Source organism: Saccopteryx leptura, chromosome 11 (genome assembly GCF_036850995.1).
Source record: "Saccopteryx leptura isolate mSacLep1 chromosome 11, mSacLep1_pri_phased_curated, whole genome shotgun sequence".
NCBI lineage: Eukaryota > Metazoa > Chordata > Mammalia > Chiroptera > Emballonuridae > Saccopteryx > Saccopteryx leptura.
Window position 1 is genome coordinate 13067622 of NC_089513.1, and position 58671 is coordinate 13126292.

General features: G+C 47.6%; 1 protein-coding gene across 1 annotated transcript; it reads right to left on the reverse strand.

Moving 5' to 3' along the window:
• Positions 1-1396: 1396 nt before the first annotated feature.
• Positions 1397-34369, reverse strand: LOC136382873 (O-acyltransferase like protein-like). Its single transcript, XM_066352285.1, has 12 exons — positions 34359-34369; positions 34075-34316; positions 29869-30048; positions 29071-29173; positions 22554-22655; positions 17676-17841; positions 15849-15928; positions 8252-8365; positions 6418-6547; positions 5723-5909; positions 1831-1973; positions 1397-1531 (listed from the first exon to the last, which is right to left on the reverse strand). Exons 1-12 carry the CDS (start codon positions 34367-34369, stop codon positions 1397-1399), a joined length of 1593 nt encoding a protein of 530 aa, XP_066208382.1.
• Between the last annotated feature and the right edge of the window lie 24302 nt (positions 34370-58671).

A 58671-nucleotide genomic window follows, 5' to 3' on the forward strand; every position in this document is an offset into this window, starting at 1 on the left:
CACGTGTGGGTTGACTCACCACAGATGTACTCCCTCCTGGGCAACAGTCCCTCTGCTTTCAGTGTGTGTGTGGAAGTCCGGAATGCTCCGAGGATAAATTTTTCTGTTTCTAGTTGATAAATTTGTTGAGATTTTGGGGAGATCTGTCGGACGCGCTGCTCACGGCGCCATTTCCGTGACGTCACTCGACCACCTTCTGTCTTTACATCATCTTCCTTTGGTGCATATCTACCTCTGGGTCCAAATGTCCCCTTTTTGGAAGGGCACAAGTCATATTGAATTAGGGCCACACACACACACACACACACACACACACACACACACCCCATGGCTTCATTTACCATGATCACCTCTGCAAAGACCCTATCTCCAAATAAGGCCACACCCTAAAATATTAGGGGGATTAGAACTTCATATCTTTTGGGTGGAGATACAATTTAAACCATCACAGGGACCACGTTGTAGAACAGATAATATTTAGAAGACTTATAACAACAAACACAGGAATTGTGCACCCTAGTGAGTCACATCATCCTGAGGGTCCAAGAAAAAGTTACGAGTCTACAAAGGCGTTACAGTAACACAGAGACCATTATAATGAGGAAAACTACATACTGTGATTTTAATAAGAAAGGTGAGTGTTTTTAACCCAAATTACATTCAATTCACTGCAGTTGATGTTCTTCTACAGTCACTGATATAGAAAATAAATACAGAATGAGACCAAAAATATTCAGAATATTTTTTTTGGCTAAAAATATACATCAAAAGATAATTATTATGCTACTAAAAAGATTATCATAGAACTCTTGTATTAGTTAACACTTAGAATTCTTCTATAGATTAAACATAGAGGACTTGTGTTCTGTAAACATTCATAAAATCAGGTTCACACCCACTTTCAGGAACACAGGCTTTTGTCACATAAACAAGGCCACCCTTGCATTTGTCCTTCACTGCCAATAAAGGGCCATCCATTCTTTTTTTTTTTTTTTTTTGTATTTTTTTTTTTTGTATTTTTCTGAAGCTGGAAACAGGGAGGCAGTCAGACTCCCGCATGCGCCTGACCGGGATCCACCCGGCACGCCCACCACGGGGCGATGCTCTGCCCATCCAGGGCATCGCTCTGTTGCGACCAGAGCCACCTAGCGCCTGGGGCAGAGGCCACGGAGCCATCCCCAGCGCCCGGGCCATCTTTGCTCCAATGGAGCCTTGGCTGCGGGAGGGGAAGAGAAAGACAGAGAGGAAGGAGAGGGGGAGGGGTGGAGAAGCAGATGGGCGCTTCCCCTGTGTGCCCTGGCCAGGAATCGAACCCAGGACTTCCGCACACCAGGCCGACGCTCTACCACTGAGCCAACTGGCCAGGGCCTAGGCCATCCATTCTTTAGGGGTTTTACTATAACATCCCTGGCCCTGCAGGCATCGATCCCAGAAGGCACTGCTTCAGGTCCTGGCATGGTCTCTCAATGAACAGCGTCAGGGCCAGCCCAGCGATGAAGGTCAGCAAACAGTGTCCGAAGAAGAGATAGAACTGGAGAGAAAGAGGGCACAGCGGACACAGTCTCACTATAGGAGCTCTCTTGTGTTTGGATCTTAAAGTTGTACCGTCCCGGTGTGTGAAATGGCTCTGTGGACAAACAGCCCTACACATTAAAAATAAAATAAAGCAAAGATATCATCCAGCACTGAAGCCCGCCCTTGAATAAAACAAAGAACAATGGGCTCCCAACAACAACAACAACACCAGGCTTCTAACAAAGCCAATGGGTTGCTTTGTTGGCCAAGAAGAGACCAGCTGGGTGGCCACAGTGCAGAGAGCTACTGACTCACCATGGTGGCGTCCGTGTAGTGAATGAGTGTTTCCTGAAGCCCGTTGTAGAGGATGATGAGGACGGGGTGCACCAAGTAGCAAGCGTAACTGATGCTGGCCAGGAAGCCCCAGACACGGCAAGAAAGCAGCTGGTTGACCAGACCTGGAGAGGACAGCACCGATTCATGGAGCCATGAGCCCCTCTGGGGCCTGTGAAGACACTGTGTCATTGCCACTCCTTCTGGGAGCCACACCTGAGTCTGTGGGCTTCTTCTAAGAAGGCCTTCATTCATTATCATTTTAAGAGAATGGACCATCCCCCCAAAACACCCCTCTCCCCATTGCAGGAAGATGGAAAAATAAGAGATGCTAGTATTGAGTTTACAGTTAGTTTACTTCCTTAGTGTGCTTTTGACCTCTGAGCACAAAATCTTCCACCGATAAAACAAGGTGCAAAGTCTTTCCGGTGGCCTGGGTTCTGGCTCAGAACCACACGAGCTTCTGGGCCTGAGGACAAGGCAGTTAACAGCCGGGCCTCAGATTGTTCATCCATTATTGGGCGGCTTGCCTGCGATCAACCTCTAGGTCCCTTTCAGAACAAACGTTCCATTACTCGGATCCCAAAGACTTCTTACTCTTTTAGAATGGGCCCATCTATTATTGAAGTTTGAGGACCACTGTTGTGGGGGACAGGGCCTCACAGAAAGATTTTAACTGGAGGAGTAACATGGGCACCTCAACAGAGTAAGACCTTGAACGGAACCGGACCAGCATGGCTGCACTGGCTCTGACTGACGATGGCGGGAAGGGTGATTTGAGCCCTCAGGGTCCCTTCTCGTCCTGAGAGTCTCAGTTAAACACTTCTTCCAATGTCCTTTGATGGATATGCTTTTCTAAAGGTCATCACGTGGACACATATCTTCTCCAAATTTATCTAACCCATCACCTCCCACATTCACCTATTAATCAACCGTGATATCTTCAAAAAGTGCTGGAGACACAAATTTGGGATATCAGTAACACCTCTCACTGTGACTGGCTAATAACAACACACTTTGTGAAGATAAATCACTCACGAATGAACCAAAGGGCTTGCTGGTGCCCTGGGTTAACAGAGGCATCATTCGTCCTTAGGCTGATGATGGGTAATAGCAGCTACTAGTCCCTTTGTAATGATACAACCGCAAATCTGTTTCATCTTCAGACAACCTTAGTCCCTCTTCTCTAATCAGGATAGGCACGAGCCCCTATTCTTCCTCCAGCAGGACTTTTGTGACATTTGCCACCACACTGTGGGTAGCTCTGTGGACAGCTCAGGGTCATTGTCATCAGCAGGGAGCAGTGTTAGGGAGGGTCATGGGATCCAAACAACTGCCCATCAATGCAAATACATGTCAGAGGAAAGGCAGCCCGTCTTCCCTTTAACGTCATTTCTCCATAGAAGACAACACTTTGAAAACTAAAATATTAAATTAAAAAAAAAAAACCTCATCATTATATAATCCTAAAACTCAAGAACAATTTGAATAACCAAACATCTAGGAGGGGAAACTATGGCAAAGACACAAAGAACACAGGTCTTAGGCTTCGCACCTGGTCCCTGGTTCACTTTCCAGCTCAGCCACGGCCCAGCCATGTGACCGTCCCACATGGCTTCATCGCCAGACATCGTCCTCACTGAGAAGCAGGGCTAGTTAGAGCCCTACCTATACGGGTGTGGCCAGTGTCACCTGGGACCATGCAGCCCAGTCTCCCCGGGGCCTGGCATGACCCTGTGCTCCGACCATGGAATGGTATGATCACTGTATCATTTTTCTCCTTAAACCATGATTTCCAACAATCTCTGCTGACTGGATGAGGTTCACAGGTCAAAATTTAAACCCATCCTCATTATTTCCCAAGGATATAAAGCAAGAGTCCCCAAACTACGGGCCGCATGTGGCCCCCTGAGGCCATTTATCCGGCCCCCGCTGCACTTCCGGAAGGGGTACCTCTTTCATTGGTGGTCAGTGAGAGGAGCACATTGACCATCTCATTAGCCAAAAGCAGGCCCATAGTTCCCATTGAAATACTGGTCAGTTTGTTGATTTAAATTTACTTGTTCTTTATTTTAAATATTGTATTTGTTCCCGTTTTGTTATTTTACTTTAAAATAAGATATGTGCAGTGTGCATAGGAATTTGTTCATAGTTTTTTTTATAGTCTGGCCCTCCAATGGTCTGAGGGACAGTGAACTAGCCCCCTGTGTAAAAAGTTTGGGGGCCCCTGGTATAAAGGGTAAAAATGGACAATTGCCGGGACGCAGAATCTCAAGGGATTGAGGAGATGTTCTGGACAGTGGCAGTTTCTCCGGGATTGTAAACATTGGAGTCAGAGGGGAGGGCGAAGGGGTTGTGGAAACCATGAAATCCCCTGGTCGGAGACGGGAGACCAAGCGGGAAAGCCCTGGGATGGGATCAGAAGGAAACCAGTAGACACAGACCTCTTTTACAGACCCGGTATAGGATGGTTAAGTTAGCCACGAACGGGATAACTATCACAATGAGGGGACGTGTGGTCTCTGCCCTGGCGCTTGGTCGTGCTGTGATATCCCAAAGGTATGTTATCAGCTATGTTAACTCAGATGCCGAAAACACAGGCTCAGTTCAGGTGGAGACTGACCTTTGTTAGAGACAAATACCGCCCTAGGACATGACTGCCTGCCATGACTTGCTGTTAGAAAGTTGTGATCTCGGCCCTGGCCGGTTGGCTCAGTGGTAGAGCGTCGGCCTGGCATGCAGAAGTCCTGGGTTCGATTCCCGGCCAGGGCACACAGGAGAAGCACCCATCTGCTTCTCCACCCCTCCCCTTCTCCTTCCTCTCTGTCTCTCTCTTCCCCTCCCGCAGCGAGGCTCCATTGGAGCAAAGATGGCCCGGGCGCTGGGGATGGCTCCTTGGCCTCTGCCCCAGGCGCTAGAGTGGCTCTGGTTGCTGCAGAGCGACGCCTCGGAGGGGCAGAGCATCGTCCCCTGGTGGGCAGAGCGTCGCCCCCTGGTGGGCGTGCCGGGTGGATCCCGGTCGGGCGCATGCGGGAGTCTGTCTGACTGTCCCCGTTTCTAGCTTCAGAAAAATACAAAAAAAGAAAAAAGAAAGAAAGTTGTGATCTCAGATCATCCTGTGTGGTTACTTCAGATCTCTGAATGTGAAGGGTCGCCATGCAGGCCCCCCTTGAGCTTGTCGGGCTCGGTGTGTGGCCCCTTTTTTGTCCACACGGGCCTCCACCTGGCTCTAGGGCCACCGCTTCGGGGTCCCAGGGCAGTGAGGGGCTGGCGGCTTTTCTGAGTGTCTCCTGCCAGCCTTTGTCACCCGCTTACTGACACCTCAGTGCCCTGGCTCCTACCCTGGCGTGCTCCTACACTGAGGGGTAAGGGGAGAGAGCATCAGGGGAGTTGCACAAACATTTCTAATCTGGAGAACATTCCTTTCTTTCCATTTAAGCCCCCCTTTTTCTGCCTGATTTCCTGCACGGTGACGGCCGGGCTCAACAGGAGCCGTGTCCCTGGTTATCAAAGGGCTGGAGGGGACCTTGGTGGCTATTCAGTCTCTACCCCCTGACAAGTGAACCAAGGCCAGGGTAATGTGTACCCAGAATCTTGTTCCCTGCCCTGGGGTTTTCTGTTGACCTGCCTATTCACTTCCATCTTCCAAACCGCCTCCATCAGGGGCTGTGTCCGTTCCTCCGAGGACCTGCATTTGCACATAAACCAGTGTAAAAATCCAGAACAGAATCTGGGGCCGTTCACCCTCAAAATATAAAGAAACAGATGTAGCTGAGTCATTCCCCAGCAGATAAAAGCCCCTCTGTGCACACTATTTTCACACCCGTCACCTTTGAAGGGGGGTGGGGGGTGGGGAGACACGCGCGCACCCTACCTCCATAGCCCTCGCGGCACGCGAGCAGGACCCAGCCCACGGCCGCCGCCCACAGGGTCCGGTGCAGCGCCTGGTAGAGGGCGGCGGCGGCGGAAGGCGTGGCAGAGGTGTCGTCCAGTGCATAGGCCACGGCGACCACCGCCAGCAGGGCGGACAGAGAGCACGCCCACCCCAGCAGGGCCTGCACCTGCAGGGCGAGGGAAGGTGCCACTCACAGCCCGTCCTGGCCACTGCACAGTCACTACCCTGTCATGTAGTCTCACTTGTCACGTCAGGTGTGTATGTATAAACCTTCACCGGCACCCAGATTGGACTAAAATGGAAGGCTCAGATTAGGGGTTAGGGCTGGGCAGGGTGGGGGTGGGGTAGGGCTGAGGCCATGGAGGCAGCACTGAGGAGCTCTTTGTGGTGACAGAGGAGTTCTGTGCCTTGGCTGTGCCGGCTACACAAGTCAACACACGTGACAAAGCCACACCCAACTGTCCACCCACACGTAAATGAGTACACGCAACACTAGTGGGCCTAAGGTCCCTTACTGTCCAGTGTCACTTTCCTGCTTGTGACTGTGAACCGTAGTCAGGTCACACGTTACCGGGGTTGGGGGGGAGCCTGGGTCACGGGGACACAAGACCTGAACTGTTTGTGCCACAGCTCTCGAATCATTTTTAAATGGAGAAAAAGAAAAGGAAGCTTACCTTGGTTTTGAGAAGGTTTGCCGGGTTTTGGTGCATGAAAAGGCTCAGCAGGAGGCCCACAAGGAAGGGCCCAAAGCGGCAGTAGGGCTTGCTGTAGTACTCCGAGAAGTACAGCGCGGCTGCCTTTTCCCTGCCACACACAAGGGAGTAAGACAGAAGGTTATGTTGGCCCTGGACACAGAAAAGGGGGTCTCTCAGATGCCCACTGAGTCACTCAGCACATGCAAAGTGAAATCTGGGGTGCATTTGCTCCTTTCCTCAGTAACGATCCATGAACAGTGACCTCATGACCCTGCCATAGCCCACAGCTGGCTTGCTAAAATTCCAAATTCCCCTGGGCCCTCCACCCCAGATCCCAGGAAATGAGATGCTTCCATTCATTTTCAGTAGTTGTTTCTGGTGGCTGGTATGTCCGAATGACTTGAAAAACATGGTTCTCAGAAGCGAACCTCTCCTGCAGAAGTGACTCTCTTCCTGGATGCTTGCACAAAAGTCGGTTGCCTGGGCCACACCCAGTGGTTCCCCCAGAGGACCCTCACGTGCATCAGAGTTGGGTGAGGCAGAGGTGACCCCCTCTCAGTCACCTGGCCATGCCCACAGAGGCCAACGACAAGGAGAGAGGGCATGATGTTCTTCTGGTTAAAAGTCTTAGGGTGAAGTCATTCATTCATTCATCCTGCTCACAAGTACATATTAGGCACTTATATACCAGGGATGGTCCTGGGCTATTTTATTTTACATCAGGTGAAGGCCACTCTGAGAAGGTGACATTTCCATAGACACCTGTAGGAGCAAGCCCTGCCAAAATCTAGATTCTAAAGGAAAAGCATTCTAGCCTGACATGTGGTGGTACAGTGGATAAAGTGTCAACCTGGAATGCTGAGTTCAGCAGTTTGAAACCCTGGGCTTGCCTGGTCAAGGCACATACATACAAGAGGCAACTGCTGAGGATTGATGCTTCTCTCTCCTTCCCCCTGCCCTTCCCCTCTCTCTCTAGAATCAATAAATAAATTTTTTTTTTTTTAAAAAAAGGAAAAGCCTTCGAGTGTAAGGGAACAGCAAGTGCAAAGGCCCGGAGGAGGGAGCATGGCTGGTGTGTTTAGACTCAAGGAGGCTGGTGTGGTTGGTCTAGGAGTCAGCAAGTAGGGGAGTGATGAATAAGGTCAGACAGGGATCCTGCTTTGAGATGAGTGGATGGCCACTGGGGTAATTTGAGCAAATGACCAACAGGATTTGAATTTCATTTGCCTCACTGACGGCCACACTGAGAATAGATTAGCAGGTAATTGTACCAGTTTTATCCTGTATAATAATACACAGGGTGGTTATAAGGAAGAATTGTTATACACATCTCACTGGGGAGGCAAAACAGCATAGTGCGTAAGGTCCTAGGTTCAGCTCACACCTATGCCACTTACTAGCCGTGTGACGTCGATCAGGTAACCCCCAGCTTCCTCAACATTCAGTCTCCCCATCCAACACCAGAGCCTCACAGCCGGGTTGCCACTGAAGGAGAAACGCAATGCAGCCACACGGGGGCGCTCCTCTCCTCCGAGTAGCATTTCAGTGGCAAGAGGACCCCCCCCCCCACACACACACACACACACACACACACACACACGCCACCCCCCAATGCAAGCTGAAAGATTCATAAGTTTGGAAATGAAAGTGCAATCAACTTTTTCATCTGGGACAAATATTTCCCACCCAGTTTTCCCACCAGTTGTGCACAGTGCGAAACGCCTGCCATTCATTCCCCAGCCCTCCCTGGGAGATCCTGACCATTCTCAGAGCAGACGAGGGACAGAGTCGGCGGGCTGGGGACCGCGGTTACCTTGCTTCTGATGGCGCCACCACGGGAAGGTTATAAGCCAGTGTGAGCGAAGCAGCGGCAGTGAAAGATGCCAAGAACAGCATGGCCCCGAGGAGGACAAGGACATGTTTACTTCTGCAAAGAAGAGAGGACATTGACAAGAGAGCTCATTCTCTTTCACCGCAAAACGTGTGGACATGGGAGGCTTGAAACCTTGGCAAAGGCGGGGGGGGGGGGGGGGGGGGGGGCTTCCGTCCAGCCAGGCTGATGGGGGGGCGGTGTGGCTGAGGCAGCGCGAGCTGGGCTGCAGGTGGAGAGCCGAGTTAGGCTTCAGAGCTCACCGTGCACTAGCTGCGCGACCCTGGGCAGGACCTTGAACGCCAATTTCCTGTCTAGAAAGGGATAGTAAAGGCCTCCTTACCCGCCTCACCCTGAAGTTGACTGTATAGCTCAAAATGAGACCATGCTTGGGAGTGTCCCTTGTCACCTATGAAGTGCCATACAGACAGAGTGGTGTTTGATTTAGGAGAGAAATGAACTGTCAGAGGCAAGGTGGGACACTGGGTACACAGGGGAGGGAGACCCCCCCCCCACCAGACGCAGAGTCTGAGAACAATATCTGGGTGCAAGTACTTTGTGTGAGGGTACCAATGTGGGGTAAGGTAGTGAAACAGGGAAGCAGGGAAACTCAATGCAAAGATGAGCTACCAAGGTAACCAATGCTAATTCTTCCAGAATGTTCTGCAGAGCCTTATGGAATGCACCTGAAAACTGGCCTGGGGGATGAAAGAGGGAAGCATTTTTTCTAATGTCATCCGTTCCCCTTGGGTCAAGGTGAGCCCACACAAACGAATTCCTGCACGTTTCGGGATTGTGCATGCACAAGGTGGAGAGGGTTCCTGAAGGGGTCCCAGCTACAGCGTGTAAGAGCTTCTGAGGCAGGAAGTGAGAGTCAGGGCACAGGCTCAGAGCGGGGCACCATCTGGTTGCACCTACTCATAATTCTGAGAGTTGGGACCAAGAATATCTGCAGTGGCCCTCTGCAGTGGAAAGGTATAAGACACTCCAGGCACAGCCCTAACCAGATGATGCCTTTGACAATCCTATTCCTCTGCTTGAAGCTGCCATGGTTCTTCATGAGGAAGAGATGAGCTAGCTTTCAGTTATCACCATAATAATACAGGGAGAACATGACTGTCATCCAGAGTGCCAGTTCTAGTTTAGTATTAATGCTCAGAATGGAGGTAGAGTCTTAGCTCAGTGGTGATTGATTAGTAATGTCTGCAGTGAGTGTGGGTGGGGGAGGTATGGTAACAATGCTGTATATTTACCATGCCTTTTGCCAGACCCTAGCCCTGTCCTTAAATTACTTGCATTCTGTGCTAGTTTATTCTCTGAAGAAAAATTAAAAGCCTACCTTTTATCCTTCCCTTCATCCCTCCCTTCATTTAAAAGCTCAGTGTAGTTCCACAGTCACAGCCTTGGATAGTATTGGCTTGTGGCTGAGGGAATAAAATCTTTCTTCCACTACAGACTCTAGGAAATATGCCGACATTATGCCTGACTAGTGGTGGCACAGTGGATAGAGTATCGACCTGGGATGCTGAAGTCCCTGGTTCTAAACACAGAAGTTACTGACTTGAGCATAGGATCAGCCAGCTTGAGTGTAGGCTCACCAGCTTGAGCACAGGGTCGCCAGCTTGAGCGTGGGATCATCAACATGATCCCATGGTCGCTGGCTCAAGCCCAAACATTGTTGGCTCAAGCCCAAATGTTGCTGGCTTGAGCCCAGAGGTTGTTGGCTTGAGCCCAAACATTGCTGGCTTGAGCCCAAAGGTTGCTGGCTTGAACCTCAAGGTAGCTGGCTCGAGCCCAAGGTTTCTGGCTTGAGCAATGGGTCACTGGACTGTCAAGGCACATATGAGAAATAATCAATAAACAACTAAAGTGACTCAACTACAAGTTGATGGCTTCTCATCTCTCTCCCCTCTTCTCTCTCTCTCTCTCTCTCTCTCGCTCTCTCTCTCTCTCTCTCTCTCTCTCACACACACACACACACACACACACACACACACACACACAAAGATGCTGACATTAGAGTCAGGTCTCCTCAATCACAAGGACACTGAAGGGTGTTCCCTCCAGGTGTGGAGTAGGGAGGTACCAGGAACTGACTGTCCGAGGTGCATGGTGAACCATCCAGTCAGGTCATCTAATAAAAACCCACATTCAGGCCCTGGCCAGTTGGCTCAGTGGTAGAGCGTCGGCCTGGTGTGCGGGAGTCCCAGGTTCGATTCCCAGCCAGGGCACACAGGAGAAGCGCCTATCTGCTTCTCCAGCCCTCCCCCTCTCCTTCCTCTCTGCCTCTCTCTTCACCTCCCACAGCCGAGGCTCCATTGGAACAAGGATGGCCTGGGCACTGAGGATGGCTCCATGGCTTCTGCCTCAGGTGCTAGAATGGCTCTGGTTGCAACAGAGTGACGCCCCAGATGGGCAGAGCATCGCCCCCTGGTGGGCATGCCGGGTGGATCCCTGTCGGGCGCATGTGAGAGTCTGTCTGACTGCCTCTCCGTTTCCAACTTCAGAAAAATACAAAAATAAAATAAAAAAAAGAAAAGAAAAAGAAAACCCACATTCAGCCAGGTCAGTATTTGTTTAGCTCCCTGGGGGATGTGAGCCCAATCCGTGGCACCTCCTCTCATGAGTCAGATGAGCCTCCACGAGCTACTGCTCCAGCTAAGCCAATCAAGCTTCCTGAGAGAAACTGCTGTGGGCTGACTTGTGTCCCCCCAAATTCTAACCTCAGCACCTTAGAATGCAACTTTATTTGAAGGCAGGGCCTTTAAATAGATACTTAATATGTAATGAGGTAATTGGGACAGGCCCTAATGCAATATGACTGGTGCCCCTAGAAGAGAGACTAGGAGACAGACACATGAAGGGAAGCCGTGTGAGGACACAGAGAGACCTCAGAAGCAACCAACACTGCCGACACCTTCATCTCGGCCTCTGGCCTCCAGACTGAGGAAATAAATGTCTGCTGTGTGAGCCACTCAGTCCACGGTGCTTTGTCATGGCAACCCCAGAAAATCAATACACGAAGGTACCAAAACACCCAGACAGGGACACAGTGACCCACACCCCACCCTCCCTCCGGTCAGCCCGTTGTCCTCCTGAGTGACCGGTCCGGACCTCTGCCCACAGCACTAGCGGCCTGGAGCTAAGGCCTTCCCTCAGCCGACGTAGGTCAGTGGTGACATTTTCAGCCTCCAAGGAAGTTGCTCCCAGAACAGTGGGACCAGAGCCTCAACACTACCCACACTCCCACTCCCTCAGGGACAGCGGTCCCTCAGAAAGACCATGGCCCAAGAGGAGGAAGGAATAGCAGAGAGCCTCTCTCTGGTCTGAAAAGAGCCCGGCGGCCTCGAAGGCCTCTGCCTGCCCCAACGTCCTGGGCGGGATGTGCCACAGGATCTGCCCTTTCTTCAGTGACACCTGGCCCAGCAGTCAGAGTGGCCTGCTGCAGACACCACTGCCAGGAAACCTGCAGGGGTGTGCCCTTTCTCCCCCAGGGCTGCCAGGCTGACGTTATTGCTGGAGATGGTGGCAGGGGACAAGGGCAACTATCTCAAAGGACAGGTGACCACCAGCACCTGCAGGCACTCGCCAAGGTGCCCAGAGCCTTCAAGGGGCCCTCGCCTACCCCAGAGCCGAAGCCTGGGACAGGACAGAGAACAGGCCCGTGCTGGCTCTGCTGGGCCCAGCTGCGCCCCTGCCCCCCAGAAGCTCTTAGGGGCTCCCTATCTTGCCAGAGGAAGGGTTCCTCCCACGTGGAGCCCCACTGGGCCTCAGCACGTCTCAGCTTCGGCTCGGGGAGCCCCTCCTTTGGTAGCAGGAGGATCGGTGACCCAGGGGTCCTCTGGGTGATCTGCCCGCCCCTCTGAGGGACTTAGGGGTAGGGAGTTGGCTCTTTGTACAAAGAGCTTTTTTATTTTTGTTAAAGTCTTTATTCCCAAAATAAATAGCAACATGATTACCAGACCTTATTTGCATAGTCAATCTAATATGCTTTTTTCAGTTTTAGGATGCTATCAAAAATTGCAAACATACACACCCACCCTGAGAAAATAAGACATGAGATTAGGATGTTTTTGTTCTGGGGGGATGGGCAGGAGAAAACCTGGGCCCACCCCTCCCTCCCTCCAGCATGCATGTAGGTACAACCCCGCCCCCCGACTGGGCCCCCATTCATGGTCTCCATGTCCCTCCGTCCCTCTGTGACCCTCAGAGGAGATGGAGTTGAGAAGTTAAGAAACAGGACGTGTGAGAAGGGGTGAGGCTGAGCAGAAAGAGGGGAACACAAACTCTCCAACCCCGAAGCCCTCCTTAAAGCCTGCTCCACCCCAATACCTTCTAGAAAGGGTGGTTGGAGAGGAAGGGGACCGAGGAAGGGAACCCTCTGTGGAATAGGGACCACACGGAGCTGACAGTGAGAGGCCACCCCTGGGTAGTTCTAGCTGAGCAGACATGCACAGTGGGCTCTGCCGCCTCCCTTCCCCCAGTCCCTGCAGAGACTGGGAGGAGCCCTGTTGTTACTGCTGGAGATGGTGGGAGGGGACAAGGGTAATTCTCTCAAAGGACAGGTGACCACAGTGACATGGGTTTGCACATCACTGACAAGTAAGTACTGAGCTAGTTCCCGTGCGTGATCTCGTCCAATCCTGCACCGCTGAGGAGAAGTGTTACCGTCTCCACTTTGCAGGTATGAAAAATGATGATGAGAGTCCAGAGACTTACCCTGGGTCCTCTAGCTGGTCACTTACCTGTCAGGATTTGAACCCACGTCTTCTGACTCAAGCTCACTATGCCAGCAAATCACCTCCTAGTAGTTAGCCGTGGAGCAATATTTTAACCCTCAGTCAAAAACTCTTTTACATTTGAATTTAAAGGCTTTGTGTGTTTAAGATAGCATATGATAACACAGATGTGCTTTTTTTTATGATCAATTCTTAGATTAAAATAGCCTTACCAGGCAGTGGCACAGTGGATAGAGTGTCGGACTGGGACGCGAAAAACTCAGGTTCAAAACCCCGAGGTCGCCAGCTTGAGCGCGGGTTCATCTGGTTTGAGCAAGGCTCACCAGCTTGAACCCAAGGTCGCTGGCTTAAGCAAGGAGTCACTCGGTCTGCTGTAGCCACCACCCCACCCCCCCCACCCCACCCCCGGTCAAGAAGCATATGAGAAAGCAATCAATGAACAACTAAGGTGTCGCAACGAAGAATTGATGTTTCTCATCTCTATCCCTTCCTGTCTGTCTGTCCCTCTCTCTGTCTCTCTCACAAAAATTAATTAATTAATTAATTAATGATGCCTTTCCCTAGCCCAGGAGCTTGAATATTTGCATGCAGCTCAAAGGGCAGCCTGAGATTTAAATGTCTGCTTTGAGCAAGGCATGAATGGGAGATCATGAACAGAGCTGGTCAGCACTTATTTGGAATTTAGCTCTATCCCTTAGAAATCCACGAGTCACAGTTGAATGTGAAAAACGAAAGGTTTGGTTTTTTTTTTACATATCAAAATAACAAATTTTGCAGTTTGCTCGGTGTTGTTAATATCCCCTATTGTCAATGGTGTGCTGAGATGGCCAGAGGACTGGATGCTGAGACAACCTTGAAGGAAAGCAATTTGTCCTTATGCTTCAAGATCCCACAAGAGCCTGACCAGGCGGTGGCGAAGTGGATAGAGAATCGGACTGGGATGCGGAGGACCCAGGTTCGAGACCCCGAGGTCGCCAGCTTGAGCACAGGCTGATCTGGTTTGAGTAAAGCTCTCCAGCTTGGACCCAAGGTTGCTGGCTCAAGCAAGGGGTTACTCGGTCTACGAAGGCCCGCGGTCAAGGCACATATGAGAAAGCAATCAATGAACAACTAAGGTGTCGCAACAAAAAACTGATGATTGATGCTTCTCATCTCTCTCCATTCCTGTCTGTCTGTCCCTATCTATCCCTCTCTCTGACTCTCTGTCTGTCTCTGTAAAAAAAAAAAAAAAAGATCCCACAAGACACCTCTAACCTTTGACCAAGTAATTCCTCTTAAGGATATTCCAAAGAAACATCAAAAGTGGAGACACGTGTTGATCACAGAAATGTTTATCAGACTATTACTTATATAGGTGCCAAACTGGAAATAATCCAAATATTTAACAATAGGGGAAGGTATTAGCAAACTGTAGTTCATTCACGGGATGAACTATTATGCAGACATTAAATTATGTTTACTTAGAAAATAAAATGCTCTAGGGAAATGCTTTTGTCATAAAACTACAACAGACAGTTAGTTACTAAAGTGTATATCAGAACCCTTTCAAGCAGAAGAAGCTGTTCAGAGAAACATCAGAAGGGTAAACACTCAAAATATTGACAGTGAGTTCAGGTCTCTTGAGGGAGGAATGGGTCAAGGGTGATTGTGTTCCCCTCTCTTCATCCTAATGGGTTTTTGTTGTTGTTGTTGTTGTTTTATTTTATTTTTTTGTGACAGAGACAAGGAGAGAGATACAGAGAGGGATAGATAGGGACAGACAGACAGGAAGGGAGAGAGATGAGAAGCATCAATTCTTCGTTGCAGTCCCTTAGTTGTTCATTGATGCTTTCTCATATGTGCCTTGACCGGAGGACTACAGCAGACCGAGTGACCCCTTGCTCAAGCCAGCGACCTTGGGCTCAAGCTGGTGAGCCTTGCTCAAACCAGATGAACCCGCGCTCAAGCTGGCAACCTCGGGGTCTTGAACCTGGGTCCTCCGCGTCCCAGTCAGACACTCAGTCCACTGTGCCACCGCCTGGTCAGGCTCATCCTAATGGTTTTTAATGTTTTTTTCCAATGTTCTTAAACTTAACAAAAGAGAAGAATAAATCTTTTAAAATATGGCATAAATAATGCACAAACCATCAGTTTCTTCCTGAATTATTGAGGCCTTTGTCTAGAGCTTTTCTACAACGAACAAAAATTCAGGTGATAAATCTCCAATGGGGAGAAACAGGAATACCAATGGACTGCTTGGGGCGCAGTAAATCACTTCACTCTTTCCGGAGAGCAATCCCACAGCATGTCACAAAATTGTCCCTGCCCTTGGACCCAGTAAGTCCACTTGCATGCATGACCCCGAGGAGAGAACTAAGAGAAAGAGTAGCGTGTTCCAAGAGTGCACTGTGGGGCCATGCAGAATCGAGAGAGACCGGAAACGATCTGGACGCCCCGCCTTCAACGTGGTGCTGAATCCTAGAACTGACAAGGATTCAGGTCCTGTCAATATGTGCAAATGTCCATGAGGACAGTCACATGGGGAAAGCTGAGCACAAGGTGGTGCACACACATACTGATCATGACTCGGCAAAAACTCAGACGGAAAAAAAAACAAAAAAAAACCGCAGACCAACTGCATAGGACAGAGACCAGAGGAGAACAAAGAAGGAGGGAAACAGTGGAACAGTTTGTCTTCCTAACCCTCCTGAGCAGCTCAGAGCCTCAATTTTCAAAGCTGCTCTCCCCAGAACTGGAGCATTCTCTCAGAGTCTTGTGGGAAAGGCCACACAGGGAGAAAACGTGTACCAGTAAAGACTCACTTTCCATGGACGAAGACTATGGCCGGGGTGGTGAGGTGGAAGTGAAAGTCGTTGGCAAGGTACCACGTCCAGCCGTTGCACTGGAAAGAGAGCAGAGGTGACCTACTGCTGGCCATCACCCACCAGGCCTGCCGCCCCCTGTCCCCGCTGCCTGGACAGGGACTGGCGTGCCTTAGGCAGGTGGGGGAACTTCCACGGGGAGAGAAGGGAGTGTTGAGCTACAGACGCCTTGCACACCTCATCTCATCTCATCTCATCTCATCTCATCTCATCTCCTCTCATCTCATCTCATCTCATCTTTGTAACAAGCCTGGATGGTGGGATCCAGCTGACAAGGCAGAAATCCGGTGTTCTCTCTTGCTTAATAAAATTAGTTAAAAACAATAGCTGATCTCCTAGGACAGTTGTGGGAACCAAACTCGATCATGTTACACAAAGGCAAGGACTAATTATCGCCACAGCAGTGCAGCCAGAGTCAGAAGGGTCACGCCGGTCTCTCTCTCTTGCCCTGCCACCCTCCCCACCCCCACTCCAGACGAGTTCTGTGGGAAACCCAGAGTTCCCACGCGTGATTGCTGGGAGACGGTCTGGCCAAAGCCACATCTTCCCCCGGGCTGCCCACGTTTATGTGAATGAGGCAGCTAGCTGCATTTCTTCTTCACAGGGAGAAGTTCGGGCACTAATCTTCTCCAGCGCTTTGGTCCCCCCTCCCACTCCCTCTGTCCAGGTCTACCCAACGAAAGTCACAGCTTCCCTTGTCGCAGTTGGAGAGAGGTTTCATGGTGGGGAAATTTGTGAGGGCTCAAGACATGACAGCCCTCACAGCTCTGCTGCCAAGGATCTAAGGTGGGCTTGACCTCAGAGAGGTGACTGGCTGGTGTCCCGCCTTGACCTCAGAGAGGTGACTGGCTGGTGTCCCGCCTTGACCTCAGAGAGGTGACTGGCTGGTGTCCTGCCTTGACCTCAGAGAGGTGACTGGCTGGTGTCCCGCCTTGACCTCAGAGAGGTGACTGGCTGGTGTCTTCATCTCTCATTCTCACCCTTGGTCCAAGCCAGCCGGCATCTTGGGAAACAATCGGGCCGTCCTCCATGTCCCCCTCACAGGCATGGGCCCTCCTGAAGTCGGTTAGACGGTGAGACGGGCGCTGTCGGGGCTGCTGGGCACTTGCAAACAGAAGGCAGGGTCTAGTTGCTAGGTGATTATGTGCATCACTGGCCACACGCTAGTGATTCTCTTCAGCTGCACTTTGAAGGTAAATGCAAAATCAGTGACGTGATTTAATTACAGCTATCTCGCTTTCATTTGCTCCAAGTTCATCATGAAGAAATGAGGACTTAGGGGAAGCCAAGACCAGGATACACAAATGTTGTTGCTCTGTCAGATCTGGCTTGAAATGGAGAATTCCTTACGGTGAAGGCATGGTGCAATGTTCCATCCCGTTATAGGCTCTCCGTGGAGGTGAAGAAGCAGTTCTTCCCCCCTGGGGCGACATGGACTGGGACAGGAACCTCGATGGAGAGGGTCAGCTGCGTTCAGGACACGCACCTAGGTGGCTGGTCCCCCAATGCCACTACCCTGCTTTCTCCCTCTGCTTCTCCAGCCACTGCACCTGCCGAGACTGGTGAAGTCAGCGCCTCCTCCATCCAGAGAGAACAGCCTCCCACCCACAGCCCACCTTCTGACGGCATCATCATTATTCCAAAAAATACGCTGGAGAAAAGGAGACCAGATTGCTCAAGTGGAGCTCTGGGAAGGTCACTGAACCATGAGACATGAGACGCCCTCTGTGCCCATCTGCCCTTCGCAGCCAGCGCTCCGGGACTCACCGTATTCTGGCCCGACAGGAAGTCATTCAGCAACAGCAGATTTGTCCACCACGCTTGCCGGCAATTGTCCACGTGGAACTTAGGCACCTCCCAGACGGGTCCCCAGGGAACAAGGGAGAACAGTCCGACCAACAAGCACATGGAATATATGTGAAGAGGCTGCAACCTGGCAAGAAAGAGCCAGATGAGAGAAGGCGACTCCACAGTGGTCCCATGGAGTCCCCTGCATGGGTGGCATTAGCCACTGACCAGCAGCTGCTCCCCCAGGCCTCCCTTCCCACCATCTGCAGCCTCCCCTTCCCCGGGGAGGGTGTTAGCCCCCTGCTCCCCTCAGAAGCAGAGCTCGGGTCAGATGTCCATGGGAGGGACCGTGGTACCGTCTGTGTCCCCCCCCATTAGCTACAGCGCTCTCTGGGGTGCAGGGGGAAGCTGTGGGGGGCGGAGCAGAGGCTGCTGGGAGGGCTGTGACTCAGGAGTGAGGCCATAGGGGAAAGAACCAGAAACGTAAGCTCTGGTTTTGTCTAATTGTACACACTAGGAAAATCGTATCACTTCTCCCTCCCTTCTCCCCTCTTCTATGGAAAACACAGGTGGTGATTTCTTCTACTCTTTGAAGGAGGAGGATTTCTGCCTCCTAAGATTCTTTTGAGAATTAAATGAGATCAACAAGAAGACAGTTTGAAACACTGACAGTACCATATAAACGTACATGTGCTTCAGTCTTTTCCAAGCTTTCAGAGGATTGAAAGAGTAGGTTTTCAAAGACTAGAATGCACACTATTATTAGCCAGCGTGCCGGCTTGAGAAGCAGGGCTTCTTAGACCAGGTGGGCGGGAAGGTAGATTTAAATTTGCCTTCAAAATGTCGGCTGCATCAAATCAGCAACTATACTGGTAGGAATTTACCTGCAAACGTGCTCATACAATATCACAAATATGTACGTACATTATTTGAAATAGCAGAAAGCTTGGAAATTACCCCCATGCCCATTAATGGGTTATAGACATGATGTGGTGCCCAGGCAACCTTTAAAACCAGCGAGGCAGTTCCTTGCATGCAAACAGAGGGGAATGCCAGTGAGTAATCCTGAACTGGAAAGAGCACTGTGGACAATAGTGGGTATAGCAGAGTATAGCAGGGGCAGTCAACCTTTTTACTCCTACCGCACACTTTTGTATCTCTGTTAGTAGTAAAATTTTCTAACCGCCCACCAGTTCCACAGTAATGGTGATTTATAAAGTAGGGAAGTAACTTTACTTTATAAAATTTATAAAGCAGAGTTACAGCAAGTTAAAGTATATAATAATAATTACTTACCAAGTACTTTATGTCGAATTTTCGCTAAGTTTGGCAGAATAAATCTTTACAAAACAACTTACTATAGTTAAATCTATCTTTTTATTTATACTTTGGTTGCTCCGCTACCGCCCACCATGAAAGCTGGAATGCCCACTAGTGGGTGGTAGGGACCAGGTTGACTACCACTGGGATAAAGTATAATCCTATTCAGAAAAAAACAGTGCATATAACTGCACAGAAAACCTCTGCAAGATATCACAAGGAATTGTTAACAAAGGTGCCCTGTGGGAGGTGAGGCTGGAAGGAGGCCCCTTAATTTCAGTGTATAAACCATCTGTTATAGTGAAACAGTTGTATCACAACCTATTTTTTACAAGCCTAATTTTGTTTTCTTTTTCTTTTTTTTATTTTTATTTTTACAAAGACAGAGCGAGAGTCAGAGAGAGGAATAGATAGGGACAGACAGACAGGACCGGAGAGATGAGAAACATCATCAGCCCCTCGTTGGGACACCTTAGTTGTTCATTGATTGCCTTTTCACACGTGCCCTGACCGTGGGCCTTCAGCAGACCGAGCAACCCCCTGCTCGAGCCAGCGACCCTGGGTCCAAGCTGGTGAGCTTTGCTCAAACCAGATGAGCCAGCACTCAAGCTGAAGACCTCAAGGTCTCAAACTTGGGTCCTCCACATCCCAGTCCGATGCTCCATCCACTGCGCCACCGCCTGGTCAGGCTGCAAGCCTAATTTTGTAAACGTGACTCCCCGTCAGAATAGCCCACAGTTCAAGGGTTGGAAGGACCCACTCTCCTCGTCCTGTACGGTAACCTCTGAGCTGGTTCACGGCTTGAGGTTGGGTTTTTGCTTTTTCTTGTAATTGTAGTAGCTCTGTCTCCGTCCCCGTCCCTGCCCAGTTACAGTGCATTCTCTGCCCTGCAGCCAGAGTGATTCCTGTAAAAGGTAGACCTGACCATGCTACGCCTTACTGAAAAACCCTTCCTGTCTCAGCATCGAATGGGAAGTCCTGCAGGTGGCCCACAGGCGCTACAGGACCTGGGCCATCCTACCCCACCCCCGCCTCACTGGCCCAGTTCCTTCTCCTCCCTGCTCCAGCGCCCTCGTGCTCTTGGGGTTCTCCAAACACCGAGCGTGCTCCCTCCTCAGGACCTTTGCACCTGGTTCCCCCTGAATGGACCCTTCTTTCTCCAAAGCATTTCCTTTGTTTAGAACACTCCTTGACCTCCTTCCAGACTCTTGACAAATGTCACCTTCCCTGAGCACCCTTACAGAGGAAGACCCCGTCTTACCTCCTTCTCCAAATCATCACCTTGTGGCACTTCTCATCACTGACCAACTATAAACTTATTTGCATATTGCAATAGAATGTTGACTATTTATTTGTTTATTGTCTTCCCTAGTCAATAAAATGGAACCCCGTGCCTGGAGGCACTGGGTGGTTTATTAGCTACTACGCCATCCGGGCTCAGCACAGCGCCTAGCACACAGCGGACCCCGGACAGATACAGAGAGGGGTTGTGGACCACAATCTTCCTTCCACTCCTCCGGGAGGGAAGTAGGCAGGCAATAAATCATAACTGAGTGGTTAACAGTGAGTCTGACAGCATGAACAGAACATCAAAGAGCACAGCACATCTTCTCTGGGTCCGCCCTAAAGAGGACGGGTTCAAACTACGGGTTGGTGGCGGTCCCTCCATCGTTCAAGTGCTGTCCCAGGTTGGACTCATTCCCTCCTGGTCCAATCTGGCACTCTTCCGACCTCCCTGTCTCAAGAATGCTACCACCATCTGCCATGTTGCTCAGGCCAGAAAATTAGTGTCCTTGACGCGCCCTCCCTCCCTGCCACTGCCAACCGCCACTGCCAGCCCTGCCCTCCCGCCGAGACAGGGCAGTCACTCACTCACTGGACTCCTTGCCGCCATCCTACCCCGCAAAGCCTCACCATCCCCCGCCCCCACCTGAGCTCTCCCTGCCCCCCACCACGGCTTTATCTGAAACGCACCTGGCTCTCAGTCCCCAGCAGCAGAATGTTTCCTCTGAAGCAAGTGGACCAGGCAGAACCCCCCCATGTCATTGACTCCCGCACCGCAGACCCTAACCAGCCCATTTTATCACTGTGGACCCTTGGCCAAAATGCCCGTCCCTCTCCTCCAGAAGACCACAGGGCAGGACAGGCTACTTGACCCCATGCCACACACACAAGTGATGCTGTCAGAAAGAGCGCCCTGTCCTTTGCAGGACGAGGGCTAGACTGCATGAGGCTGGGAAGAAACCACACAGCCACGGTGAAAGAAATCAACAGAGGTCTATTCCCTAGCTTGTACTCATTCTCAGCCTATTTACAGGAAGCGCTAAAAGGTGCAGATAACAACAACAACAGTAATAATGACAACTTACATTTATGGAAGGCTTACTATGCATCACACCCTTTCTAAGTCCTCCACATACATTACTCATTCAACCCTCATGAGAGTCCAGCGAAGCGATGTCATTATTCTCTCCTGTTTTGAGACAAGGAAACTCAAGCGCAGAGAGGCTACGACACCTGCTCAAAGTCACACAGCTGGTAAGTGACAGAGGCAGAATACAAGTCCAGCAGACCAGCTACAGGCTCAGATCTTACCCACTCTACTGTATCAGCCCAGGAGATTATTTCAGCTCTCCCCTTCCTATTCCGTGAGAGTCTAGGAAGGGCATGGACCATGAGTAAAGAGAGCGGGGCTCTCATTCAACAGCTAATTCACTTAGAAAAGATATGATATAAATGGAGAAGTTGGGTTACTTGAGTTGAAGGTCCCTTTCTCCTTAATCTTAGGCTGGCTTACTACACACGTGTCACTCAACTATGCCACTGATTTCATGTTCTTCCCAATGTTGTCATCCTGCTCCAACCAACCACAGATCATCACCCTGCCTCCTTCTCAGCAGAATGACAATTGTCCCAAGCGTCAACCAGCCCCTTTCCTGGTTGTGTCTTACTTGATTTATATCGTTACCATTAACCCTCTTATTTACAGGATCCAAATATTACCCATTTACCGGAGCCATTCAAATTCCCCTGTGGAATACAAGGTCCATGGGAAGCTAACAGTATGTTGAAATGTGCTGCCCATCAGCTAAGGAATAAGGAGGCTTTCGCTGGTCTAATATATCTTAAATTGTATAAGGACAAATATTGTGAAAATGGGAATTGTCCACTGCAAATGCCATTAAATCAATAAAATCAGCTGTATTCGGGGAAGACAACTATTTCTCTTCATTTATTTTTCTTTGAAAAAAAATTTTTTAATTTTTAAAATTTATTTATTTTAAAAAGGAAGAAGAAGGAAGGAAGAGAGAGAAACATTGATCTGCTGTTCCACCCATCCATGCATTCACTGATTGATTCTTGTATGTGCCTTGACCAGGGGTAGAACCCCTAAGCTTAGTGTACCAGGATGATGCTCTGACCAACTGATACACAACCAGAGTTAAAAATTCTTTCAAAAGAGGGTTAAAGAACTTTTTAAAACCATAAATTATTACACAGCAATAGTAAATCGAGAAATTATACAAATCAACCTACCTTATAAGGCGACTAAAATAGTATCTGAATATGACTTTAGCAGTTATTCCTTTTTCTGAAGACTGCTGCATCTTTAAAAATGACCTTGCACTTAACCAGCCACTGAAAGAGAAGAACAGCCACAGCAATAATTGATCAGTGATCCAGATCATTGGTTTCTTAATTTGGCTGTTTCTATCAAGATAGGATAAGTCATGCTGCAGCAACAAAACACCCCCAACTCCTTATGACAGCAATTGTTTTTTCTTGCTTATGTGACAGGCTCACGGCCATTCACTTCGGGTTCAGCAACTTCCTCACTACGGACCCAGGCAGACGGAGCAGCCACTATCTCAAGTCCACCAGAGATCATGGCAGAGGGTAAGAGAGGTCTGGAGGTCTGGAGCAAGTCACGTCGTGGCCCAGAAGGGATACACAGCATGATGGCAACACCAGCGACCACTCGATGGCCAGACCAAGTGACGCAGCCCACCGACCACATTGGGGCCAGGAAGTAGAATGTTACCAAGTGCCTGCAGGGAGGAGAGCCAGAAAGATCTAGTGAATACTAACAACTGCCTCATCGGTCCTTTGCAGTAATAATGCCAAGACCTTTCATTTCTGTAGCAGCATATCAGTTTCCAAGTACTACTCCTGGAGTTGCTTCTGCTTCTTGACCTATAACAAACTACTTTGCAATGGTATTTGAGTGAATAATCAAATAGATGAATAAACAGCCCTATTAAGTAAAAGTGACAATATTGCCGATCCTGCTTACCTAAGACTCAAAGACTGTTACAAGTGTCACCCAAGATCCCAGTGAGAACTCTCAACTGACATATCCTGATGACAGGCCCATCACTCAGAACATTCAGCCAGAGAAACCAAGGTTATACCTTGGAGTTATAACTTGATGGCAAGCAAGTTTGTGAGTTTCCCAACATCTTGGCTTTTATACCAAGGATCCTTGTGGATGTTTCCCTAAGGAACAAATGTATCTCTTGTAAAAGGCCTTGTGTGTTGGGTAGGACCCTAGAGGGTTGGAGAATGTCTTTATCTTCAGCCAGCTAGATTTTCTTTTGAAATGCAGCAAATAGTAGCCCCTATAGTAGGCACAGCATTTATAGAAACATCTAAGGGCGAGCGCTGAGGTGTGGAATCAGGACAGTGATCCTGATTCTGGCCTCCTCCGAAGTTGGGGAAAGAATGACTCTGGGGCCAGGGCAAGCCTTTCCTCTCAGCGTGACTGGCTCCTCCCGCCCCCGCCAGCACGGTTGCTAAGCAAGACCGGGCCTCTGTGTGCAGGCATGCACCAGCCAGCTTTCAAGTTCATGAAGACAGGACAAAGGGAAAGTCTGGCAGGAAAACAGGCGCTGAGCAAAATAAGTAGTTCCCAGAGACGGAGAAAGAGCCAGAGACCTAAACAGACTGCGAAGGAGTGAATTCCTGCAATAGAGATGTAGGAAGTCACCCTGAAAGGAAGGGGAGAATTCTAAACCATCACTGGCTGGTTATTCGTGTCTTTGGTTTTCCTGTGTAAGCCCATCAGTGACTCAGTGGTTAAGACATAGTTTCACCATAAAACAAACATTATATTTGACTTCTGATTCAAACTTTCCCAGCTGGAGGACGTGGACAAATTAGTTCACCTCTGAATATCAACTTCCTCGTCTGTAAAGATGGGCCTGCTACGGGCCGGGCTTTATGGTTCATTGTGAGAACTGTATGGGGCGGGAGATTTCGAGCTCTCCGCATAATGATCCTACGAGGTCTCACAGTAAGGAACGTTTCCACGGTTCAAACACATGTTTACTTAAGGGACTGTATGTACTTTATAAAGTAATGAAATGAAAATTGGAAGGAAAAAAGATAGTTACCAAGACTGACAATAAAAAATAAAAGCAAACAGGGATAAAGAAAAAAATGCATTTATCTCCTAGACAATGTTGGGGTCTACGTGGCTTCAAGGTCCACCGTCCATCTCTCCCTGGGGCTCACTCGGTGGCTCCCAATCTGTGGTGGCAGTGGCAGCAGCTGGAGGCTTGGACCAGCCCAGGTATCTGATTCTGGCTGGGGCCTGAGAACTTGCATTTCTGACAAGCTCCCAGGTGATACTTGTGTGGCTGTGTAGGGACCAGGCTCTCAGGACTGCTGACAACAGGCACAGTCCTCTGAGGCCTCAGATGGAGCTTAGTTGGGGGGGGGGGGGGCTTAGATGTGTAGTTTTCTTGGACATTTGGAATTTCAGTAACCTGTGGTTTGGAATCTCAGGGCTGACCCAGTGGCTCCTGTTGTCTCAGTTCCCCATGGAGCACCCAGGCTGGCCGGCGGCCTCTCCTGCCCTTCTTTGTTCCCTCCTAGTGGCAACTCTGCAGCTTGAGTTTGGGTTTGGGCTCCAGCCATCCTGATGTGTCCTTGCCAAGCGCCCGCCCAGGGCTTGGCACTCTGCCCATCAGTGCATTCGGCATATAGCGTGGGGTTTTTTGCTCTGTTCTTACTAGCCTCTTTTGCTGGGAACGGAGTTCTGGTCTTTGCTGGGCTGTGGGTGGGCTGTGGGTGGGCTGTGGGTGGGCTTCACTTCCTGGTTAGGTTCAGCTGTGCCTTGTTGGAAAGGCTGGTGCCCAGCGGTTCCGTATCTCTGCCGGGTTGGCTGCTGAGGGTGGACTCTACCCCTTGCCTGTCTGGGCTACTCTCTGTTGTCACCTTGCCACCTCCAAGCATGAGCTGTTACCCAAGTGGACAGGTGTCCGCTTATTCTGTGCCCTATGTTTTCTGCCTTGGCCCGAGAAGCTATCACAGAGTCTTGAGACAAAACAATTTAGTAGCCATTTCGACAGCTGTTTATTGGGCAGTACTACATGCCTGGCACTGCTTTTGGTGCTGGAGAGAGCTGCACACAGGACAGAAAATATCCTGCCTTACATTCCCATGGAGACCAACAAGAAAGAGAGAGCCTGCGACGCTGGTGTATGGGGACAATGCTCAACTGAGCTGCCTGGCCAGGGCCTGGGAAGGTCCATTTTAAGTAGAGGGACAAAACAGGCCTTATATAGGTGACCAGTGAGTAACAACCTGACAGAGAAGGGGGAGCAAGCCACCGAGCTACTAGGGAAATCTTGCAGAAGACGAGTGGTTAGTGGTCCCTTCCTCCGGCTCATCAAACTCCTCTCAGCCTGCTCTTCCTAGTTCCAGCTCCTAAAGGTTGGGGCAGCAGATGTCCTAGGATTCATCCCTGGTCTGTTATTTCATGCCCCTCCCAGCATGATCTGATTCAGCACTGTGGCTTTCAAGACCACTGGATCCAAGTATTCCAAAATTCCCATCTCCAGCCTTGACCTTGCCTCTGAGCTCCAGACAAACAGCCAACCACTTACCTAACATCTCTGCATGGATGTCTGAGAGGTCTTTTCACCTTAACTCGTCCGAAGCAGAAAGTTTGACTTTCCTCTCCAAACCCTGCTTCTCCTCTGATCTTTTCCATGTCAGTTACTAACATCACCATCTCCTCAGTTTCCAAAGCCAAAGCCTAGAAGTCGCCCTAACTCCCCCTTTTTTTTCACATTTCACATCTTATCCATCATGTTCTGACCATTCCAGTTCTAAAACATATCTAGACAACGACCTCTCAATCCCAGCCGCCACCACCCAGCCCAAGTCTTTGCATTTCTCATCTGAAATTCGATAAAGGTCACTGATTGATTGCCAGGCTTCTCACTCTGCCCTTCTTAGATCTGTTATTAATGTGGGAGACAGGGATTATTTTAAAATGTCAGATCATATCACTTTCCAAACAAAAGCAATCCAGTGACTTCCCATTTCAGAGACTCCCGTCCAGACTCCTTGCGTTGCTACCAGGTCCTCCATGGCCGGGCCCCGCCCCTTTCTCCCGCCTTCTTCTTTGCCCTTTCCTCCACCCCTCACCTGCATGATGCTTCAGCCTTCTCTCTGTTGTCTCAGTTTCCCACTGATGGCTCAGGATGACCTGTGGCCCCTCGTGCCCTTTGACAAAGCTCACTGTGTCTTGCCTTAGCTCCTGTGCACTGGCTGTTCCCTCTGCCTGAAGTTCCTTATCCTGGGTTTTCCCATGGCTGGCTTCTCCTGGCCATTCAGGTCTCAGATCAAATGGCCGCTCATCAGACAAGCCTTCTCCAAACCTGCTGAAACAGCAACCCATTCTATATCCTTCTTTCTTTCCTGACATTTATGGCCATCAGATTGTTTCTTGTTTATTTATATGTTTATTGCTGGTTTCCCATGCACACACACACACTAATGGAAGTACCATGGGAGGTTCTTGCTCCTATCATGCACTGATGTATCTCAGGACCTAGAACAATGCCTGGCAAGTACACGTTCAATAGATCATGGTTGAATAGATGGATACTTAGTATCTGATAAAAAGAGCTGCTATCTACCACCACATCTCCCTGGGAAGGAAGGGCTATCTAACTCAGAAGAAGAACAATGGCTAAGACATGAATTCCAGAGTCAGACTGCCTGGGTTTAAATCATGGGTCCACCTGAACTCTCCCCCTCAATCTCAAATTCCTTCCCTTCAAAGAGACATACTCTGGTTTCTCTTCAGATCGCATAAATCTTTCGCCTTTTACAAAGAGATATTCTGTGGTCCATCAGAACAATGGAATACTAGCCATAATAAGAATGAAGTACTGATACCTGCTACAGCGTAGATGAACCTCAAAGACATCATGCTAAATGACCGAAGCCAGGCACAAAAGGTCATACATTACACAATCTGTTTATATGAACTGTTCAGAACAGGTAAAGTCACAAACACAGAGAACAGGTGTCCAAGAACTGGGGGAGGGTAGCTAGCGAGTACCTTCTGAATTAAGAGGCATGAGGTTTCCCGTGGGGATGATGAAGATGCTGGAAACTGTATAGACAGACGTGGTGCTTGCACAACATCATGAACATGCTAAATGCCGCTGAATTGTTCACTTTATTTTATTTTATTTTATTTTTATTTATTCATTTTAGAGAAGAGAGACAGAGAGAGAGAGAAGGGGGGAGGAGCAGGAAGCATCAACTCCCATATGTGCCTTGACCAGGCAAGCCCAGGGTTTTGAACTGGCGACCTCAGCATTCCAGGTTGACGCTTTATCCACTGCGCCACCACAGGTCAGGCTCTGAATTGTTCGCTTTAAGTGATTAGTTTTATGTTATGTGAATTTTGCCTCAACTAAAAAAAAAATGGGGGTTTTATTTATTTATTTTTATTTTATTTTATTTTTTGGTGGTGATAAAGACAGAAAGAGTCAGAAAGAGGGACAGATAGGGACAGACAGATAGGAAGGGAGAGAGATGAGAAACATCAATTCTTCGTTGTGGCTCCTTAGTTGTTCATTGATTGCTAGCTCATATGTGCCTTGACCGGGGAGCTACAGCAGACCAAGTGACCCCTTCCTGGAGCCAGTGACCTTGGGCTCAAGCTGGTGAGCCTTGCTCAAACCAGATGAGCCCGTGCTCAAGCTGGTGACCTCAGTGTCTCGAACCTGGGTCTCCCACATCCCAGTCCAATACTCTATCCACTGTGCCACTGCCTGGTCAGGCAAAAATGGGGGTTTTAATAATGGTCCCTACTGCACAGGGACATCATGAGGATTATACGAGGTAATGCTGCAAAGTACGTCACAAGGTTGCTGACGCTCGCCAAACAATTAAGAAATTTAGCTCTTAGTAGCTCGTTTAAATCAACATAGCTTTATGAAACAATACACTATTTTCTTTCTTTTTTTTTTACATTTTACTGTAGGGAGAACTGGGAACCGTATCATGGATTTACATCAGTCCACGGACAGAATTTGAGAACCACTAAAATAAACAATTCTTAGAGCCCTGGCCGGTTGGCTCAGCGGTAGAGCGTCGGCCTAGCGTGCGGAGGACCCGGGTTCGATTCCCGGCCAGGGCACATAGGAGAAGCGCCCATTTGCTTCTCCACCCCTCCGCCGCGCTTTCCTCTCTGTCTCTCTCTTCCCCTCCCGCAGCCGAGGCTCCATTGGAGCAAAGATGGCCCGGGCGCAGGGGATGGCTCTGTGGCCTCTGCCTCAGGCGCTAGAGTGGCTCTGGTCGCAATATGGCGACGCCCAGGATGGGCAGAGCATCGCCCCCTGGGGGGCAGAGCACCGCCCCTGGTGGGCGTGCCGGGTGGATCCCGGTCGGGCGCATGCGGGAGTCTGTCTGACTGTCTCTCCCTGTTTCCAGCTTCAGAAAAATGAAAAAATAAATAAATAAATAAATAAATAAATAAATAAATAAATAAACAATTCTTAGAAATAAAATCACCTTTTGTGAAAGGCTCGTCTTAGAGAGCCGCCCTAACTCACTTACTAGACTGAAAACCCAAAGGGGAGGAGCTCGTCACAGCAGTCCTGTCCAGAGAGGGACAGAAGCAAAAGCCGAGTGAGTGAACGTGAGCCTTTCGGTTTTTCTCGCTAAAGTGAGAATGGCAACACATGCACACATCCCCCAAACAAACGGCAACAAAGCCCAACAGCAGAGAAAACCACCATGTTACCTGATTAGGAAAAATGTGTCCACCCCAAGATAGAATGGGCCGCTCCGAGAATAAAGGTACAGTGGATTCTTCAGCACTCTGGTTTTCCATTCAAGCTCATTATCTGTGACAGACATAAAAAGCAGTGTCTCATGGGAGAAAAATCATGCGATTTATCTTTTCGGAAATAGCGAGAGGAACACCTCCAACTTTCAGCTGTATGGGGAGGGTTTTATGCATCCCTATAATTCACTTACGGGGGGGAACTTGGACTGAAAATAAAAGGGGGGGACTGAAGTTCCTAATTGTAACTCTGTGCCGTCACAGTGGCCTCAGTCTGCTTGGGGCTCTAGCAACATCACCTGTTCAGGTACATCTGCGGGTCTCTTGCGAGATTCTTCCCACTACCCTGGCTTCCCTGCCCCATTCTGACGCGTGTCCACGGCCCCCAGTGAGAGACTGCCCCGGGAGTGCTTCAGGAGGGTAGCAGCTTGGAGGTCGAGAAATACTGATTTTGCCAATGCACGATATTAATTTATGCTTGCCTGTTTCTCCAGGAGGAAAAAAATGTTAGTTTCTGGTTTTATTAATCATGATGAGAGAAAATACAATACTTAGGTATCACTATTCACCTGGTCGGCAGTGCCAGATTTATACCTTGACGGGGGTAGAGCAGCCACGGGACACTGGCCCGGGAATTTACTTATGGGAGGTCACAGTCACACCTCTAAAGCAGAAGGAGGGCTGCGGCCTCCCATCCCACAGTCCAGCGTGATGCCCTCACACAAAAGATGCTCAGGAAGGCTCATCAGTTCGCACCCAATGACAGCCATGCGGTCATCTGACTGGTGTGTCCCGACATGACCCAGAGGAGGCTCAAGACCCGGATGCCATTCAGTGCAGGGCATGGGCTTCCTGGCGTCTTGGTAGTCCAGATGGCCGGCACATTCTTCTGCCAAGAAAAGCATTTCAGAGCACGGTCCACGGCTCCTAGAAATCCTGGGCGAGAGCAAAGGTGTCAGTGCCCACCCTGAAAGCCAGCCCAGCCCACATGCTGCCCCACAAACCAGAGCTAGCACACACGCCAGTGACCTAGCTGTTACCCAGATGCTCCCTCACTGTGACCCTGGACTAGCCAGGTCAGTTCTCCACAATTCCCTATTGATCTATATGTTGACCTTTAGACTTGGTCTCCTTCCCCAGTGAAACTTGACTTTGCCGAACAGACATAATTCGAGGTTGACGCCTACACTGCCTTGCACGGAATACACGGCCCAAGTTCAGGCCCCAAGACACCGATGCCTGACCGCAGTTCCATGTTAGAAAGGGGTGGGGGGAGAGGAACTTAGACATCGGTGAGACCAGCGTTTTTCTAGAAATGGTATCTCTGGTCTTCTCCCAAGAATGAACCACTTGCAAATAACATCCCTACCAGTCAAGGTACAGGTGTGAAAACAGAGGGGCAGGTGGCCCAGAACTAAGGGTATGGGCCTTCCAGGCAGACATTCCTGGCTCTGAGTCCGGCTGTTACACAGAGCTGTTACTCTCGCTCTGTGACCTCCGGCAAGTAAATTAACTTCTCTGTGGCTAGTTTTTCACATCTGCCAAATGAGAATCGGAGTGGATCTTTAATCACAGGACTATTGTAACAAACAGGTGAGATAGATAGTAACATAGCTAGGATGCACACTATTTTAAGCCCTACGGCTTTAAGAATATAGTTCATCCCTTCAACTTAATTTATTTCCCTTATTTTTTAAATTTAATTTAACTCGTTCTAAGAGCCAATGGGGTGGCTCCAAAGTTCAAGCTATCGCCAAGAGACTCATGTTTTCTCCTGAACGTCGTTTGGCGCCTTAAACATTAAGGGCACCGGAAGTCCTTGCAGAATTCAGATTTATCACAAGCAAGAGCTGGCTTCTAACCAAGCTCTGGAAAGCAAATCAATTTCTTACATAGAAGAATGTAATTGCCTAACATTTTGAGGTTCCAGCCATAACAGTGCCCTTTCCACTGGAATGGCTCTCAGATGGGCCTGCCAAAGGCACACAGCTCAGCCTCTGGGTTAGAGGACTTTTCACTTGGCAGGAGTTGGCAGGGCCCCAGCACAACGAGCAGTCCACACTGAGCACCCTCTGGCTCCCCTCTGTGCCCCAGGAAGCCACAGACTGAGCGGAGAGACACAGGACCTGGGTTCTGCCGGGGTCCACCACATCCTTAGCCTCCCTGGGCCCGTTTCCTCACTTTGCAATTAAGCACACTTCGGGGCAGGGTTCTTGTGAAGTTTTGAGAACGTTTTTCAGACATCTGGCTCAACGCCTAACTTGGCAAGCAAATACTGAATACACACTGCTATCATTAATTTCTTTCTTTCCAGCTAAAGTTGACTTGTGGGTCAACTTAATGAGCAGCTGCTTAGCAAATCTTCGGAAAAGCACTGGCCGCTAGGGAAGACGGCCTTCCTGAGCGCCACTTCAAGCTTTTGTGAGTGGAAAAGAACAGGAGCACCAGGAGGGGCAGGTCAAAGGGTGCAGGTGGTCATCCCGGGCCATCACCCGGGACCTAGTTAGAAATGCATTCTCAGGTCCAACCGCTGACCTACTAAATCAGACTCTTTGGGGGTGAGAAGCCCCGGGAGATTCTGATGGTCGCCAGCTTCAAGAACTGCTGGCTAGGATAGGGCTTTAAAAGCCTTGGCAACAGCCCCTGGCTGGGTAGCTCAGTTGGTTAGAGCATCGTCCTGATATACCAAGCTCAGAAGTTTGATCCCTGGTCAGAGGACATACAAGAATCAGCCAGTGAATGCATAGATGAGTGGAGAAACCAATCAATGTTTTTTTATCTCTCTCTCTAAAAATCAATAAATTTAAAAAAAATTTTAATTCCCTGTGGAGCCTCTCAGTTGCCGTTACCATGAGCCCACCGTAAGCAATGCGTACAGAGCAGGAGAACGCTGAGGTCCTCAGCGACTTCTTTCACAAAAATAGCCTCAAACATTCGCGCGTATTTTCCTCACGGAAACAGCAGAGGACAGGCTCCTGTAACAGGGAACCACACTGAGCAAATGCAGTGATTATTTGGAGGATGAAGAACGAGGAACCTGAAATACCCACTCAGGCCCCGAGCCTCAGAAGACTCAGCGGTCTCATGTCGATTTGACTCGCTGGGAGCATGAGCGCGGCGGGAAGAGAGGCTGAAGCGGGTCTCCCACCTCGATCTCTACGCTCAAACACTCAGGGATGTGGCATTTCACTCTGATGGTGTGAAGTACAAAAAAAATGCTACGCTACAGAACACGGAAACCCCCTATTTTGAGGCCTCCGTTAAATATAGCTATTAAAAAAGCTAACATAAGCTTGGTTTCCCAATCATGGGGAGTGTCCTTTTGGGTGAAGAAACTAGAATTTCAGTGGCTGATTCTTGACACCAAACCAGGTGTGTCTGTCCTAAATCCTGTGATCTGGCCTTAAAAAGCAAGGCTCTTGGGCGAGCCTTCTACCGATGACCAGCTGTGGTGGATTTAGTTAACTGTAGGCTCACCCTCAGTGTGACAGTTAGAAGCACACAGCAGTTCGCTGGAACCCAGTCTAACTCCGGGAGGTCAGTGTAGCAAGACCACACTGAGAGCCTACCCATACCCCTCTCCTGGCCTAACCCAAGAGAATGAGAAAAGGAACAACCAGGAGGGAGGAGGTAAGGACACCACCTCAATTAATTCCTTCAACAAATCCCTTCCTATGCCCCCATTTTACACATGTGGAAACTGAGGTTCCTAAAGACCAAACAACCCGACTGAGGGCAGAGTTGGAAAGTGAGGCAGGTTTGTATGGGGACTGCTAAGCTTGAGCTCTCTGTGCCTTACCCACTGTGGAACTTCTATCAGGGAACTAGGGAGCCAGCCATGTAAGAAATAATTGAGGGGTTCTGAGCCTCGGGGAAGGCCATCACACCTGTCCTCAAAATTTGATGGGGCTGTCATCGAAACAAGAGAACAAGTAAATTTCTTTTCTGAGGCCCCAGAGGGCCAGCCCAGGGCCCCCGCGTAGAACACGCGGGCAACAGAGACTGACTCTGCACAGAAGCCTAACAACGAACACTGCCCGTCACGGCGGGGTCCAAGGGAGCCCCCAATCTGGTCGCCGGCTTCCGATCTGGGGACTACCAACATGTTCCTTGTAGCTTTCCTTGTTGTTGGGTTTTTTGTTGGTGTTGCTTTTGTTTTGTTTTTTTGCCTGAAGATCCAAACAGAATCTGATGATGTCATGAGGATGCCCTCTGAAGGACAAGGACAATTGTGTGGACCTACGGAGGCTCTGCCAAAAATTATATCACATGTCCTGAAGGTGTATACATGACAAGGCTATTCTTGCTTCAGGTTGTGTGTGTGTGTGTGTCTGTGTGTGTGTGTGTGTGTCTGTGTGTGTGTGTGTGTGTGTGTGTGTGTGTGTGTTCTCTTTGCTTTGCTTATGGGCAGGTGGAAATGAAGGTAACGCTCCCGATTTTTAAGTAAAAGACAACACAACGTGATTCCCTGAGATCCAGCCTCTTGCTACACTATGCAGGTATCTGTTTCTGGCTCAGATGCACTCTTCTGTGTTTTAATCAGCTGTGTTGCATACTCACTTCCCCCGCCCCCCACGCCCCGGCTTCATGTACATGTAAATCATTTACCGTGGCCATGCCAGGAAGGTTCTGTGAGTCATCTGTGTGGCTATGACACTGAAAATAGACATTGAGATCACGGACTTGTTCCTTAGAGGATTACTACAGAGAAACCCAAGCTCTGCGCTGACCTAGTCTTGAGTAGCATGGAAACACACTGGATAACTGTACCTGAGAAATAAAGCACTGTTTTTAGGGACCTCGCCTTAAAGCAGAGGTGGTGAACCAAGTCTCGGTTGTGAATTGCGGAGACCCAACCTTCACATGGGCGTTGAACATCCTCTCGAGTCCAGCCCTGTTGGAATTCTTTTCCAGTCATCTAAGTCACCTCTCAGGAGTGTCTTAGTTTATTAAAATGCCTACTTTTTCCTCTGCTCGGGGTTCCTGTCAGCGAGAGATGAGCCAGGCAACCCGTCCACTGTTGGGTTTCCAACCCGATTCTGGTTCCTGGTCCACTCCTCTCTGTCGCTCTCAAAGGCAGACTCCCGTAAGTGGCCGAAGGTGCCCCATGTGCGGGGGACGCCCCATGATCTGACCGCCACACCCCGGCTGCCACATACGCAGTCCCAGCCAGAGGAAGGACGAGGCCAAGCAGGGTGAGGAACCTGCAGGGAGAACACAGACACTGTGGACAGGCCTTCCCTCACCCCAACACCATACCAGTGAGATGCAGAGAAATCGGCCGGCAAACACAAGGCCACTTGAGCCCCCTACTGGGAGACAGGTAAATTTCTAACACTCTTAAATGTGGGAAGTAGCTCTCTAAGAACAAATAAATGAAAGAAATTACAAAGTAAGAGATTAATGGATTTCACAAAAGCCTTTATTATAATTGTAAAAAAAAAAAAAAATTAAAATTGGCCTGACCAGGCAGTGGTGCAGAGGATAGAGCATTGGACTGGGATGTGGAGAACCCAGGTGCGAGACTCCAAGGTCGCCAGCTTGAGCACGGGCTCATCTGGTTTGAGCAAAGCTCCCCAGCTTGAGCCCAAGGTCACTGGCTCGAGCAAGGGATCACTCAGTCTGCTGTAGCCCCCTTCCTCCCCCATCAAGGCACATATGAGAAATCAATCAATGAACAACTAAGGAGCCACAACAAAGAATTGATGTTTCTCATCTCTCTCCCTTTCTGTCTGTCTGTCCCTATCTGTCCCTCTCTCTGACTCTCTCTGTCTCTGCCACACACACACACACAAAATCGGAGATAAACCAACAGCAATGAAAATGAAAATATCTCCCAATATTTGCAGCTGATATAAGGATTCATATACTTTATATAATGAACTTAAAAAATATCTAAGAAACCAAATAGCACACACACATGGAAAAGGGAGAAGAGACTGTGAACAGCAGAGGAATAAACTTAGGGGGAAAAACCCTCATTACCAATTTTTAAAAATGCAAACTAAACCAACTTACTTATCTATCAAATTGGTACAGTTTTTATAAAGGTAGCTGTGGATGCTGGCTGGTGACAGGGTGATGAAGCAGACGCCTCCTACTAGGGGGCAGTTCAAATGAGGTTTTCAGGAAAGCATCGTACCAAGTGATTCAAGCTAGGGACCAGCAATTCTGTTAGTTACTCATAAGAAGCAAGGCAAAATGCAAACAAGAAGTAACAGGCAAGACCACTGAGCTGTTTGTGAAAGAAGCCATCCCTCAAATAAGAGAAATTCGTCTTCAGTGGTCACACGATAGGAACAGGAATACTATATTTCCCCATGTATAAGACGCACTCTTTTTCGAAAAATTTGGGGTCTAAAAACTGGGTGCATCTCATACAGTGGTTGTGGCATTTCAAATGCCATTTGTAATTGAAGACAAAAGAAATATATGAAGATAGTGATTCGTCATCAGACACAGATGAGGACAAGCTAATGGATGGGAGTTTTGACAGTGATGAGGAACTGTATGAATTTTACGATGAATAAAACTTGAGTTCAACAACTTTATGTAATACATTTTTTTCAAATTTCAGGCCCCAAAATTAAGGTGTGTCTTATACATGAGAGCGTCTTATACATGGGAAATACAGTATTTGGGGACAGGGTACTTCTCTCAGGGACCACAAAATCCAGTCACATCTGGGTGTGGCCAGCCTACCTCGAACTCCTGCATTTTCTTGTTTAGGGTGAATGGTAATCTCCCTGCACATGGGGAGCATTGGCCAGACATCTTTCAAGGACTAAAGATTAAAGGGCTCAGTGTGGCTGGTGAGTAGGAGTTGATAGAACAGCCCCCACACACACATCCCAACCGGGTATAGCAGATGCCTGTACTCACAGACACATGGCCACAAACGCGTCAAGGGGGAACGTTCCAGTAGCACACCTGGCCACACCCCCACCAGGCGAGGAGGAAGCATTCATTGTAAAGAGAGGAGGAGCCAAAAAGGAAGCATTTCTGAATCTTAAAATATCTACCAAGAGAGAGAGAAAAAAGATTGTATTAATAACACTTGCCTATAAATACTTTATATTTTTTCCAAGTGTTTTCATATCTCTTATTTCAAAACACAAGACTGACATTAGAAAGGGCTGCTGGCTTTTAATATACTGCTCACAAAAATTAGGGGATATTTCAAAAATGAATATGAAGCTATAAAATATCCCCTAAGCAGTCTACATCCAACTTGCTCCATGTGACAACAGAGGTGAAGACTGGAGTCATGTGTCTTAAACTGCCCAGGTTATAATATTTTGTTATAAGGCTTCCTTTTTTATTTTTAATTTATGGATTAATTTTAGAGAAACAGAGAGAGGTTGTTATAGGACCCCAAGCAGAGCAAGATATGCCACCACAAAGTACCTAGAAGAATGCCGATGGGGGAAAGCTATTACCAGAGATAACTTTGATCTGAATGATCCATCTACACGGCAAGGCAAATAGCTAATTACTGAACATCTGTTCTTCTTGTCCTGTGATTTACTCTCCTCTCCTTGGAAGTCCCAGGCCCCAATCCCATTCCTTAGCCCAGGATGGCACATAAGCTTCAACTTTCCAACATGTCCTTGGGCCTCATATTTTTATGGGGATCCCATACATTTGAAATTAAAAATGTGTTTTTCTCCTGTTAACCTATCTTATGTCAGTTTAATTATTAGGCCAGTTAAAGAACCTAGAAGGGTATAAGGAAATTTTTTTTTCTTGCCCAACAAACCCTGGGAAATGGAACTCGGTAAGCGACACTGAAATAAGAAGACATAAATTGTTAGGGCCAGTAATTGGGTTTGTAATCATCACACTCAAATTTTACCCAGAATCTTAACACCCTGGTGTCACATATTTTCATTTTCAAGAACCCACACAAAGTCTGCCGGTTGAAATTTTACAACACCCGACGGCCGCCACACTGCAGTTTGTGCAATCTGTGCTGCTTTGCCCAGTTTTCTTCCCTCGCTCTGCCATACTGGGCTCTTTCTTTTCGGCTTATCTGCTGTGGCCTCCATGTGTTAGCTCCCTGCCCTCTAGCTCCAGATGAGTCAAGTCTGCACGAACAGCTTCCTCCTGCTATTGCCTTGCTGGTTCCCCCACATCTGTAGGGGAAATATTGGCAACTCCATCAAAGAGCTGTAAGGAATAGCTAACAAATCCTTTCCAGATGCGAACCTTTCCCCCTGGGCCTGACACGCCCATCTCTATCCGCTGCCTCTGTGCAGAGGCTGGAGAAGTGCTTTGGCAGCAAAGACAAAGTTATATCCACCATGCCAGCTCTGCTCACCCTAATCCTTTTTCCCGTTCCTCAGAGAATCATTAAAATATCTTTATAAAAAGAGAACAGATTGGTGGTCAGCAGACTGGAGGGGGCTGGGGGGATGGGCGAAAAAGTTGAAAGGGATTAAGAGGTACAAATTGCCAGTTAGGAAAATAGTCACGGGATGTAAAGTGCAGCACAGGGAATATAGTTGGATAACACTCTAATTACTACGTATGGTGTCAGACTAGTACCAGACTTACTGGGGTGATCACTGCATAGTTATACAAATGTCTAATTACTATGTTGTACACCTGAAACTAATCCAATAGTGTATGTCAACTGTAACTGGAAAATAAATTAAAAATATGTCTTCATATTGATAATAGTTTCTAACCTCCCATTTTATTCTAATCTCAACTCTGACTAATAAGTTTAGCATTTAAAAAAAACTAGATTAACTGATAAATCTCTTAAATAATAATGAACATGAATTCAGATTTAAGAAGTCATTTATTCACTTGAAATGCTAATGTAATAACCACTCTGCAAATTTATCTTTGTTGCTAGGATATTTATGACTTATTCAACAAGAGTTGAAACTTAAATTTGATTTATAACAATTGGTTTGCTTTTTAACAGCACATAAAATATTTGCCTAGCCCAGGCTGGATGGCTCGCTTGGCTGGAGCATTGCCCTGCAATGCAGAGGTGGCTGGTTCGGACCCTGGCCGGGGTACATACAGAAAGAGATTGATGCTTCTATCTCCCCCTTACCCCCCTTCCTCTCTCTGGATTCAATAAAAATAAAAGATTAAAAAATAGAAAAAAGCCCTGGCCGGTTGGCTCAGTGGTAGAGCGTCAGCCTGGTGTGCAGGAGTCCTGGGTTCGATTCCCGGCCAGGGCACACAGGAGAAGCGCCCATCTGCTTCTCCACCCCTCCCCCTCTCCTTCCTCTCTGTCTCTCTCTTCCCCTCCCGCAGCCAAGGCTTCATTGGAGCAAAGTTGGCCCGGGCACTGAGGATGGCTCCATGGCCTCTGCCTCAGGCACTAGAATGGCTCTGGTTGCAACAGAGCTACGCCCCAGAGGGGCAGAGCATCGCCCCCTGGTGGGCATGCCATGTGGATCCCGGTCGGGCGCATGTGGGAGTCTGTCTGACTGCCTCCCCGTTTCCAACTTCAGAAAAATACAAAAAAAAAAAAGAAAAAAATAAAATATTTGCCTAGATAACTAGATAATGCACCCAAAGCTGTAGGACTAATCACAAATTCAGAAGACAGTGTAAGGTTATTGAAAACCAATTGCAATAGAAACACTTAAGGACTTTTAATACTGCATGTGATATTGTGATATAATAAGAAATATATATTTGGTCTTCATCCCCAGTTCCTGGTTCAGAGCTTCAAAGCCCTTGGAATTTCCTGAGTGTTAGGGGTGAGAGGATCATCTGTTTTTATTCGTAATAAGCTCCTTTCAACCATACTTGAACTCACGCTAGAGTCCTGGAGGGTAGGGGCTGGTTCCCTAAGAACCAACCATGTGGTTAGAAGATTGGAATTTTCAGCCCATCCCTGACTTCTGGAAACGAGAGAGGGGCTGGCGATTGAGCCAATCACCAGTGGCCAACGATTTAATTGATTGTGCCTAATGGAAACTCCATGAAAACCCTAAACCAAGGCATTCCGAGAGCGAGAGCGTTCATGTTGCCAAACACATTGAGCTGGGAGGTGGTACACCCTGAAAGGGCATGTGTGTGTGTGCCCCTTCCAACATACTTTGCCCTAGGTAGTTCTCCCCTTTGGCTCCTCCTACGTTTCGTCCTTTATGCTAAGCCAGTAATAGTAAGTAAAGTGTTTCTCTGAATTCTGTGAGCCATTAGAGCAAATTAACAAACCCGAGGAGGATGTCGTGTGAACCTCTGATTTGTAGCCAAGACAGAGGTGCGGGTAACCTTGGGACCCACTACTTCCGATTGGCACCTGAAGTAGGGGGCAGTCTTTTGGGAACCTGTGAGGTCAGCACTACCTGTGGGTAAATTAGTGTTAGAATTACCTAATGTGAGTGGGAAGCCACACATTTGGTGTCAGAAGAGTTCTCTGAGCAAAGAAAGTGTTTTCCTTTTAATATGTCATGTTAGTTCTTATTTGGATGACCAGACTAAATATAAAAGACACTAGTCATAACAATTTCAGGCTTTAAAGTTAGCCAATTCTTCGTTTGAAAAGTTTGAAAGGGTTAGAGACATCAAACCAGTTTCCACATAGACTAAGATGCTTGGTTAAGATCCGAAGTGATTGTAAGGCCACAGAGCGTTGGCTCCAGCCTGAACGTTCTTGTCCACCCCTCTCTGCACAGAGGATGGGGGGGGGGGGGTACAGGGACATAAGTGATTTGCCCAGGATCACACAGCTCGGAGGTGACAACCAGGACCAAAGCTAGGCGCTTCCCACTGATCCATGACCACACTTGGGCCCCACACAGTCCTAGTTCAGCATGGCATCCTGGGTGGGCAGCTGACAGAGCTCCGTATGTGGCAACAGAGGGCACTGGCAACAGAGAAAGGGACACCGCCTACTTGCTTTCTCCAAGCCCCCCCCCCACCCTCCCACCCCCACAGCTGACTGTGAGGGCAGATGCTCTAAGATTAAACTGTCATTGATGGCATAAGGATTCAGTCCCTACGTTATTCTTACTGACTTTCTCTTCCTTCCTACTTTTTCCCTTCCTGTGCCACCACCACCACTCCCAAGACCCCCGAAACTCCATGAGTCTCGGTTTATTGCACTGATCAGGATGGAAGGTTGGTTCGATCTGGAAGCAATGGCCTTTCTTGGCTCCAAGGAGTTGGGGTTTTTCTGCTGAGACAAGAGTTTCACCGGGTATGTTTTTGGACCTACCCAGCTGAGACATTGCAGTCACATCGTCTTCCGCACAAGAATCAGGGACACACATGCCCACACTGTAGTCAACGCCACCCTGGGAAACACAAGGCCACAACATTCCTTAACGATAGTGTTCACAGAACACACCCAGGATGGTTTCTAAGTAAGTAAGGCTGTGGCTGCTCTACCAATGAATTAAACACATTAACACATTGAGCAGGAAGGAAGGAAGGGGGAAGGGAGGGAGGGAGGGAGGGAGGGAGGGAGGGAGGAGAGAGAGAGGAGAGGAGAGGAAGGAAGGAAGGAAGGAAGGAAGGAAGGAAGGAAGGAAGGAAGGAAGGAAGGAAGGAAGGAAGGAAGGAAGGAGGAGGGGAGGGGAGGGGAGGGGGGGAGGGGAGGGGAGGGGAGGGGAGGGGAGGGGAGGGGAGGGGAGGGGAGGGGAGGGGAGGGGAGGGGAGGGGAGGGGAGGGGAGGGGAGGGGAGGGGAGGGGAGGGGAGGGGAGGGGAGAGGAGAGGAGAGGAGAGGAGAGGAGAGGAGAGGAGAGGAGAGGAGAGGAGAGGAGAGGAGAGGAGAGGAGAGGAGAGGAGAGGAGAGGAGAGGAGAGGAGAGGAGAGGAGAGGAGAGGAAGGTTTGCTGACTTCTTTGGAGATGGCTTTTCCATAACAGAGCAGTTCTGTCATGTAGCTGAGTATTTAGAAAGCAGCCCCGTGTGGGAGAGTCTGCCCCAGAATATCACTCTCCCATATTAAAAGTTAACATTCTTACAATTTTCAACAATACTGCCAAGTTGTCATTTCTTCTTGGCATGACACAATGTATCAAGTAACGATTTTACTAATAAATCAAACCAATGATTAGAATGCCTGTTCCAATAAAGCAAAGATCAAATTATAAAGAAAGACTTCTGGGATGCTTCTAAGCCTATCACTTGCATGGTTATGTAGGCCTGACCTTTCGCTCCGATATCAAAAACAATAATCTACTTTTAAAACAGGATAGACATTCATATAGACTGATTAAACCCTGAAGCAATCATCATAATTCTCAGGGGGATAAATGGAGCTGGTGGTAATCTTCCTATGTCCCATGGTTAATCATTATAAGGCTGTTTTATGGTATTACTATCAGAGAGCTTAGATTTTTAGTTATTTTATAGTATTGTTATTAGCCAACCAGTAATGTATTTTCTTTTAGTGTTGTGACACGCATAACATCTATCTTTATATTTAATAGGAGGCTGTGCTTTTACTAGATTTTTCCCCCATCAGTAAAAGAATTAACATGCTTTAGAGATAATGAGTCCTGTGACTTCAGTCAACTGATTTAGTAATATAGCCATAAAAGTCCCCAGCCTATCTGCTGAGATAACCTCAAATTCCTATCTTGCAGCTCGTTTTCTGGGACAAGATTATGGGTAAAAGTCCACCCTCCCTTTGGTATTCCACAAACTGATGCTAAGTCCAGAGTTAACGCCCAGGAACATTGGCTGGGGCTTGACCTTGGATTCCCACCAAAGCCCTCCAGAGGCCTTGCCCATGTAACAGTAGGAAGAACATCTGGAGGCCTGGGTGGTTGGTGACCCACTGCCTCCTATAATGTCCCATGCTCAGAACACACCAGCAACCTTCTGCCACTGTTTAAAATTTAGTTTTGAACTTTTTGCCAAACATTTTAATTGCTGTTTTTTATTTTTAATTAAGGAAAGCATTGGCAGAGCTGTGATGCTGTGCACAGGCCCCCGCGCTCACCTGCAGGACACGAAGCTTGCAGTACTGCCCGTGGAAGCGCCCCGAGGGAGCGCGGGTGGAGAGGCACTCACTGTAAGATCCCAGCCTGTCCACGTTTCCGTGGAGAACGTTGCTCCCAAGTTTCCCGACAGAGTCGTACACTGAATTTCAAAGTAAAAGAGGTGGGCAAAGTTAGCTTCCTTGTGTCACTTTCAAATGAATTTATAGGTACTCAGTGCCACCATTTATACCTATCAAAGTTAAATGACAAAAGAGAGAGAGAGAGACAGGTGTATTCAGATGACACTCCCTGAGCCTGCACTTTGCATCCACAGTCCCTCTCATTGTTGAGGGAGAACAGTAACATATGGTCTCGTATCGTTTGCTATGTATCCTCTCATATGTAGGTGTTCTTGTTTTGTGTAAGTGTATTTTTAACTTATAAAAATGACCTTGTGCCTCAGACCTCCTGCTTCTACATGTGACTCAGTGCTATATTTACACTAATTCCTTGTGTTTCTGTGCTCCTCTATCCAGAGATGCTAACTGCTGCATAGCCGTTTGCCACTATCTCAGACTTAGCCATTCCCCCAGTGCACACGTGGATGGCCTCCAACCCATAAAAACTCATGGAGCCTGACCAGGTGGTGGTGCAGTAGACAGTGTTGGACTAGGTTGACACGAAGGATCCAGGTTCGAAATCCTGAGGTCCCCAGCTTGAGCACAGGCTCATCTGGTTTGAGCAAGGCTCACCAGCTTGAGCCCAAGGTTGCTGGCTTGAGCAAGGGGTCACTCGGTCTGCTGTAGCCCCTTGGTAAAGGCACATATGAGAAAACAATCAATGAACAACTAAGGTACCGCAATGAAGAGCTGATGCTTCTCATCTCTCCCTTCCTGTTTGTCTGTCCCTATCTATCCCTCTCTCTGTCTCTGTCACACACACACATACACACACACACACACAAAAAAAAAACTCACGGAGACCAACTCAACTGCATCCCTGTACAGACCTACTGAGAAGATTTCACTCTGACTCAGTCCCACACCCGTGAGTGAGGCTCTGGGTCACAAGGTGCACAAATCCTGGGTCCATCGCCCCAGACTGCCTTCTACAGGGTTCTGCTCCCACGATGCTGCTTCCTGCTTTCTCTTTATTGTTGTCCAGCTTTCTCATTTGGGGCACTTAATGAATATAAAATAATATCCAACTGCACCAATAAATAGGATGGCCCACCATCCTCCGACTCCGCCGTTTCTTTACCATCTGCCCAAATCCAATGGGAACCTGCATGGGCCAGGCGGCTGCTTTGATAGTGACAGCCATGGCTCCTGGCCTTACAGTTGCTCTAATGTTCATTTCTCTAATTACAAATAAGCCAGGACAGTTTTATCAGTGAGCCATTTAAGTTTTCTCTTCTATAAAGTACTTGCTTGTCCCCTTTACCCATTTTTTTTTTACAGGATATTCTCTTTTTGATTTGCTCGAGCTCATTAAGTATTCTACATATCAGTCCTTATCTACCTGAGTCATTGAAAATATTTACTCTTGGTGATGCCTGTCATTGGATAGAAATCCATCCTTTGAGCCTGCAGTTTTTGGTCTAGTCTCTGAACAACCTTTGTTCCAGTCAAGAGAGGCTAGATAATTTTCTGGGCTAACTCAAAATAAAAGTGCAAAGCCTCTTATTTTAAAATTACTAAGAATTTCAAGAGGGTGCCAGAAAATCACACTAAAAGCAAGCTTGGGACCCTTTGAAGCGTGGGTCTTATGTGATTGCAAAGGCCACATGCCTATGAAGCCTATGATGCCCCATAGTTTTCCTGGCTCTAATGCCAAAACCATGTGGTTTTGATTACTCTGAATTTGTAGCATATTGAGTATTCTGCTATAAGTTTCCCCCATACACACCCCAAAGTTGAGCTAGAGAGTGATGGACCATTAATCATTTATACAAAACTTCAGAAAATGTGTGTGAGAAAATTTTCAGACATTTCAGAAAAGTTCAAAGTTTATTGAGCTCTTCAAAACATCCAACAAGAATATGGATTGATATTGCTTCAAATTTATAAATTATATGGAGGGAAACTGACATTATTTTTGTCTTATGCCATTATTGGATATTATGCAACTCATTCAAATCTACTTTTGGGTTCTTATAATTTTATATTTTTCCTTGGTGATCTTAAAACAGATTACATAGACAATTCCTAGATAGTATATTATTGGCTATTTTTCTTGATACACTATCTAAAATAATTGTGTTATTTTTAATTATATTTTCCAATTGATTGTTGCTGGTATGGAAAAATGCTATTGATTTTTGTCATTGGTTCTGGTACCTGGCAAATTTGTTGAACTTTGTCATTAGTCCTGCACTCTTATTTCTTCCTCTCTAATCTTTATCCTTTTTTCTTTTTCTTCCATCATGACAGAAGCTGATGGGGTCCCCAGAAGCTGCTCCTACTCTACCTTCCCCATCACTGTCACAGGACATCAGTCCTCTCCCAGGGCATGTGTGGAGCAAGTCAAAGCCCAAACCAAAGCTCGGTCTTCATTTGTCTGACGGTGGCCCCCTGAGAGGCTGCAGAATGACCACCACCTTGGAGGCTGTCTAGACCTGTCCGGTTCTCCGCCTAGTGGGTCCTTGGCCTTCCTCTCCATCCGGTGCACTGCACCATAGTTTTCTTGAAAAGCTCTGCTTTCTGCTGCAGCTTGCCAGAGCTGGTGTCTGGTTTAACCCCAGGCTCCTTCCTAACTGATATTCCCAGGGGCACGGCACCCAGCCTCTCAGCGTCTTTCCCAGGTACACACAGCACACACTGAGCTGTGTGGCCGTGATGCTTGTAAAGGCCAAACTGGGGAACAAACTGTCAGGTTGAACCACATGACAACTCCATTGTATGGGGGGAAAAACAGTTTAATGTTGGCAATTTCACATAGTTCAGCTGCAGTTAGGTACAGGTCATGTGAGCTATGGTACTTCCATATTTTATAAAGCTATGTAACCACTAAAATGAGATCAATCATATTTGTTATTGAGGGAAATGCTCTGAGGCATATTATATGAAAAAGAAATGTTTAAAGATAATAAAGATATTTCTCGATTTTACAAAACAATATATCTCTAGTGGATAGATATGCACAAAAATGCAAGAAGAAAATTCCAGAAAGTTCTAGAAGGAGACACACCCATTGATAACAGCAATTTTCCAGGAAGGAGACTGAGAAATGAATGAGGGAACAAAAGACTTGAACATTGTCTATATTGTTTTGATTCCTTTACAATGAGGAGAGATACATATATATATAGTAAATATGCTATAGCAGCCCCCCCTCCCCCTTACCCACAGGGATGTTGCAAGGCCACCCACGCCCAGTAGATTCCTGAAACTGGAGATAGTACCAAACCCTATGGATAGTAGTATGTTTTCTTTTCCTGTACATGCATACCTATGATAAATTTAATTTATAAATTAGGCATAGCAAGAGATTAAGAACAATAACTCATAATAACAATATATTGTAATAAAAGTTATGTGAATGTGCTCTCTCTCACTCTTTCAAAATATCTTACACTCTGGGCTCACCTTGTCACTTAAATAAGGAAGCATTTGACGGCTTCTCTGTGGCCTTTCCAAATTGCCATCATCACTACTCTTGTGCTTTGAAGCCATTATTAAGTAAAATAAGGGTAACTTGAACTCAGGCACTGCGATCCTACAACAGTCGACCTGGTACCTGGGGAATCTACTACATGACCAACAGGCAGCAGTGTTTCCAGTGTGGGGACTCCAGCCAAAGGGATGAGTCACATTCCGGGTGGGATAGAGCAGGTCCTCCGGAGAGTTTATCCATGTTGCTCAGAACAGCCTGGAATTTAAAACCTATGAATTATTTATTTCCAGAGTTTCCCATTTCATATTTTCTAACGAAGGTTGACCACAGGTAACTGAAACCACAGAGAACAAAACTGAGGATAAGGAGAGACTGCTGTAAAATAAATAAATAAAATGTTTAAACGGCTGGAAGACAGCCATCTCCCTCGTTTATACACTGTCAAAGCTGCTTTCACCACACAGACATACGCCAGAGACGCTGCAAGCTGGTTCTAGATAGCTGCAATAAAGCGAGTATCACAACAAAGCAAGTCGTAACCTTTCTCCTGTGATTTGTAAAAATCACTACATCTGTGAAAAGTGAGAGAGCCAAGTGCAATCAAAGTATATCTATACGGGATGTAGTAGTTTCAACAGGGGCTGTGTGACCCACAAAACCGAAAATATTTACTATCTGGTCCTTTAGAGGAAAACTGTGCAAACCTCTTGTCTAGAGCTTTGATTCTCTATCCTGGGCAGACATTAGAATCATCGGGGGCATATTTTAAAAATTCTAGTGCCTAGGCCGCACTCCAACAAAGGGTGTCTTATGGTCATGGCGGGGCTTGGGAATGAACTGTTTTTTTCACAATTTCCCAAGTGTTTCTAAGTGCAGCCAGGCTTGGCATCTGTGATCTTTAGGATTAATTCCAGATTCCTGAGCGTGGTTTCAAAGGCCCTTCATGACCAGACCTGCTTCTCCAGTCTCACCCCCCCCCCCCACACACACACACACACTCATTTTCTCTGCTCCTTGTAGAGGACACACCAGGCCCACACTTGTCTGTCCTTCTGCCTGGAATGCCCTTCCTTCCCACCTGCCTGGAAAATGCTGAATCACCCTTTGAGTCTTGGCTGAAGGATCCTCTCCCCCAGGCAAACATTCCAGACTCAAGCATGTTATTGTTCACCTATTTGTCTCCCTTGTGGCAGAGGGGCCATGTCTTCATTGATAGATATCTCAGAAAAGGAGCTCAAGAAACATCTGCTGAATTGAATTAAAACTTTGAAAAAATTAAGTTCCAATACCCCAAATCCAATTCCACAAATGTATGTATTTTGAGGTCCTCCCCATGTCAAGAAAAACAATAATTTTGAAAGCTGGATATATTTATTATAAACAGACTATACAACTTCCAAATTCTCTTCTCCATCACTATATGAGGATCCTATACTGTGTAGCCTGAAGTTTAAGGATCTGGAACTATGAGTTAAGGATAAAAACAAGACAGATGGCAACGCTGAGCTTGTCTTCACCCTTAGGTAAAACCCCAAAGGATGAATGCAGAGGGATACTCAATTCTTCACTTGAGAACATGAAATTCTACTTTTCTTTCCAATTGGTGTTTTGCTTTGTAAACTGGTTTTCTTGGATTGTGTTTATGTTTTTCTAGCTAAGGTCATTTTGTATGCTATGGAAATTTCCAATTGCATTAGCTTCCTTTCTGATTATAAACGCAAATGGACAAGTTGCCCTTTTCTTGCCTTATCCTTAATTAGTTTCTGTCAAGGACCTGAGATGCCTGGCCATGGGCACCCTCCAAATAAAAATCCATTGTGATTGTCGTGGGAGGGAGGGTAGAATAAACCAATGATTCATCCCACCTGCTACATCAGCACCGTTGTCCAAGTTTTCATTATGAAAAGATTAAAACGACTTCATTTCAATTTTGCTGGGATACTTGGCAAACAAATTTTCTTTCTCTCACATGACAGCAATGCCATATGGGTATTAAAATACAGAGCTGATAAATTTCTGGGTTTGAATGGAGGAAAGCAAAACCTCAACCAATGATCTTAAATTTTAAAATATGGAAGCACCTATACCATAAAGTTGAAGGTAGCAGAAGCTTCTAGAATGCTAAGGCACAATCAGATTCTGAAAGTAATGATTATCTTCAGCACTAACAGCAAATATGTATTAAGCACCTACCAGACCCCTGTGTTATACTGGAGCATTTATAAAATGAGAATTGAATAGTCCCTTGCCCTATAGTTGATAATACAAGGCATATGCAAAAAATGCTAACCATCTGTTGTCAGAGATCTCCTTGTTAGTAAGAAAATGATCAGAATGTGCTATCAATTTGCTATACTTGCAAACACCTCCTGGAAGTCCCCCTTGTGCCTGGTCAACTATTCATTAATCTGTTGTAAGGTACCAAAAAGTAGCAAAATTAATATTGATATTCAAGGAGGAAAGGTCAGGCTTTCCTGTCCCATCCTTCCTTTGGGGAGGAGAGGGAGAAGAATGTAGAAGTTTCTGGCTTGCAAGAACAATGGGTCATTTAGTTTTAAATCTAAAATAAAGGTTAACTGAGAAACTTCTTCTCTTTCAATGGGAGACAGAATTTACATGCCACACTGCATTGATTGTAGTTCCTCCCCCTTCCTGGAATCCTGAGAGTAACATACCTCTAGGCTAGTGAGGGAAGATGAACCCTAAAAGATTTGTAAACATCTTTGATTGTGTTACCTTAAAAGTCTTAGTGTTTCTGTGTATCCCCTAAACAAATGTTGTAAGCTTGTGCCATGATGTCATGCTCTCCCCTGCCCGTGTGTGATCAAGGATATATAAACAGCCCCTGAAATGTTTTTGGGGCACATGATTTGGGCTTCCAGGCTTCCCCATGTCAGCTATATGTGGCCAGCATATTTAATAAATCTCCTCCTTTAAGGAAACTCTTCAAAATTCATCTGGACTGGGTGTCTCTATGTAAACCAGCGGATTTGAGGAATGGGTACTTTACAATGAATCTCAGACTTGCGGAACAAATATGGCATGTGCATTCATTTTCTGTGACTGCTGTAACATATTTCCACCAACATGGTGGCTTTAAACCACAGAAATATTATCTTCTCACAGTTTTAGAGGCTAAAAGTCCAAAATCAGGATCACTGGGCTGAAATCAAGGTGTCCCCAGGGCAGCACGCCTTGAGGCTCTGGGAGAGAATGTGTTGTTTGCCTCTTCCAGCCTCTGATAGCTGTGGGCATCCTTGGCTTGTAGCCACGTGGCTCCAATCTCTGCTTGCAGTCACACCACCCTGTCCTCTGACAGTGTGTCACATCTCCCTCTGCCTCCCTCTACCAAGGATATGCATTTAGGGCCCACCTGGATAATCTCCCCATCTTAAATTCTTTAGCTTAATTACATCTGTAAAGACTGTGTTTCCATATTAGGCAATTAGAATATGGATATCTTGGGGGGGGGGCATGTTTCAGCATGGATATCAGAAATCCAGCTAGCCCAGAAACTTCAGTGGAACCACTGTGTGTCCCTTTCTCTAGGATGGCATTCTCTTGATTTCAGCAACTTTTCCGCCTTGTCCCCAGCTCTAGTACATGTGGAGGGGCTGGCCTGGAGTAGAATGCCCTCCAGACTGAGCGTTGTTGGACGGGAAAAGAGGCAACTTCTGAGAATGTGGATCAAGTAGATGATCCTCCACTGGGGACAGGAGGAAAACAAAGGCTCGGCGGGGACTAGGGACGCTTGCCCAGTGAACGACTCCCTCTGCCTGCCTCCTATAACAGGAGGATAAACCACTGTCCCCTGCCCCTCCCCTTACTTCTGGTGGGCTTCCAGGACAGAAGTTGAGACACACAGGAGGCAGGAGGTAAACAGGGAAGCCCAAGGGAGTGAGTGATCAGAGTAGGAAGTTCAGCAACACAGTCCCCACGTGACCCGGAGGGCTTGGTATGGGACCAGGGAGAACGGACTTGAAGAGTTAAGAAAGTTTTATAGCAAAAGTAGCTGCTTGGGGAAGATATCAAGGATATTATGAAGCCAGAGGAAACAGGAAATGAAGAGTCCTGCAGGCTGCTTGGGAACCAGAGATCTCCTCCTCCCCCCTCATTCTGTCCCCAAGGAATAAAGGGCAGAAAATGCAGGAATCATACAAAACTGTGGGGGCCTCGGTATGGTGGGCACAGATTTGACCCCATAGAAGCAGCCGCCCCCCCAGGCCTCCGCTGCCGACAGGGTGCAAACGGGCCTGGCTGGACTTGAAGAAACGACCACGGTGGATCTGGTACGTCTCAAGAGAAATGAGTTCCAGGGCTGAGACTCCTTCGCCTTGTTGTTTTCATCTCAGATAATAAATGCTCGCTGCTTTGTTCTAGTGGGCCTGCCTGAGAGGTCATAGCTCTCTGTTTGTTTCCTAGGGCTGTCTTAACAAATTTTCACAAGCTGGGTGCCTTAAAACAACAGAAATCTATCGTGCCACAGGCCTGGAGACCAGAAGTCTGAAGTCAAGGGGTGGGCAGGGTTGGTTCCCTCTGGAGGCTCAGAGGGAGAGTCTGTCCCCAGCCTCCCTCCTAATGTCCAGTGGTGGCTGGCTTTCCCTGACTTACAAGTGCGTCACTCCAATCTCTGCCTCTGTCATTACAGAGCTTCCTCGTGTGTCTCTATTCTCCTCTAACCAGGATGCCAGCCATTGGATTAGGGCTCACCTGAACCCAGTGTGCCCTCATCTGAATGTGACCAGGTCTACAAAGTCCCTTATTCCCCAAAACAGTCACACCCACAGAACAGGGGTTAGGGTTTGAACCTCTCTATCTAAAGGACACAGCTGAGCCCACAGCAGTCTGCACGTGGGTATTCTGAGATGCTTCTAATGAGCTTGTGAGGCGCAAAGATGCTCTGGGCCTGAGAAAAGCAACAGCCATGCTGGGGACACAAGGGACAAGTCCATGGAGAGATGAGACCCCCAGGATGGCCGAAGTCAGAGAACACTGGCTCCAGCCCCTTTCTGCAGGACCAAACATGGCTGCCTGAGTCCCAGCGACCCTCTCTCTCCACCGCACGCCTCAGAGCCCACCCATCATCGGACACCCTGCTTCTTCTCATCTCTGTGCTTTGGACTGGATGTGGAGTTTTAAAACATTATGAAACATTTAACATATTAAAGAGTCATAAAAAATAAAAAAGATAGCAAACACCTATGTTCCCAGTGCCCAACTTAAAAAATAAAATTTGAGCACGACCTGTGGTGGCTCAGTGGATAGGGCATTGACTTGGAACGCTGAGGTTGCCGGTTCAAAACCACATGTTTACCCAGTTAAGGCTCATACGAGAAACAATGAATGAACTACTAAAGGGAAGCAACTATGATCTCTCCCCCTCACCCCTGTCCCTCTCTCTAAAATCAATCAATAAAAAGATATTTTTATTTTGGTGACAGAGACAGAGAGAGGGACAGATAGGGACAGACAGACAGGAAGAAAGAGATGAGAAGCATCAATTCTTCGTTGCGGCACCTTAGTTTCTCATTGATTGCTTTCTCACATGTGCCTTGACCGGGGGGCCTACAGAGTGACCCCTTGCTCAAGCCAGCGTCCTTGGGCCCAAGTTGGCGAGCCTTGCTCAAACCAGATGAGCCCGCACTCAAGCTGGCGACCTTGAGGCCTCAAACCTGGATCCTCCATGTCCCAGTCTGATGTTCTATCTACTGCACCACCATCTGATCAGGCTCAATCAAAAATCTTTAAAGAAAAATATAACTCGACCCATCATTTGAAATCTGGTGTGTTCCCAGTTGCCCTACCCCAAGCACCCCCCATTTCAAGCAACTCTAACTGAATCTGGGGGTTTCCTTTCTCAGGTATTCCTTTCTGGTAGTGCTGTATCCTTGTCTCCCTAAGCAACAGAGCACCGTTTTTAGTATTTTTTTAAGAAACATATATATCACATCCATACATTCTTCTACAACTTTTTTTTTGAGGCGTCTTCTGTGAATTCCCTTCACGTGGACCTGTGTAGCCCTGCCTCATTCTGTTTGCTGCTGACTTTTGCCCCTTGTTCCTCTTGTTAGTTATTTTAGGCAGTGATGGAAAGTCCAGGCTTGGGAACAGATGACCTAGGCTCAAATCCTATCCCTGCCATTTATTTCAGGCAAAATACTTGACATCCCTGTGGCTCCGTTTTCTCGTTCATAAGATGGAGATGATGAAAATACTCTCCCCGTGGGGCTGGGGGTGGGGATGGGGGTGGGGTGAGGGTTGCTAAGTGAGAAAACTCTGGCACAGGAATGGAGCCTGCCATGGAAAAGCACTCCGTAATAGTGACTCATTCTTTTTCTAACCACAGGAAAACCATGCCGAGAATGAAGATCTGAACCGCACACTGGGTCGGAAATCTCAGGCAGAACGGCAAAGCAAGGATGTCAAGTGTTTTCTAGTGTGTTAGCCTGAAAATAAGTTTAAATTAGGGATAGTAAGGAGTATTCATCTAATAAAGTCAGCGATGGTCATCTATCCCATTTATGTAAATCATTCCGTTTTTCCTTGGACCATTCATCTTGGGGAACTTTTCTTAACTAAAAACATAAAGACTTTCCATTTTCAGGCTTCTACAGCTGGTTGGTGCATGCCTACTGAGACTTTTAAGGCAAATAAAGTGTTAAGAAGTAAAGCTGTGACTAATGGTGGCAGTCTGTGCCCTACCTCATTACAGGGGATCCACGCCGGTCACCATGCCTTCTGGGTTTTCTTGGCCAGCTTATTTGGCCTGGGTTTGTCAGAATGTTCCCTGTCAAAATCACCAAGCATCACAGCAAAACAAAAATCCATTCCAGCATGGGACTTGAGAGTGGCTGTTGAGCTGGGTGGCTGTATCTTTTCCCACCGTGTCATTAAATATCAACACACCTAAGCCAGTGTAGGATGGGAACTGCTTCAAACCATGTGCTATTTCGAATTACTCAATATTAAACCCAAATTTTCTTTATCTGTTTGATGTATATTATGCTACTGAGTGTTTTCTAGGACAAAATAAATGTGTTCAGAATGGAAATGGAAATTGCTATGATAGTTTTTCTGGCTTTGGAAAGTGTGAGTTTTTACTGTTTTCCCTGGTTAGTGGTTTTCCTCAGCATCAACATTGAATAGCTCACCCACAGAGGTTACCTCACAGAAAGCAAATCTGATTTCTTGCCCCCTTCTGGAAGGAAGGTACATACCCCTTTAGTTATGAGAATAATCTTGGGAAAACTACAAAAAGAGGTAAGTGACAGCAGCCTGACGTCCAACCACATTACACGCAAGGCAGCCTGGTGACAGTTGAACTTCTAGCAGCCGGAGCCTGTCTATTCATCAACACACGCCTCAGAATTTACTATCAGACATATAACAGGCAAGACTTGTTCCCTGAAGAATGAATGAAGCAATTCATTCTCTAAAGCAGACTACATGTCTAGAGAAAGAAATAACACAAGCTATTTCCATACGGCAGTGAAATGTTATCAACTTCAATAATAGAAAACCACGTCATACACTTTATAAACCATTTTCATCTTATGAAGAGGCTGGGCTTCATGAGATCCCTTCAGGCTAGCGTTGACACCACTTCCTATATTGCTTTCTGCAAGAAAAACTCCTCCTCCCGCCTTGATTCCTGGCGTAATTTGTAAACTGAGGCCCATCTTTTCTTCTCCGTTTGGTTCTGTGCTTTTAATTTTCAAGAGTTGTTCTAGAACGCTTCAGCAGGAACCTCAGACTGCCCTGTGTTCACCTACCCAACGGCCCAGGAAAGCCTACTTACTTCTTAGAGCGTAGTCTTTGGGCTCCACTGAGTTCAGATCGGAAAGGAATTCACCAGTGTCTTGCATGCACTTGAGAGAAATGTTTCTTGCAGGAAAAACAAAGGGTAATTGAAACTGAAAAGAAAGCAGAAGAAATAGTAAAGGCAGGACCATCATTGTCCCCTAACCTGTCAGGAAAATACTTCCCTCTAGACAAAGAGCCTCATATTTATGAAGCACCAAGTCTCTAACATGGGGGGGGGGGGTGCACGGAAATGTGACATTGCTCAGCCCTTAACACAGAGCAGCGAGCTGTGTCTCTTCAGCCACCTGCAAAGCGGCCGAGATGAACAAACCATGGAAACCGATTTATACACAACTTGTTATTGTTGAGTAAAATCACACTGTGGCCATGGGGGGGCTGCTGACCACCTGGCTTCCTTTAGTTATGCAGATTAACATGGATAAGGCTAGATTTTCTCTAGCTAGCCATTCTTGCATATACCTCTGGGTTTAAAAATATACACCGAAGATGTTAAGTGGCAATACTTGGTTTTTCCCCAGGATGATAATGAATCCAACCAGTAAAACATGTGGATAAGTAACAAGCAAAGGAGGGCTTCTCCGAGATCACGTGGGTATTTCACGCATCTGTTAATGTGCCTGCCGGACTTGAAAACGACATAGGTGTGGGAGTGATGAGCGCCCCCACGGAAAGAGCCACGCTGCGCTGGGACAAATAAACACCCATGTCATCTCAAGGGGCTCAAGACGCACATCCTGGGAAGGAAATGGGGCTGACGGCGGTCCACAGTGAGGGTGTTCCTCCACTTTATGAAAATATAAAACGTGTGGGTCTGGATGTCTCAGGGTGTAAATATCATCTTTCCAGAAAGGCTTTCTTTAAATAGCAACCTCCCTAACTACATTTAAATTGTGGTGCAAACATTGTTTACACTGTGGGAACAAGTCTGCACAGGGGTAGGGAGAGGTGTGAGGGGGTATTGGGACCCAGTTGGACTTCCTGCGGCTCACTGGCTTCCCAGGGCCCCGTAGAATCCCAGACCCAACTCTCTGTTTGAGCCCATCAGGGCTGCGGCTCAAGCCAGCGACCTCAGGGTCTCGAACCTGGATCCTTCCACATCCCAGTCCGACCCTCTATCCACTGCGCCACCGCCTGGTCAGGCAGGGCTGCGGAACAGAACGCCACATCCCGGGTGCCTTACAGACAACGAACATCTATTGCTCACACTACCGGAGCCTAGAAGTCCAAGCTGAAGGTGCCAGTGTGGTCGTGTTCTGGTAAGGGCCCACTTCTGGGTGATTGAAGAGGAAAACTCCCTAAAACCTGGATTTATTTCCAAATCAGTTACTGATACGGCATAGTCATCGAAAATAGGAAATCGCCTTCACAATTGTTACATATTCTATCTTTTGTCAACCAAGGAAGGGGGATATAATGAGTAAACCACATACCTACATTTTAATCATTAGTAATAAAAACCACCTAAAAAGATTTTTAAATACTGCCTAAATAAAAGGAGAAAGAGAATCCTACTTTTGGAAAACTAAATAGCTCAAGATCTTTTTGTTTGTCCCAATTCCTAAGAACCCAAATTATGACGAATCAAGGTCCAAGGAGACTCCTTTGTTTTACGAAAACATTTTAAGCACCTGTTTTATGCAAGGCAATGTGTCGGGTATAAAAATAGGACAGGAAAATGGAAACTGCCTACCTTTCCTGAAAGCAGGCCTGTCTGTCTCATTTCCTGCGGCAGAGCAAACAGCTCGCCAAGGCTGCTTAGCCACGCCGCCATCTTTGTAGTCAGGGAACTAGCTGGATGGAAAAGGGAACAGCATGAGACCTCTCATCATTTGGCAGTGAACTTGTGAACACCAGGCTTTGTCTTGGCCGACAAGAATAAGGATCAACCCACCTGATGAGGAAATGGTAAGTATAGCTGCGAATGAGAGGACAGGGCAACCGCAGAGCAGAACGCAGGCAGAGTCCATGGACGTTTATCCAGAGGACGGCAGGCAGAGCATTAGCAAGTGAGTACATGTCAAAGGTGGTATGAGCCAGGAGGAAGAAGAGTCTCGAGGCAGAAAGAAACAGAGAGTGTGGCCAAGTGTGTGCTGTTGGGGGCAGGCAGCTGTCAGCAAGGTGACATAACAAGGTCTCTCTGCGCAGGTGACTTCTGAGCCAACTAGAAATTAATGGTGGGGGGGGGAGTCCACGTGAGAATAACAATTCAGGGAAGAGCATTTCGGGCAGAGGGAGCAGCCAGGGCGAGGTCCTGGAAAGGGCATGGCAAGGGTGCGTTAAAGGGGCGATCAGGAAGAAGTGGTAGAAGAAGAGGCTAGGAGGGCAGGGTGCGGGGGTGGGAGGTCTGCGGGGGTCTCACGGTGATTGAAAGGCACACACTTCCGCTTAGCTTGGTAAGTTTCTTCTGTAGTAACTGATAGGTCATGTTGCTGTCATTCAGAGGAAGCCAGCATCTGAGCCCTGAAAGTCCCACCGTGATCTCGGCACTCCCTGGGTCCAGGACGCCTCCGCGGTTCCCTGGAAGCAGTGGGCAGAAAGGCTGATAGAGGTCCACATTCCTTCCTCTCTCATCTTGGTAACTTCCCTTTTCCTGACCAACAAGTACAATTCCCAAGGTAACTGTCCATCCGTAACCACTGCAACCCCTGCCGCACGCTACCAGAAAGAGTAAGTTTAAACTGTGCCTGCTTCTTCCTATCATCTGCTGGAGACTCCAGGCAGGGGCACCGTTTTGGTCAGGTGCTGAGCATCCCATGCCTGAGGTTAGGGTCCCAGGGGTCAGGGAGAGTGACCTTCTGGCTTCTGGAGCAGAAGAGGAGACCAAGTCCATTTCTTTCCAAGAGTCATACAATAGCAGATTCTCCAACCCTAGATGGGGATCAGATGCTGAACTGACAAAATCAAGGAAAATGTCTGTTACCGCTAATTAGAGATCTATCTTCTACCCTTTCCAAGAGAGGGCTGTTCCCTTTGACACAGGCAGCTCTGCTTCTCCTGACTACACGCCATCCTCTTCAGCCAGCCTATCTATGCCTTCCTGTCCTTTTCATCAAATAGATGATGTGTATTCTTCAGAAATAACCAATCCAATCAAACTTGACTGGACCTGAGGTCAGAAAATTACCCTGAGCTAAACCAACACCTTCTGGAAGTGAGTTAGAGGTGTGACATGGTAGATTCTGATGAGAGAGCTCCCATAGATAAAAATACAGTTCTGCAAAATATTGTGTTTAGAAACAGACTTGCCAGGGTCATGTAATTTACCATTGTAACTAGAAGGCTCCAGGATCACCAGCGTGCAGTAAGACAGCAAAGTAAATTGAATAATCAGTTCCTTTAATGCCACGAAACATGATAAATAGTGCCGCTTGGAGTCAGAACTAGCCTCACAGATTGAATTGAGAAACTAGCAAAGAATGTTTTTCTGGGAAATGCTCTTCTGTTTCCTTAGGTAAAATATGGCCACTAGGGAAAGGGTATAGTTCCAGGGTAATCCTAATGAGCAATTAGAAAAGATAAATATGGAGTGGAGGGGTCCGTTCCAGCTCATAGCCTGCCTACCGGGGATAGAATGCATGTTGACAAGAAGACAGGTATAGTGCAGACACTTCTGAAAGCGTGTGCCTGGCATCGGTGGGCATCACGATGTTTCCCACCTGGTACCCCAGGTCCCATCATGTACCCGTCCTTCCTGCTCTGAGCCCTGCCTGCTGACATTACAGACTGTTTCTGACATTTTGGACTGTTTCTGGGGCTTCCTTGTCCTCTAACTTCTATCTGGCTTTGGCCAGTGGGAGGTGCCAGCAGGAAATCTTTGAGTTGATGGACAGCTTCCTTGTAATCCCCCACACACACCCTCATTGCTTCCCTGGGTCTCTGGCTCTCATGGAGGGACCCCGGTCCAGCTCCAGCTCCGCCTGAGGGTGGCGATGGCTCCCCACCGTTGCTAGTCCCTGGTGGTCTTAGCATCTTTTGTTCCTGACTATGACTCCTTTAATTTCTTTAAATAGTGTGCTATTTGTGTCCTGCTAAGACCCGAATTCATACAGGATTTAGTGCTGGGCAACGCTGTTCTACCTTTCCTTTTTTATTTTGTTTTTTCTACCTTGCCAACAAAGGCAGCAAATGTGCATGAGAAAACTCCCAGAGAAACACAGGTTAAGTTCTAAGACAATGAAAGTTTCATCAACCAATGAATTGAGCCTTTACTAAAATGTTCCCAAAATCCATTGGGACAGTAGAGAGGGAAAGAGGATGTGGCAAGGGAATCTTGTCTCCAATTCAGCCTCACACCCAAACCACGGGGACAGAGGCTGGGCTGTCCAGAATAAGTGGTTTGAGATACGGAGACCACGGAGTGACAACTGGCTAGTCCAGAGCTTCTAGTCACTGGAAGAGAGGCTCTCTGCAGAGACATACATTCACACTGTCATATCTCAAAGGTTTATGATGTCTTCTTGCAGGCATGTGAGATTTATAACTTCAGAAAGAAACTCGAAGTCAACAGGAAGGTTCAAGTGTCCATTTAAGCAAAGCATGAATCATGGGTGATAGGGGAACCCAGTTCTCAAGGTAACTAAATGTAGGTTCTAAGACGTATGGAACCCTTACAGCATGTGTGTGTGTGTGTGTGTGTGTGTGTGTGTGCACGCGCGCGCGCGCCTAAGTGGCACAGACTGCATCCCACCTTTGACACGCTCCTTTATTTTCTGACCACTTGTGGGACAGATGAATGGTTCTTTCAAGTCATACTTTATTTTACAAAGTTCTTCAAATACTATTTTTTTTCCTTTTTCTCTTTCCAAGTAGGCATTTTTAAGAGATCACAGCATGATGATTAACATAAAATAATATCTTAGTCTTGGCCAAAGTTTTCAACAGGAAATTCCCGTTGGTCCATGATCCTGAGATGCAACTCACTAGCCCCCCACCCCGGAGAGAAGCGCCCCCCAGGGCTTCGGGTGCACAGTGATTCTTTAGAATACATAGTGGAGCGGGAGTGAGGAATTTGCCGGAAATGGGCCTGGGAGGAAGTGGTCTGTCGTGGAGTCGAAGCCTCCATTTTCATTTATTTTCTAAATCTTGATCACCTTGCTGGTATTCTTTTATTGCAGCTCTATTACTCAATTATTAATAAAATCATCCAACCACACACATTCGGACAAAAATTTACCTTGTATGAATATCTCATGTGCAAGATTCACTAACTCTAATT

Excerpts from the sequence above, each read along its gene's own strand:
- LOC136382873 (XM_066352285.1), bottom strand. Across the intron at positions 8,366-15,848 it reads ATAGTCTTCGTCCATGGAAA|AAGTAAACATGTCCTTGTCC; the intron begins GTGAGTCTTTAC and ends TCTTCTTTGCAG. Across the intron at positions 1,974-5,722 it reads GTGCCGCGAGGGCTATGGAG|GTCTGGTCAACCAGCTGCTT; the intron begins GTAGGGTGCGCG and ends TGTCCTCTCCAG.